This window comes from Eucalyptus grandis, chromosome 1 (genome assembly GCF_016545825.1).
Source record: "Eucalyptus grandis isolate ANBG69807.140 chromosome 1, ASM1654582v1, whole genome shotgun sequence".
Taxonomy (NCBI): domain Eukaryota; kingdom Viridiplantae; phylum Streptophyta; class Magnoliopsida; order Myrtales; family Myrtaceae; genus Eucalyptus; species Eucalyptus grandis.
In genome coordinates this window covers 27926849-27989048 of record NC_052612.1, presented here as the reverse complement: position 1 = coordinate 27989048, position 62200 = coordinate 27926849, and the positions used below count along the sequence as shown (strand labels likewise).

Sequence of the window (62200 nt, the reverse complement as noted above, 5' to 3'; positions counted from 1 at the left end):
GAAGAAAGAAGTTTCGGTTTTGCTTTGGAGAGAGAGAGAGAGAGAGAGAGAGAGAGATGACAAGAGTTATGAGGGGAAATAGAGCTAATAGAGCTAGTCCCTAAGATAGGTTAATCATTAGATTTGCTAATGATGATGTCTTCCTTGGTTGTTTCGGTTTTAGGAGAAAAAAAACCGTGGGAGAAGAGAGAGAAAAGGGAGAAGAGAAGGGAGGATCATGGCTTCCATGCACGACTTCCTTTCAACACCTGTTGATTGATATCAATAAATCTCTAATCCGTACCGTTAGTCAATTCATTAGTTTCTAATGTTTTTCACTTAATTCTATTTCGAATCCACTAAATTTTGATTCTCTTATAATTATACAAATTTATGAAATCATAAGACATATTAGCAATTTAGTGTTAATCTATGAAGAATTTATCACAAGAAATGTTAAAGTTAGAAATCAACATTAGCATTACAATTGCTAATTAAATCATCATAATTATAATCTATAAACTAAATTGGAAATAAAATTACTCGGGCCTAAATACCTGTCTCTGGCTCAACAGGCTTATTCTATGACAATCATGGTTCACTAAACTTAATTCACCATTCTAACAGATCCAAGTCTTGGCTTGCTCTAAGCCAAGTCCAAGTCCAAATCTTCCATTTGGCTAAACAAGTACAATTCGTGTGGCCCGCCAACTTCTCAAGCCCACACGTTCCTCACGGTCCATTGGGTTTGCTTTCTGGCCTGATTTAAAATAATCCAAGCTCTTAACAATCTGATTACACTAATAAGGTTGGTGAAATTCGGGTTGTCACATTGTCACCCTATTGGAGCCGTTAGACACCGTGGTGCCCTGCCCGGATGAGATGGCAGGGGCTTAGACATCTTATTTTCGAATGATAACCTCCTCTCCCTCTGCTCTTCACCAAAGGCATCCGTAGTGGATAAGAGGCCTACTATGGTGCCAGATCCTCCTCCTTCAACTATGCAAGACGAGCTACTTGCTCTTGCTCCAGATCCTCCTCCTTCGATGACCCGGACAGCTTTGCCTTCTACTCAGCGAAGCTCCTCTAAAAAAAGGTAATGCTCCTTCCTTTTCCTTTTGTATATTTATGTACATAGATTGTTGGAACATAAGGAGGCTTGTTGCCCCTCTTAAACAAGTGGAAGTTAGGAATTTTGCCTTAAAGAATAGGTTGTCTTTGATCAGGGTAGTAGAGACTAAAGTTCTCCATAATCTCTTTAATGTCATTTCTAGAAATTTGATATCGAATTGGTGCTGGAGGGCTAATTCTAAGTACTCCAATCGGGGTAGGATTTGGGTTGGTTGGGATCCTACTACAATTTCTTTTGAATTTTTATCGGTCTCGGACCAAGTGATTCATGGGAAGCTTCGCTGGTTGGAGATCAGAGTGGCCTGCTGTGTCTCTTTCATTTATGTCAAACATTCCTTCTCTATGCGTCGACCTCTCTGGGAGAATCTGGTGTCTAGAAGTTCTTCTTTGCAGAACATGCATTGGCTTGTTTTAGGAGACTTTAACGCTATAAGGGATCCCTTGGACAGACTGGGTGGTTCAAACTTTTGGTTGCTGTGCTTCGACGAATTTGGACAGTATCTGGATCAGGCGAAGCTGGAGGACCTTCGTTATGTGGGGTTTCGATATACTTGGTCAACTTCTTCAAGTCCCTCTCGAAAGATGAGAAAAATTGATAAAATCCTGGTAAACCCTTGTTGGAGCCAAGTTTTTTCCTTCTCGGAGGTGTCTTTCCTTACGCTTGGGATTTCTAACCACTCACCTATGGTGATTAAGGTGGGCAACCCGATCCTTCAGAAAAGGCCGTTTAAGTTCTTCGACTTTTGGATGCAGCACTCGGACTTCGACTCAATTGTGAAACAAGTTTGAGAGAATCCGGGTTCAGGGGTGCCTATGTTTAGGCTGGTATGTAAACTAAAGGCCTTGAAAGGTCGGCTCAAGCAGTTGAATAGAGATTCATTCACCAACATTTCCGCAAGGAATTCTGAAGCGAGGGAAGGTTTAAAGCAAACTCAAGTTGGCCTCTTTAAAAATCCCACCAGCATGGTCCTTGCAGACCTGGAGAGGGTTCAGCGGTGTGTCTTAGTGGAGCTCCAATCTCAAGAGGAGTCATTCTTTAGGCAAAAAGCTAAAATAAGATGGCTCAAGGAAGGTGATCACAACACAGAGTTCTTTCACCATTACGTCAGCAAAAGACAAATGAGAAACATAATTCTCTCTGTGGTGGATTCCTCAAGCAACCAAATCACTGAGCCTCAACTGGTCCAGCAGCATTTTGTGGAGCATTTTCATGATCTCCTTTTACCATAGATGGAGCTGGATACCCCTTAGGTATCGAAGATTCGGGAGGTTATCCGCTCTCAGCTGAACGATGACTAGATCACATTTCTTACTCACCCCGTGACTAATATTGAGATTCGAGATACTCTTTTTTCTCTTACTACGGGAAAGGCACCAGGGCTGAATGGTTTCACAGTTGAATTCTTTAAGAAGAATTGGGATACGATGGGTCAGCTGGTCACGAAAACAATGAATGATTTTTTCACCTTGGGGAGGCTCATCAAGGAAATTAATAACACCATTTTGGTCATGGTTCTGAAGGTTCTCAATGCAACTACTGTTGACAATTACATGCCTATTGCTTGTTGTAACACAGTGTACAAGATTATTATCAAAATGTTGTCGAATAGGATTGTCGTCATGCTAAAAGACCTTGTGAGTCCATCTCATAATGCCTTTGTCAAGGGACGACGAATCAAAATAATATTCTCTTGGCGCATGAACTTTTCTCTGCATTTCATGTCGAACCCTACTCTCCCAAGTGTGCTATGAAAGTCGACTTCAGAAAGGCGTATGACACCATGAATTGGCGGTTTCTTGAAAGTGTTCTACTTGCCTTTCGATTTCTTGTTCGGCTGGTTCACCTCATCATGACCTGTGTGAGGACTCCTCGGTTTTTCATTGCATTGAATGGGGAGCTACATGGTTTCTTCCCTGGTGGGCGTGGCTTGCGACAGGGAGCTCTCATTTCTCCCTACTTATTCATGTTGGTTATGGAGGTGCTCTTTAGGATTCTTGGGAGGTGCTTGCTACAATTGGATTTCAAATTCTACTAGAGATGCAAGTCTACTTGCCTCTTGCACATGTTCTTTGTAGATGATGTTTTCCTATTTTGCAAAGGTTACCTGCCATCTGTGAAACTTCTCAAGGAAGGTCTTCATATGTTTTCTTCTTAAAGTGGACTTCTTCTAAACCCAAGAAAAAGCAAAGTATTTACTCTCAGGAGGCTCACCGGCCTTAAGGAATCAAATCCTCCTAGAGCTTGGTTTTGTTGAAGGCAACCTTTCAGTCTGTTATCCCGGGGTTCCAATCATCATGTCAAGGCTTTGGAAAGTGGATTGTATTGATCTTGTGAGGTGCATCACCTCCAGGGTGCAGTCATAGACTCATTGCTTTCTTTCTAATGCTGGCTGCCTTCAGCTAATCAAGTCAGTCTTCCATGCCAGTCAAGCCTACTAGGCAAGTGTCTTTATCGTTCCTGTAACTGTGCTGGACCAGATATAGTGTATTCTTAGACAATTCCTTTGGAAGGGACCTGAGTTGGGCAAATGGAGTGCCAAAGTCTCTTGGGAAGATATTTGTCTTCCTAAAGTGGAGGGAGGTTTAGGTATCCGAAGATTACGTAAGTGCAATAAGGTGGCTATGCTTAGACATATCTAGAATTTATTTTCAAATAGGGAGTCGTTATAGTGCAAGTGGGTCCGCTCAACATTCTTAAAAACCAGGAACTTTTGGGTTGTAAAAAAGTTGATTTGTTGCTCTTTGGCTTGGAAAAAAATTCTACAACTCAAGACAAAAGTCTGGCTTCACTTCCACTGGAGGATAGGCAATGGCTTATCAGCGTCGCTCTGGTTTGATAATTGACATTCCAGGGGTCCTTTAAATTTATTTTTCATAGATTCCCTCATTTATAGCTCTGGTTCTCTAGGCAGGCTTTGATTGCTTATCTCTTCTTTGAGGATGGATGGGCTATTAGATCAGAGATTGAGTCGTGGGGTTCACCTCTTCCCTCCTTGTCTGGAATCCAAGATTAGTTCTGTTGGAGGGAGGACTTGACGGGCTTGTTCTCGGTGGCCTCGGCTTTGGGAATCCATAAGGCGGAAGAAGGCTAGAGTCAATTGGCATTGTTTCATTTAGGGTAATGTCATCCTGCCTTGATACCAACTGAACATGTGGCTCATCACAAAGTGTAGGTTGCCTACACAGTCTCTTCTTATGTCTTATGATAGGATTGATGATGCTTCTTACCCTTTTTGCAACGAGGTGCCTGATTCTATCGATCATTTTTTTTTTTTTTGGATGCCGCATTACTTTGAGTATTGCCTTCTTTTGGGCTACTAGATGCAATCTTTCCTAGACCAACAGGACCTGGGAGGAGACTCTTAGTTGGGCCATTACCTTCCTCTTTGGCAATGAATTTTACAAATGTGTTGCTTGTTTCTCCTTTGGGGCGCTTTGTCACATCATCTGGAAGAACATGAACAATATTCTTTTCAGGGGAGAGTTGCTGTCTATTTCGGCCATGAAGAAGCATCTCCTCAAGGTCATCAAAGATAAGGCTCTTACCTTCAAGAATGTTGAGTACTCTGCCAGGAACAGGAGGATGAAACGCTCTTGGGATATGGACCCCATTATCTTCTCTTCCACTGATTGTAGTCCGACTGGGTAGACATCTTGTTGGTTGCTAGGTTGCTTTTGACAGGTATTGTTTGTCGTTGACCTTTTGTTGGTCGTTTTGTTGTTGTTGCTTGGCTTTTTCCACGGCTTCCTTTCACTCATAATGAACATGTTCATCTTGAGTGCAAGTTTTTGGAGCCGTGTTGCTTGTACAGTTTGACTTTCCCACTATATTGCTTACTTTTACCCTTTTAAAAAATTATAATTTTTTAAAATTTTATCTTAAAGTGTACTAAACATTTGATAAGATTATATATGTCTATTTTTTTGTCCAAAACATGTGGTGTCCCAATCTACCCCATCCTATCCCAAATTTTATTCCAACAATCAAGCGTGTACTAAGAGAATTATAGAAGCCTCATTATTACCGATGTCGTCGAGTTGCTTATATGGCAGCTCTAAAAAGGAGATTTCTCTTTCCTTATTCTTCAGAGCGCCTAAGGAAACATCTATTAGATGGAAAATAATCCATCTCCAAATCTTACCTCCAACCATTGAGTTGCTTGTTGTGGAAAGTTGGATTGAACAAAGGGAAATAGAGGAAAAGGGGTAACAAATAGCTTTCCAATAATGTGCTTGCACTCTTTTTGTTCTATCCATTTCATTTGATTCTATGCTAAAATTAGATGGTCATGTTACCAAAGACTATTATGGATTTGATTTTGTCATTTATAAGGGCATAAAAAAAAAGGAAACTGATGTTTCAGTCTTATCTTTATCATGATAGTTTGTTGTTCCATTTTTTAGGAGAGATAAAGACTTTTATGCTTGAGTACCAACCCTAAAATTTATCGAGAGAAAATTTCTCTCTTACTTCCATCACACCGTGCTATTTTGAATTTACCCATTCAGCTATTAATTCAACTTCAAACTTTGTCGAGCTAGATGCCTCACTATTAGGGTTTTTGATACTTTAAAATTCTTCCGATTCAGCTTCAGCTTAGGAAACATAAGCATCCACGTTGAGTCGCCTACCTAGCAGAACACTTGATCGAGTTGAGGCTTGGCAAATGCCTAGTTTCCTTACCTAGCTCTCTTTGTGATGAGCCACCATCGAGCCTCTTCTATTGCTTCTACCCGCATTGAATGGTTTTTTTCAACTCTTTATATAATCCGATAATATATCGCTTCAAATTGTTGAACATAATAATAGACAACCATATTAAGTGAAACTTAACCCTTTCTGACCTCGTAACTAAATCGAGAGTTCCAAACTAGTTTTATATGTTTCTATTATCCGTCTTCCTCCTGCTACATTCTATAATTGAAACCAAGGAAAATCGACCTGACGCTCCAATGGCAAGAGATGAAAAAAATAGAAAGAGTAAAAAGAAGTACGATACATACACACAGGGGAAAAGAGGGCTCGACACAACAGCAGCAGCCAGACAACCGGCCACTGCCTTACGTGGCGCCGTGGCGGCTCGACACACCGGCAAGGGCACCACACCAACGGGGGGCCCGGGTGCCTTCGCCGGTGCGGCGGCGAGAATGCATCTTTTTTTCCAAGAGACAGAAGCGCGTGAGCGCCTCGTGCTCCAAACCCCCCCTCCTCCTCTTCTTCCTCCTTTTCCCTCTCCTCTCTCATTGGTCAAAATCAAGGGGGAGAGAAACCCCAGGCCCCCTATAAATACCCCCTCGCCCTCGCCCTCTTTTTCCCATCCACCTCCCTCCTCTCCTTTCCCCTTCTCTCTCTCTCTCCACTTTCTCTCTCTTCATCGCCTCCATTGGATCTCTCTCGCCACCCCCTCGAGGTCGTCTCCCTTCCCTCCAAAGGGGGGGTTCTTACCAGGGTTTATCCGCCATTTCCCCGAAAATTCCCTCCTCCTCGAGAACTTCTGCCCCTCTCCGTTTTCCGATCCCAATCTCGCCCTAGAAATTTCCTCCCTCCGCTCCTCGTCGTGGTCGTCGTCGTCGTCTCTAGGGTTTACGAGAGCTCGGGGTGTCCTTCGGTCGCGCGGCTCCGGCCCCGGATTTTCGCCTGGTTTCCGCCGCGGCGGCGATCCGTCGGGAGTGGGGGTTCTGTGATTCCTGGGGTTCTCCGAGCTCTCGCGAGCTCTGCTCGTGTGGGGGCCGCGGGTTCTTGATCCGGCGACGCGGGCGTCTTGAATTTTTCGGCTCGGGCCGCGAGGGTCGTGTCGATTCCGGAGCGCGGTTTCCGCCGCTAGGGTTTCGCGGGAGACCGAGGTGGGATCTTGGGTTTTGGCGGATTGCGCATTTGGAGCTCGCCCATTTCCTTGTCTGCTGAGCTTGGCCCCAAGCTTTCTTGATAACTAATCGCCGGAATTCTCTGTTTGCGTTCGGAGCATTTTTGTTTTCTCCTCCATTTCGAACGCTATCCTTGCTGCTGCTGCTGCTGTGTCCAAAGGGTGGGAAGTGGAGGAGAATTGATTGCCTTGGTGGAGCAGATCTCGGGGTGGGGCGGAGCTGAGCTGAGCTGAGCTGAGCTGAGAGGCTCGTGGGTTGAATGACGGAAATTTTGTTGTCCAGTCATTTTCAATTGATATGAGTCATCGAATATGAACAATGGAGGTGTAAATACAACAACTGGTAACGAACCGACGGCTGATGCTCCGAGTGGAAGGGCTAAAGCTGACGACTTTGCCCGTGCAGTATCAAGGGTTGCGGTGGCGCAGATTTGTGAGGGTGTCGGGTTCGAGAGTGTCAGGGACTCTGCTTTGGACTCTCTTTCAGATATAGCAATTCGTTATCTGCACGATATCGGCAAAGCTGCGAGCTTTTATGCTAATATCTCTGGTAGGACTCACTGTAATGTTTTTGACATTATTAGAGCTCTAGAAGATTTAGGGAATTTTCAAGGTTTTCTGGGGGCTTCGGGAGTTGGTCACTGCCTTGCCAGTTCTGGAACAGTAATGGAAATTCTGGATTATGCGCAATCGGCTGAGGAGGTTCCCTTCAATCAGTCAATACCTCAATTTCCAGTAGCCAGGGATAGGCGGCTGATCCCAAGTTTCACGCAAATGGGCGAGACTCCACCTGGGAAGCATGTCCCTGCTTGGTTGCCGGCTTTGCCAGATCCTCACACTTATAAGCAGACACCCGTGTGGAATGAGCGGAAGTCGGATCTGCGTGCTGATAAGATTGAGCAAGCGAGGCAAAGGAGAAATGCGGAGAGGTCTTTGTTGAATTTGCAGCAAAGGCTAGCCCAGTTTGGTTCTGCGGGAGCTTCAACCTCGAATATCGCGCAAGTTCACCAGCCAAAAGAATTGAAGGCTGACGAAGGCAATCCATATCTCACCACACCTTTGCCACCTGGTGAGAAGGAAGTCTCCTCTGTTAATTTGCCTGTTATGCTTTCTAATGGACCTATGAAGGAGAATAGTTTATCGGTCCTGGAGACATTTGCCCCTGCAATTGAAGCTATGAAAGATCGGTTTTGTGAAGTTGGTGATGGTGATAATAAGGTCCTTCCTGAAAAGAGACCTGCTATTCATTTCAAGTTCAAGACTGGAAAAAAAGTTTTTGGTCAGTCTTCGGATATAAGCCTTCATACCAAATGTCTCAGTAGACCTGTCTCTCTGATTGGGCATGAAGAGGAAAGAGACGATAAGAAGAGAAGAGCTGGATACATCCTTAAGCACGCCATGGAAAATCCACAGGAGCTCACTCAGATGTAAATTGATAGAGAGTAGCACTTCGATTTGCGAGGTGGTTCAAATTGGTTGACCAATGAGGCCACAGTGTTGCTTCTGGTGGAAATTTTAGGGCAGTTTAGGCAGGAATTCTTGTAGTTCGGCTAACAATACTCTGAGGTATGCGAGGGTCTCTTTTCATGCTCTGACTCTACTCTGTAAACAATTCTTTGAATTACAATTTTCCTGTGTTCTTATCCAATATTTGAGCATCTCTTGTGCCTTTACTGTATGGAATGACATTATTTCTGCTCCCAAAGTACTTATTTTTGTGGATGCATATGCCTATTGGAGGCAAGAAGCAGATACATGCCCATTACTAAGCCCTGTCTCTTGAGCATCAAGGCTGGGAAGTTGTTTGTCTTGGGAATATGAATTCGATTTGGAAAGTAACCTGGAATAAATAGTTTTCGATTTAAGGCGCTATCCAAGGATATTACTTTCTTGTACTCTGATTTAAGCACTTAATTTAGAATACTCTGTTGGCTTGGCACTTGAGCATCAAGGCCAGACAGTTACTCGTCTTGGGAATATGAATTTGATTTGGAAAGCAATTAATATCCGATTTACTTCTCTGTACAATGGTACTATTGTCTTGTATATGCTATCAATTCACTTTCTTTGTAAAGAACTTCAAGATATGGTGGTCTGACATATAGCAGGTTATTTTGACTTATGAATACGATTTGGTTGAATTTAACTCAGAACTGGATTACTGATTAGGACAGGGGATGGTCCGGCTGGGTCATTTTTAAATCTGAAATCTGGAACTGGGAGTCGACCCGGACTGTTCTAGAACTGGTTGGGAACCAAATGGGCTGATCCCTAGTCGGTTTGTGAGTAGGACTATTCTAAATAAAGGGGGACTATGGAGATGGTAAGAAAAAGAGATGAAAGCATGAATTAAGGCAGACTCACAACAAGAGTGTTGTAGATTAGTGGTAGAAGTTAGGTCGAAGGATGAGAGGAAGGTGCAACATAGAGGGATGTGTGCGCTTATATGAGGGTTGGAAAAAACCTAAAATGGTCAAAGGGTTTTGATAATTTTGTGAAGTAGCGGTAGCAATAATCTCTGTGTGGACCAAAGTTTGAATCGTCGCCAGCTGCTAATATTCATAAGTTCTAATAAAGGCAAAAATTCGTTTAAAAACCCAGCTCAAACCTGAAACCAACCTGAATGGTTCAGTTCCTGATTGATTGCCAGTTCCCAAGCAATAACCATGAATCTTCCAGGTCTTGGGCGAGTTCCAGATTCTTGGAACTGCACCAACCAGACTGGTTGCTGCCAGTTCCTTTGTTGAACCAGACTGGCTGCGCATTCTTATCACGAACAATGTTACTTGTTGATTACTCACTAGTGATTTTCGACAGTAGTTCTAATTGTCATTTTTCATTTAATAAAAGTGGAGTAATTAATGGTGTTTTGGTCTAGTCCTGTTGCCTTTGTAAACTTTTCACCAGGAGGCTGCCTATCTTTGCAGTATTCCGACATTGTACTTCGTTTAATTTCGTTATGGGGTAGGTTGGAAATGTAACCCTTCAATCTCAGTGACTCTACATTAGCATTCCATAGTTCTACTCCTATCACGTTACCATTCAAATTTAAACTTGTGTATGTAGCAGAACTGTTTGAAATGAAACACATTTATATGTGACAGTGGCAGTTTTTAGGTATCTGTTCTTATAAGTGCGAAATATATGAGAAGTGTCCAAAAACAGTTGGTTGATTAAGCTTGCGAACTTTTGAGTGATACCTGTTGAGTCAAGCCATCTTCTTCGATGCTCTGCTATATCAGAGCTGTTTGATGACCCTGAATTGACTCTTAGATGGCATTGCACCTTTTCATAATTATATGGTTTGTTCACATTCTAGGAAGTGGATAACTGCATTTGTATGATCAAGGAAGGTTTTTCGAGGTAACTTTAACTGGGTTATCCTGGTCAATATGAGCTAATGTAGTCTACGGCATACTTGTTCCTCTTTAAGTCCCTTGGCTGCGCATGTTTTGTACCACACATCTTGAAACTAAAATGTTCTGGCTGCTCATATGTTGTCTTAATGGAAGGACAATTTTTACTTGTCATACTGATGGACCATTTTCTATTTCTTGGATACTTAGTGTTATATTAACACTATGCAGCATTCCTCATTCAAAATGTAGAATTTTTAGATTTACCTTGCACCGTGTTGTCTAGTATTATGCAAATACTTGATTCTGCTGATTCTTGATGAGACATCCCATCCATTCTCTGGAATTCATGAGACATCATCAACTCTCTCTTGTACGGTAGGATCCCAGGATTTGCAGTACCTCTTCTACCAGTTGGTGTTCCTGGTATTTATTACCCTTGATGTACTTGGAACTAATTTTTACTGAAAAGGAAGGGATGTATGTTAATCCTTTCTCCAAGATAATGTCCTAAAAGGGAGACTCCATAACTTTTCCCACGATACTTCAGGACTGCACAATGAGTTTGGAATTACTATGTAACTGATTGGAAACAGGGCTATGTCATGCATACTTCGCAGTTTTTTCTTTTTTGCTATTTCTTCAGAACTAGTAAGCAAGATTCTGATGTGACCTTAGGAAATCTATGTATTTTTTTCTGAAACTCTTTTATGTATGCCAATGAGACTGTTTGAATGATATTTTACTAGACATTATATATACATATATTTTCAACAAGTATGGGTAATTTCATTGGATTTGCTCTCCTGCTTGTTGGAATTTGACCTGCACTTGTCGATCCTGATCTACACCCTTCATGATAGGATTCTTTGGAGCTCACTTGGTCCGCAGGGGATTACAAGAACACCTTGATTAAATCCAAATTCCCATTCCGCTGCATCTAATAACTTGAGAAACAGAGGATGGCTGAGATATCTTAACGCAGCAAAGAGCTTCCTGGGCTCGCTACGTCCTATCGTGATGACAGAGAAGTATCTGTCTTTCATTTTGGCCATTCTATCATTTCCCTTGATGGTGTTGCAGTATCTCATGGCCATCTGCAGAGATAGAGGAAAACCTTCTGGAGTTGTTTCACTGCCTTTTCTATACTGAGAAAATAGCTATTTTTCCTCTAAAGCTTTGCTCTCATCCTTGTGATTGATGTGCATTTTTTTCCCCTTCTTTCACCAAGTATGCTAGATCTTGTATAGGTTCTTTATTTGTAACGGAAATAGCGAAAGTGGCCGATTTATATTTGAAGTTTTGGCCTTTCCTCATTGAATGAGTGCAACTGTGCATGTGATGTCCTCCTTTTGATTATTCAACTTGACAAGCCTCCCCTTGTGACATCCACTTACCCTCTTTCTGGAGAACTTTAGGGAGAGAAATGGATTTTAAAGAACGATCATGCCTTTTCCTTATATTGATGTAGGAATTTATTTGGTGCGCAGTTCCTTATCTGAGGTCCCCGTTCTTACGCGTGAAATATGATGTAGAAGAAGATAAATAAAGAACCTTAGACACTAGATTACGTGGTCTTGTGGTGTTCAACAACGTCACTCCCTTGTTGAGTGTTTCGCGGGCATGCCGGCTAAAGGGGAAGACAAGGACTGCTGGATCATATGTTAGGCCGTGGAAGAATTAGAACCTGGGGTTTGTCATATGGGAAGATACATGTCTCTACGTACGGCCCATTGTAGCGGTGCATGGATCAGGCTCGTGTACTTTTGTTTGTCGTGGTCTTAATCTTGAAAATGCTGAATTCAGAAGACAAAGTCCTAGGGTCGATTTACTTCGACAAGCAGATGATCAGACTTCAACATTATCCGCTGTCTCTCTCATGAAAACTGCCTAAAACTGCCTTGACAACTCTTGAAGCAGTCTGTACTTTGTCATCGTAAGGGACCTTTGAGCAGTTCTTTTTTTTCTTTCCAAATATCAATGTTTGTCCCCAAGGCTTGATTCTTCGCGCTAAAACTAGACGCAACTTTTCTCATCTCGGTGTCAATGACACTGTCAAACATCATGTGCCTACTTTCTTGATGAAATCTCGGCGCCAGTGATCCTAAAGTTGCCAAAGGTCATGACCCTATTTTCTTTGTTGAAGTTACAACTGTACCAGAACTTGAGGTGTAATGGTAGAGCCTTCACGTGTTGCGGTCAATCGAAGAGGAAGCCCCTTTCCCATGCCAAAATTGGAACGTGTGCTCTATTTGGCAGCATAATTTTTTTGTTGATTAGACCGAGTATAAAGCCTCGAGACATCGATAAAATAAGCTCACAAGAAGACAGAGGAGGCTTTGCATATAGAAGTCGAAACGTCAAAAGGGAAAGTCTACATGGATCTCATTTTCATCAAACTGGAGCTCAAAACGTCAAACATACACTAAACATGCTCATGATGTTGTGTGCTTCTCCATTTTGGACGGTAATCGGCCAGAGTCAAAATCAACCCTTCTGTTTGCACGCGAAAATCATAAAGTACTCCAATGAATGCAATGTCTGGTTTTTCCTACAGTTCTAGGAATTATATAGTGTGAAAGCCTTTGGACTTTTGGTGAAGCTTGGATTATAAATCTTCTACGCGTCTCAAGTTCAGAAAGGAGGGAGAGAAAGCTCATAAAGCCTTCAGGGCACTCATTCCGTCAGAAGTCTCAATGCTTCAACTTCAGATCCAGTTGAGAAGGGAACACTCTACCACGGTGGTTGAAAATCATGAAGTCCATGTTGTCTGGGAGAGAAACGATCCTGCAAAACCAATAAAATGTATGTTGCAGTGTAAATATGTAAATGTAGAATTCTTGAGTGCCGTTATGGGCCTTATTTTGACTTACATAAGGGGGGCGGGATGAAAATGCATACACCAAAGGTACAAATTATAGAACAGATCTAAACACTATCATCAACAAACCAACTCTTAAAATTATTACATTTCAACCACGTTACCTGCACACCATCTTCTAGTAATCATGTAAAACAAGGCTGAAGACTAGATAGCTTCACAAAGATTCTTGGAAATCAATGAAACATACTAAACAAGAAACTTGGGACATTGAAATCTTCAAATTGGTCACAAAATTCTTCCATTGACTAATATTTTTTACCAAAAGAATCGTGAAAAGGAGTCACTAAAAGTGGATTCCTGCCTTTTAGTTCAATTTACATTGCATTTCGATGCAGCATATAGCTCAACTGCATCAATCATAAAAATTTACACTCAATTAGACTTATTACCATGCAATACTCTGCACATGCTGATGGGCACCATGACTTGAATATGTCTATTTAACGAATTAAATGGCAGCTTCATCTTTCTTTAAACTTAGTTGAATACACAGTCAAGGCTCCGTAACCATCTGACTATCAACTTTACAAGATAATTGTTACCATTGAAAAATCTTCTAATTCTCTTCTTTTTAAGGAGTTGGATAAGTTGTAACGCAAAACATGTATGAAATCCATCTAGTAACACATACATGATATTCAATGTAAGTGCACAAGAACGCTAAAACAATCAGGCGCATGTAAACAATCTGAAGAAAAAGACAAAGCTAATTCCCCATTCCAAGAGACATGAGAGCACATAATACAATCAACTGAGAACTTTAGCATCATCATGAAGCATGAAGATGACTGTACTGAATCTCATTTTTAACCATACAAAAAAGTAAAGTTTGAATCAACATCTCATATTGTCTGTACTTAATCATCATGAACAACATAATTATAATTAGAGAGGTAGCTGGCTAAGCTACCCTAAGTTGCATGTCAGATACGTAGCACACGCATCAACACCACCTGAATATGTTAAAGGAGCAGCTTAGCTATTTCTTCATTCTAGTTAGATGTCTAGACTTTATACGGCCACTTAATCACACTTTGCATCAAACTACCAAAGGAAATCTCCAAACTCTTAAGCATCAACATCTAAACAAAATAATGCATCCTCGACAATTGATTGTTGAGATATCCCATATTACTTATGTGCTGAGTCAATTTTGGTGTTACATCATGTAGTCTCCCTCCATCTAACAATTTAAGCTTTTCTATTGGACTTTCCTGTACGGAATCAAAGCCAGTTTAAATTATTCATTCCCCATTGTTATTTCATTTCCTATACCGTTCCTGTTTGTCACAATTGCTGTTTGTCAATTCCCATGCAGTGCTTCATCCACTTTGCACGTGAAAGGGAATAAAGAAGCATTTCACATCACATGTCCATAGGGTTTATTTGTTTGTACAAAATGTAATCTCTCTTGACTTAATAAGAAGCTTTTGTGTTGGACCTTTTGACACAGATAATAAAAATTAAGTTCTTCACTAAGAGAAAATTCCCTATGATTTGTTTATACTTTTAATCTATAACATGGAAGCCTCAACCAATGTTGAACAAATAGGCAAAAAGTCTACCACAAGGTGGCAAAGTGCTGATTGGAAGAAGTTGCAAAAGTTGACGTCAGGTGTAGGAACATCCATCAAACGAGTATGCACAACCTTTATGTAGCAGTGAGGTCACTTTCAAACAAGTTGTCATTGGAGAAATTTACCACTGCTTTATAAGAGTTTCCAAGTGCTACTGAGTACTGACAGCAAGGAGTAATTCTAAGGAATTTAAAAAGACAAAATATCAGGTAGGAAGATTTATCTTTAGGTGTTGATACATTCGTCCAAACTTCCACCAATAGATTATCGGTTCATACATTGGGTTTTGTTTGGAAAGCAGGTCATTCAAACCATAATCGTTTTTCCAAGTACACATAGAATAATTCTCTTTTTTAGATTGAAGATTCACTTTGTCATCAAGATAGGAAGGAAGTCGTCTACTTGAGCTGGACCATTTTCAAAACATACTTTGTGCTTTTGTTGGATGGCTTTTTTACATGATTTTGTTATTCAGACATCAAACCCGTTTATACTATGAATGGGGTTTACGCTGGATATCACCTATTGATGGTTTGATATAACAGTCACTCACAAATCTTATCAATTTTTTTGAGGCTGCTTCTTATGTGATACCGAGATACAAACTCTTAAGATAATGTAGAGAGATATAATGCCAATGTGCATTTTCTGTTTATTCATATCAATCCATAGTAGCCAGAGTTTAATCTGGGAGATTTTAATACCAAGCATCCATTTTTTGAAATTCTTCAACTTGACATCATTGAACAGGTTCAGAAACATATACCCAAATTAAATCAAATAGTTCCCTAATCCAACCATTTCCACAAATTATAAGATTGTGTGCCTTAACACTAGACGAAATTTCACATTGACACATATCTAAAAGAAAAAGACATGATAAATTCCTCAACACGAAATAATTTCATAGAAGAGGCATAAAAATGATTCGGGCTCTCAAAATTTATTCTAAAGATGCTTTTATGATATGATGGGATTCTATGGTTGGTTTATAACAAAGTTGGGGATCCTAATTAAGACCCGGGCAGAGACTCTATGGAAAAATATATGGGGCTAAAATAGAACATGTATTAGATAGAGTGCAAGGACATAATGGGATCTACATTCCAACCCCCTCACCCAACACAAAAAAAAACGAGAGACCACTTTGTGTTCCTTGCAATTAAAGGTTGGAGAAAACTAGATACTTAAAACTTAAGAGTGAATCTAGAAAGGTTGTTGGCATTAAAAATCATATAAACCACAGGAGACCGTTTAATGTTTTGTAAATTTTTACCACATAAAAGACAGAAAATACTATGACAACACCTAATTAAGCTGGACTGCAGGAAAATCTCAAACTTCTAACCAGATACCGAAGATGCTTACAATCCAACACATTCCGCAGTTAAAGCACGAAATCATGCACAATGTTTGTGGCTTCTCAACTTCCCTGCTGCATCTCCTGTTTAACTACTCTACTTAAACATCACAAGTAACAAAGCTTGCAGCATTGCAAGCTGGAGCACAGACAAACCCAAAAGCAAATTTTTCCCCCAAATTCAAACACTAGAAGAACCCACTAAACACGAGGCAACTAATCTCACCTGTTCTCTTCGGAATCGGGATGGATCGAGAGGAACTTTCCAGGCACAGTGAGAGCAGCCCACATACAGAGAACGAGACCCACGAGCGATTCAGCAACCACCTGCAATTCCCACTCCAAATCAGACGCAGAACACCAAAAAGCAGACCGAATCCCGAACCCCGAAGCCGTAATTAGATGCTCACGTTGAGCGGAGGCCCGGAGAATTCCTCCTCCATGATCTTCAACAAGCCCTTGTCTGCAAAAACCCAGATTCAAAACGAGCTCAAAACCGAAATCTCAAGTACTACCTACACTCACGACCGCCAGTGCGTGAAAAAAGAAGAAGGAGAAATTCCACGCGAATTGAGCTCACACTGGACGGTGGAATAGGCGGCGTGGGACAGGATCAGGACCCCGAAGACGCCGATTACGAAGCCGAATTTCATCGTCGCTTTCCTCCTTCCTGCTTCCGCCAACGATTCGCCGATTGGACGCCGGCCGAGAGCTCCGATCGAGACGGAAAGATCGCTGCTTTGCTTGGAGGCTCTCTCGGACTTCTTCTGAGCTGAAGGCTGAAGGAAGACGACCACCGGCCTAACCCACAAGAACCGATCCGGGTCTGGGGATGACGAGGAGAAGGCCCAGATCCGGTTCATTGTGGGCCTTCAGGCCCAACCTTGAAAAGCCCAATGTTTTTCAAGAATCTTTAATAGGATACGTCGCCTCCTTTTTCCTTGAAAATTTACAACTTTCTTTTTTTGGTCGAAAACCTTGAAAATTTACTACAACCACCGGTATTTCAGTCACAATTTTTGGAAGCCGATACAATTTTTGGAAGCAGGAAGGACTATGTAAACCAAATAAGAAACAATCCTGCGGTGCACGCATTTTTTTTTGTTAAGTATTTAAATAAATTTTCTATTTAATTCGTTTACAAACTCATCACGTCGCGGATTGAAAATGATAACAATTTCAGGATTTAGAACAAAATTTGGAAAGTTAGAATTCATGATCAACATAAAAATGATGTTGTGGGGGACAATGGTTAATGTCTTCCCTTGTCAAGCTAACTTGTTTCAATTGCTCCACATCCGAAACCCTTCTTGCCCATTATGTGGAGCCTTGGAGGGAAAAATGGTATATTTGTTCATGACATATTCTGAGGCCCAAATTTTGTGGAGATACCTATGGGGTATTCATATTATCTTGTATGCTTAGAACTTTAGGTCTGAAAGAGATAGTGAGCCACTTTCTTGATCTAGGGAAAATAGTATATATAATGGGATTGGATTGCAAGCTCTTCATCCTTTATGGAGTAGTTCTTTGCACTAGAATGTGGTGTAATAGGAACACAAAGTTACACAATCAGATTATTCCTATTTCTCTCCGGAGGATAACAAATTTGAGTTGGGTGAGGAGCCATATTCTATTGGGGCAAGAACAAAGACTTGGATTTTCTGTCAAACAAGAGTTAAAGTTTAATGTAGATGTGGAAGGATAACAAAGGGGCCATAAGTACTATTGCATGCTAAGATAGAGGCTTAGTTGTCCACACATGGACAAGATGAGGAAGATAGAACATGTCAATGGAAGTGGAAGTTGCAACTCTTCTTTTAGCATGCATAGCTACTTAGTCTCTCGACGTTCACAAAGCGGTCTTTGAAAGTGATTGCATGGTGTTAATTGATGCTATTTAACAAAAGGGCCTTTGCCCTTAGTGGATTCATTGTTTTTGTCTTGGACTCTCTTTTCTTACTTAGAACAAACCATGATGGAGTTTGAAGTGAACCGGTAAAACTACTAATATTGTTTCTCATGAGCTTGCAAAAAGGGTTTTTCATCGTATAGAAATCGCATCCATTTATCTCTTTTTTTAATAATATCCCATCACAAGTTAATGATATAGTGTTAGTGGAGTTTTCTTTAATCCATCATCTTACCGTAAGCTTTAGTTTCTCCTTGTAATATTTGGATTGTCTCAATGAAATAGACAAGAATAAAAGAGTATTTGGATAGACATTTAAATTTTATGCAAGTAAATTTCACAGTAGATATACTCTGATTTTTCTTAACTCGAAATATCCTAAACTTCCATAAAATAAAAATATTGAAATATAAATTCATATCTAATTCTTTCTTATAGTTTTCTAAAATTTAGACGTACTTTGAACTCTGGTGAAAAACATGAGAAAAAAACATTTTACTTGTTAGTATTCAAAAAGTGCAAAGCTTATCCGAGCCATCTCCGTCCGTACTCTACCGTTCGTCTCTGTACCTTCTCCGTTCTTGTTTTTCGCCATTATCTTCCGACGAAGCTTTCGAGCTGCGCGGCAGAAGCCACGAGACCCGTTATGCCTACGCTGGTTATGGGCCATCGTCTTTGAGATGCTTTGTAAATGCTGCTGTGTTTTTTGTACTGGGTCGTCGCGGCGATCGCTCCGTGTTCGATTAAATGCCGCTTAGAGCTCATTTGAAAGGGTAGAGGGTAGCGGGAAATGATGAGCATGAGCCAACTTCTGCATCCGCTCGGGGCCACGCTCTTCTTCAGCAATGCCCGCGATCCTCGGAGCCGCATACTCAAATGGGTTCCCCCAGAATCATGGTCTTGTGTCGGCAGAGATGCTGGATTTTCCAGACTCCTCGTTGCTGCTCAATCGTCTCGGCAAGGTAAACGTTATAATATAGATTTTTTGATTGACGTGTTGGTTGCCGATATTTTTCCTCCGCTGTTCGTTGTCTGTTGAAAGTATGCTCATCTTTGGGATTGAATTTTGGGCAGGTAATTTCTCATCTGCAGGTCCAAATGAGACTTCTGCTAAACACAAGGTGCGACAGCTGAATCTGGGACTCATCTCTAGTTGTTTCTTTGAATTCTGTCTGACATTAGTTTTACAATTAAATGGTAAAATGTTAAAGTTTCATGATGTGCGTTCTAGTATGAGTTTATACGCTCATGTGCATTCTTGTGGTGATACCCTTAATTTTTTTTTTTTTTGTTTGCAAAGTGCAAGTTTTCTCTCTCTTGATGATTGCCTTTGCCTTTGCCTTTACCTGCCCTATCCATAAGTAATCATGGAAGCACACAATTGATGTTTCTACATTTTTAAATAGTATGCATTGGTCACATTGGTATTTGTTCATTTTGTGATCTGTGCAATAAAATGGAGGACCGTGAAACATCAACTAGCTCTCCTCCTTCGCCTACCCTTTTTGATAAGAGAGGTTTCTTGGTCAGAGATTTAACCGCTGGTCCCCATTGCTCGATGTGTTTTTTCTGAGGGAGAAATAGAAGAGAGAAAAAGAAAAAGGGATATCTTATCTCTTTGTCTTTTATGTAATTGGTGCTGATGCGGGCAATCACCACGTGCCAAAATTTTGGCTGTTGCATGCTGTCTGGTCCATTACTGGAATAATATTACTTGTTATTGAGCGCCTTGCAATGTGACGAATATGGGGTGCATGACAGAACTATCTTGATATTGGACATAACCAGGACTAATGCATAAGAGTGAAACAGAAATGTGAAGAATATGGACTACACAACTTGTATTGGTAGAATCTTGACAAAAGAGATTTATTTATTTTTATACATTTATCATCACTTTCGTGAATATAATTGCCCTTGTCTTAGATCACATTGGAATGCGTCCTGCCTCCACATTTGCTTATTCTGGCAGTGGAATTTATAATGTCATAGCTTGTGTTGGGGAAGCTTGTAATAATAATTGGCTTACTTATACTGAGTAAAGAAATAGTAATTTTGAGAATCATAGATAGTATTAGTGCATTTTTAACCTTCGGTTCCATGTATTAATAGGAAACATTCAAGGACAATGGTCAAGTATCTGCTTTATATTCTGAAGGTCCCACTCCCTTGGATGACAAATAGATAAAAATTCTTGAAACCCATAGATTATAGAAACTTCCATTATTGGGAAGGAAGCGTGAGGTGGATTTTGAAGGATGGAAGTGTGAGGTGGAGAAATGCTGGGTTTGCTAGTTTTTCGTTGAGTGTATCTGATGAATGGGGATTTATCCTTCCTTCTATTTATTTATGTTTATCTCTGGTTTCTCATTAATCATTCACAGTATGTCTGTTCTCTTTAGACATGGCATATGAAGGTTGTGTATCATGGGAGAGGTTAGAGAAGGGACAATTTGGCATGTTGCTAAAATACATAACCTCTTTTTATGGAAAATACCGTGGGCGAATGCCTGTAGGGCACTAGTCAAGCAATCAATAAGGAAAATTGAAAATCTGCAAGGCATGATTGTTCTTATGACATGCATATTACGTGTTTTGAAAAACCAAAATCCTCCTCATTAAGTATGTTATGTCAAAATAAAGTTGATTTTTTTAATGTCATCAGACTTCCCTTTCCTGTATGCTTATTTTTTTATTTAATGGAAAGGATAATTTCAATGCAATGCCTTCCACACACAAACTATGGGGTCTAAGAAACTTTTTGTCAGGACCAGCGATGTCTGCTTACCTCCTTATAACTTTTTAGTAGTTAATTTCTTCATGTTATACACTCTTGTCTCAATAGTTTGTGTATAGTGGTGAAATGTGATAATTTGTCAATGCTTCATTTTGTCTACTCAGGCCTTTTTTAGGGAGCGAAGAGAATCTGATGCTCTCCCTTATATACAAACACTTGGGAAGTTTCCTAAGGAAGAGCTTGAGGATAAAGTAGTCATGGTCAGATTTGATTCTGCCATATTGCTTCGAGAAGATCAGGACCATACAGTTCAGTCAAACTTATATGCACATCTAACCATTAAATATTTACTGGAAGCCAGGGCTAGGATTGTTCTCGTGAGTGATTGGAATGGTGGAATCAATTCAAAATTTCTTGATCTTCAGTCTGTTGCAGGTATAATATTGTTAATTATCATTGTTAACAATATGGGTCTAAATGAAAATCATCCTGCACTTAACTATATTTCAGTGAGAATTTAATAACTTGATGAAGTTTGGGAACTGGTATCAGTCTTATCTCTTTAAATCATTAGCTCAGATAGTCCTTATCAAATTTGATTAGGGACATGGTGTTTTTCATGCTATGGCTGATCATTTATATGGATGTATCTATATTTCAGAGCACCTCTCAGTAGTCCTTGGGGTCAATGTTGTGCCATCGCACTGCCTTTCCCATTACAGTCCACTTACAGAAGCTCTTGAGAAGATGACGGTGCTTCTTCTTGAGAATCTTTCTGAGTTTAAGGGGGAAGTTTGTAATTCATTAGAATTTGCAGAGACTCTATCATCAGGAGTAGATATCTTTGTCAATGACTCGTTTTCCCAGTCACATAAAGTTCTTGCATCTACTGTTGGCGTAACTCACTTTTGCTATTCCTCTGTTGCTGGGTTTCATTTTGAGGAGAGCCTGAGAAAACTGAAGAATGCTCTGAAAAGTGACAAAAGGCCACATATAGCAATTGTATGTTCTGCTGTTACTTGATAATGATATGGATATGCTAGTAGAATATTTTGTTGCTCCTCTCTCACAAGTAATTTAATGTCTGATGCAGATTGGAGGGACTAATCTCTCCAACAAAGCAGCTGCGTTGTGCTCCTTGGCTTCTGTTTGTGACGGGCTGGTCTTTGTGGGAATGATGTCTTTTCAGATTATGCATGCGTTGGGTCTCTTAGTTCCTTTAAACCATTTGGAATTAGGGGCTACCAAAGAAGCTTCAGAGTTAGTCCAAGTTGCACAAGATAGGAACATTCCTATTTTATATCCAAAAGATTTTTGGTGCCTGAATGAAAATGTTCCAGATCAGTTGGAACTATTTCCTGCTCATGCACTTTCAAAAGGTGAGATTTCAACCTCTTAAGTCACAGAATTTCTCAGCTTTTCATTTGTTGACTTACTGTTCTAGGAAGCTCTCTCTCTCTTTATTTGTTGACTTACTGTTCCAGGAAGCTCTCTCTCTCTTTATTTGTTGACTTACTGTTCCAGGAAGCTCTCTCTCTCTCTCTCTCTCTCTCTCTCTCTCTCTCCCCAAAGTTACCTACTACAACTTCCTTGTCCTGCTTTCATTTCGAAATTCAAGGTCTTTGGAGCCGTGTGATGCTGTTACTAGACCTATAAGGAGATAATTATCACTTCAATTACTGTCAAGCTGGAGATAGTGGCATGGCAAGGGATAAGGAGTTAGGCTCTAAGATGGAAAAGAAAATACTTTTTACTTAATCTCTTATTTGAATTTTTCTAACCATGTGTTGGCAGCCCTTGTTTGCCCTTAAATGAAAATTGCCCTTTAACCTATAAAAAACCTACCAAACAAAATCCTTTCATGTGTAAAAAGCAGGAGTATGCCTTTTTAATTAGGCTAACTGTCCCAAGCCTCTCCATAGGTCATGCATGGGAACAGCTTTATGTCATCTTGTTTCTGTTCTACTTATCGAAGAAGCTTAAAAATCTTTTATCACTTATTTAACTACTTCTTTCTATGTTGTCATATCTTCTTCAGAAGATTTTTCATGTGCCCGTGTGGGTTTGTGTTTGTCTATATATCTGTGCATGCATGTGTTTGTGTGTATTCTGTGACATCCAATAAACATAAAGTTGTCTAGCTTCCTGGATCTTGGGGGCAGTAGTTGAGCTTATAGTAACTTCTTCCCCCTGCTGGATTGTGGTGGTAAGGTTTATCATGTGTTGATATAAGACGCATATGAGCTGATACTCAATGCAATGGTCATGAGGCTGCTTACATTGACGACTGCAGCACAGGCAGCTTAAAGTTTTAATGCTTGTCAATTTTTCATATTCATTTCTGCCATCGCTTCCTTTGTTTGCAAGTATATATGTTGCTTGAATTAGTATATCGTGATCGGATTGCAATGCACAAATCATTAAAATGGTGATCACCTATGGACTCTAGTATATGGCGTTTTTGGTATAACTTATTCTTGCTAGATGAGGGCAGAAGTGTCTAGACTTATCTAGGGTATAACTGCTTTGCTTGAATTCACACCATTAATTTTGCTGAAAATTCTTCCTGTTCAGTCACATTTTTTCTATTGAATTAATGATTTTTTCATTGTTTCACAAGGAAAGTAAAATCATTTCAAGGGCATTGAGGGGACAAAATCCATGAAAAATGGGTCATTGCCTAGAAATTAGAAGGCTATCTTGAGATCCATCTTTAACCCCTGCAACAACAAGGTCTTGAAATTTTCTACTTCTTGAATCGGGCTCCCAGAGGAAGATAATTGTAGGAAACCTTCTTAGTCTTCAAACAAGAACCTGGGTGTGGGTTCACCAAGTTCACTATTTATAAGGTGAGGGACTTCTCTTTCTGAAAGTAGAACAGACATGAGCAGGAATTCCAAATCAAAAAGATGACTGTGGTATCAGTCATCTCTTTATGCTGAGCGCATTATTAGTCAAATGCCTCTATGTGGCATTTTATGACTCTTCTGGTGGAGGATCCGTGTTTTCAGTGAAGCACTAAAGATTATATGTTTCACCATGCCAAAACAGTACTCCAAATGCACTGTCAGATTCTACGGGCATTGAGAATATTGTTTTGTGTGGAGTTAGCTTTCATTCTGCACATACACAAAAAAGATTTTTGTACAAAAATCTGACTGGTGTCCATTCCTATCCTTCTTATGCTGTGATGCCATTATTTCGTTCCACTCAAACTGCTTCTGGGAAACAAACTTTATTTCATTAGTCTTCAAATCTTTGCTTCGCATGGTTTATAAACATCCCCAATTACCTTCCCTAAGTTGAATATCTGTTTATCCTCCAATTATATTTCTAAAATAGTGGATAGGCCTCTTTGGATGTTTGGAATTTCTTTCTCCTGAAGTGTTATTTTAGATCTAGTATGCTTGTATACTGCAAAAAATGGTTATCTGTGTTCATGAATGCTCTTCAAGAATGCTGGTTTTGCGTTTCTCGCTAGAAGTCGTGTCACTTCTATTGTCATTATGGTTGTCATCTCTAATCACGGTCTTTGTCTCTTCTGTTTCGCCTAACTTAGAGGAATTTATCTGATAAAAGCAAAGTGGTAAGCACCATTGGTGTGCCATTTTGGAGTTATATGAATGGAAACTTTGTTTTAATTAGCAGTGGGTTAAAGAATCTACAGTTATTTAATGCTCGGTACTTAGTCACCTGACATCATTTTACCCAATCTCAATTGGTCCTCTCGGATCACAAGTCACAATTATCTGCTGTGGGCGATAGTTGTTTTATCTTCATCATCCTCCTTCAGTGACCTAAATTGTTTTTCTGGTGCATTTTTCCCTTCTTATCTCGTTAGGATGGATGCCTGTTGATATTGGACCCAGGACACTGGATGAAATAAAGACCCTGCTTAAAAAGTCCAAGGTAAAGTTTTCACATCTTGATTTGATAATGGAAGTCTTAATTATAGATTCTTGCTTCCTTATTTGAGCACTTCTGCCTTTTCTTTTTCCTTGGCGAAAAGTTGTTTTACTACCAACAAGGAGTTGCTTTCGCTACGTGTGGAGCCTAATGATTTTATCCTTAGGAAAAATGGCAGTTCTTACTATGTCATATCCCATGCCACTTTTGGTTGAAGACTTGAAGAGAGCTCTTTTCCCCCTTACAGTCTCCTGACTTCATTCTTGGAATTCTTTACTGTTTAGATGATTTGTCACCATTACGTTTAACCCTGTTTTTTCCCTGCTATCTTGCTGCTCTTTATTGCCTCTATAAGTATCTCCATCTTTTCTCATGGGACGAGCTTTTTTTTCTTGTTTCCTCTTGATCAGCAGAAAGCCACGTGGATTGGTCCAGTGAAATTCAAGTCATGCAATTCATCTGCAATTGGAGCAAGTGAATTGGCTTGTATACTTTATGCATTAAGTCAAGATGATTGTGATGTAACTATAGTCGGTTCTGTAGCAACCAAAACAATTACAGATGAGTCAAGCTCTATACCTGCTTTCTCTGTGATTGAAAACGCTTCTGTATGGTGGGATTTCCTCAAAGGAAGAAAACTTCCTGGTGTCATGGCCTTAGATAGGGTAAGTTTCTTAACTTTTTAATTGCTTATACTTTCTTTCATGGGATCACTGAAGAGCCTTTTTAAAATACACATAGTAAATGCCAATCTTAAATCGCAAAATACTGCTCATCTCTTGTTGGATCCTTCTATTCCATGTGATGCTTGTAAACCTCTGGGTAGAAGCTAATCTTATCCTGTCAAGATCAATTATCAGGCATGAGGAGACTTTATTAACTGGTGTTTAGTACCATGCAAAACAACTGAAACACATCCTAATGATACCTTGTGGCCCAAGAACTTTGCAATTACTGTCACACTCTTTTTATTTAGAATCAATGCAATGCTTACAATAAGATGTGGGTGGCTCTTTGATTATTTCTAAGATATATCTAAATGAAGAAGGTACAAGCATGCAAACCCTTATATGTCTCGGATATATGAAGTCCTTTTAGCAATGGCCAATTTGTCAATACACCCCTATTTAGAAAAGAAAAAGGAACAAGATACATTTAACTGCCAGTATTCATCAGCTCACCCAATCAGTAACCACGATTGCTTTTAATTATTGAGGCCCTACAAAATGTCACTGGGTGCTCAAATTGTGATCATATAGCACTATACTCATTTGGAGAAATTACCTTTTCTGTGCAGGCATACCCATTTGATATTGATTGGAAGTCTGTATATAGTGAACCTGCTCAACCTTTGGTAGTTGATATTGGAAGTGGTAAACTCCTTATGCTTCTTAGTATTGGATTTACTTAATGACTTAATGAAAGCTACCCTTCTTAGTATTGGATTTACTTAATGACTAAATGAAAGCTACCCTACTTATGCTCAGCCACTTTAAATCTCATCGGTACAGAGGGAAAAGTGGACGAAAATCCTTTTAGAACTTTTCTAGATAGTCAATGCTTCATCTGTATATTCAATTAGTCTTTTCCATCCGGAAGCCAATGGGGCTTTTCCGAATTGTTCTAATTTTCCAAGCAGCTTTAAGAAACCTTGAAATCTAGGTTATTCAATTTGTATGAGGGAGTTGCAATAGCAAAAGAAAGTTCATTATATAGTGGGTGCAGGCGCTTTCTCGAGTAAATTTTTGCTGTAAGATCTGCATAGGTGGATTATCTCATTTCCATTAGAAAATGCTATCTCAATTGGCATTTTCTATTGTCAAGCACCAAATTTTAGACTCTCATTCTAGATTATTGCGATAGTGCAAGCCTAAACTTGTAATGTCTGTGCACTAGAGCCCTAAAACTAGTACTTAGTTTGCGATGATGAGAGAAAGGATTGTAGAGAAAAGCTGTGTCATGGAGATCGCATAAATGTATGTATACTATATTCAAGTGTTACAAGATAGGAAACCTAAGATTAAGGAATATTATACAATTGATATACACATCAACTATGGCGCTGTTTATGATTTCTAACACTTCTCAGCTGGAGCATATATATCATTATGGCTAGCTTATTACATATATTCTTGATCATGTACCACTAAGTGCCTTAGTGAATACATAAGCTAACTGATCAATAAGTCTAACAAATGCACTCCTAATTTCCAAGACTATAAGTTTTCCTGAACAAAGTGACAATCAATCTCTATATGTTTTGTCCTTTCATGAAAACAGGCTTCAAAACATTATGTATGGTTGCCTGATTATCACAAAATAATGTTATCGGTTGCTACTGTGCTCATTAGCTTTTGAGTTGGACCTTTTAGTATAGTATCAGAGTGAGTTATCCCTTTGTGAATGTGTGTGGTCAAAATTCTACAAGAATGTGCATAGTCAAAATTCTACATGCCGTTCATAATCTAGCTTGCACGTGAGAGGGGGTGTTAAAGTGTTGTCCCACATTGCTTGACAACGTGTCTTAAATGCTTTTTATTTCATGTGGTTTTCCTCCACCTATTGGCTTAAGCATTTGGGTTTGACTTTCTATTACTTCTTTTTGAGAAGATGCATGCCTTGAAGAAAAATGGCGTGTGAGATCTTGTTGTTCTTCCTCCTGAGAGACAATAGGTAGGATGTAAATGGGTGTTTGTAGTTAAACAAGAGATGGATGGTATTGTGGATAAATATAAAGCATGGTTGGTGGCAAAGGGATTTACTCAGCAAAAAACCTTGGCTCCTTTGTCAAGTTGAATACTGTTCAAGTGCTACTTTCGTGTGCTGTTAATCAAGGATGGGATCTTTAGTAGTTAGATGTGAAGAATGCCTTTCTTCATAGAGAGTTAGAAGAGGAGGTGTATATGGAAATTCCTCTAGGTTTTTCTTGTCACAAAACTCAAGCTAAAGTGTGTAAAGTGAAATGTGCACTTTATGGTTTTAAGCAGTCACCTAAAGCCTGCTTTGGTAGGTTCGGAAGTTATGGTCTTCATTTGGTATAAACAAAGTAATGCTAATTATATTTTGTTTGGGAGGAGATCATGTGCTAAAGTCACTATTCTCATTGTCTATGTAGACGACATTGTTGTTGTAGGGAATGATAGCAATGAGATAAGCCAGTTGAAGAAATTTCTCGGACAAGAGTTCACGATAAAGGATCTTTGAAAGCTCTGGTACTTTGTACATATTGAAGTTACCAGATCTTCAAAAGGTATCTTTCTATCCCAAATGAAGTATGTCCTTGATCTTTTGACAGAAGTTGGGTTATTGGGATGTCATCCCTCTGATATACTTATCGAGGTCAATACTCGTCTTTGAGAAAAAGGATGGTAATCTGGTGGATAAGGGTCATTATTAGCTGCTAGTGGGCAAGTCGATCTATTTGTCCCACACCTGGCCTGATATTGGTTTTGCTCAGCCTAGTGAGTCAGTTTATGCATGATCTACACTCTACTCATATGGATGCTGTTCTTCAGATCCTTTAGTATTTGAAGTCTGTTCCTGGGAAACGAATTCTTTTGTCTCCTCATGATGGCTTGAACTGAAGCCTATACAGATGCTGATTGGGTTGGATATCCCAACGAGAAGTCTATTTCTAGATATTGTACTTTCCTAAGAGGGAATCTTGTGACTTGCGCCGCCGCAAAAAGTAGAAAGGGGTTGCTTAGTCTAGTGCTAAAGTAGAGTTTCGTGTGGTGACACGGGAACTTTGCGAGCTGTTATGTCTTAAAGGATTATTTGAAGATCTTGTTATATCTGTTTCTGTTCCTATGATGCTATATTGTGATAATAAGACCGCCATTAGTATTACTCACATTCCTGTATAGCATGACTGTACAAAACACATGGAGATTGACAGGCACTTTATAAGGAAGAAATTAGACTTTGAGTTTGTTCAGTCCGGTGATCAACTTGCTGATGTGTTCACTAAGTGATTAGGGGGTAAATCATTTCATCCTGTTTTATCCATGTTAGGTATGTGTGATATCTATGCTCCAACTTGAGGAAATGTTGAGAGTATTTGGCTGATGGGGGCATATTTGCCTATTTCCTTTATTATTTCATGTGTGGTGGTAATAAGTGTTATATTGTAATTTTGTCCTTCTGGCTTTATTAGAAATAGATGATTGGGGTCATATTGACCTAATCAAGCATTTGGTTAAAAAAAATAAAATTAGAAAGTCCAATCCAAAGCTTAAGATCATAGGTAAGTAATATGGGACAATACTTCAACATTGCCTCTCATGTAAAAGCCAGATCACAAGTGGCATGTGGAATTTTGACTATGCACATCACATGGAATTTTGACCATGCATGCGAAGGGATAACACTGGCTTTGATATCATGTTGGAAAGTCCAACTCAAAAAGTTATGCTGATAGGAGGAGGGAGACCGCATGAATTAAAGAGCATTTAGGAACCTTTGTCAAGTAAGGGACAATACTTCAACAGTGTCATATTGAATTCCTTCAACAAAATTTTCAACCTAATCAAATCACAAATACTTATGGCTATTCTATTTAGCTTCTCTTCTAGAATGAGCTACAAAATTCTGTAAATTATCAAGTTTCAGTTGGTTTGGGAACTCTGAATACTTGGAAAAACAGTTCTCCATTTGCTTGCTACCAAATGCACTGGCATGAAAATCTTTTATGTAGAAGTGAATGGGGAGTTATAGAAAAGGTAATTCTGCCCTAGAGTAACACAATGAGTAACTATGACAACGGATTGACTAGGTAATAAATGACAATGTATTCTGTGGACATATAAGAAGTTACTATATGATGCAATAAGCGAGGACAATCTAATATATTTCATATGACGTGGAATGTGAGATGGATTTGTATTGGTCTCTTGTATGCATGTGGTCTGAGACTGACTCGTACATGCTTCAAGAGGTTCTCCATTAACAGTCTATCCAGTCCTTGTTTTCCATACGACTGATCAGATGAGTGCATGCCATTAAATCTTATCGACACACTTCATTCTCAATAATTACCCCAGAAAGAAGGATGAGGACTAAACTTAACAGGACATTTTGTCACCATGTACTTTCAACTGTACAGACTTTTCCTGCAGATTTCTTTCTATTTACAGGATAATGACTTAGAATGCATCCCAAAAAATTAACCTTCCGACGTGTGTTTGTTTTTGAATTGATATCAGTGAGTTCTTTCACTGTATTCCATTTCTTTGACCTATTAAATTGATCAATGCCAATGGCTTTTGCTGTAATTATCTGGAGACCAGGAAATAAATTCCGCAATAACTGCTTCATTAATTTCTTTCTCCCTTATGTGTGGAGCATCATTTTCAGGTAACGGATTATTTCTGTTGGGAATGGCTAAAAAGTGGAAGCATCTTAATTTTCTTGGTTTGGAGATCAATGAGAAGGTTGGCTACATGGATTTCAGATGCTTTGTGCTTTTGCTTCTCTCATGTAATTTGCTAAATTCTATTCTTTCAGCTTGTGCGGCGCTGCTTAATTGCTGTCCATCAATTGGACTTTAAGAATGGGTATGTGCTACTACTTTGTCGGTTTAGGCTAATTTTATTGACCCGCAACACAACACAAGAAGAAACTTGTTTGACTGTGTAAAGTTCCTCTTCTCTTAGGCAGCTACCTATATAATTCAGGTCTTACTGATCATTGTTCCTCTCTACTTCTCTGTTCTGTATTTTCATGGTGATTAGTACCTCAAAACATGCACAACTCTTTGAACTTGTGGGTGAATTTTTGCTTTCTTCCTGTGATAATATAATTAATGGATTTGGGTGGCCTATCTCAAGCTTTATGCGGCATGTCTCTTCTCTCCTGGAAGAATGCTAATAATCTCATAGCTTTTCCCTGTTCTATTTCATGTTGTTATAGTTACTAAGTCTGCTGATATAAGTGTATTGATTTCCTGGATAATATTAGTTAAAAAGATGTCAATGGTTGAATGGACAAATTGGACCTTTGATTACCTACCTTATTTGTCTTGACTTGATTGGGAAGCTTTTGCATGTCAAAATAAGGAAAAAGTCTGAGATGCCTGAATATTAAGCTTTTAAAGTGGATGTCTTTGGCTTCATCAATATCTTGTTCAGAAAAACTATAGCCTGTTGATCCACAGTATCAGCTTGCAGCTGTCAAACACACAAATTTTTATGATCAGTGGAGACACAAATCACATTGTCTACAAACTAATAGGGCAAATTAGTAATGTGGAAGTGTCATATTCATCTTTTCCAGAACTGTAGTTTGATCTTGAAAATGCTAACTGTTCTATTTGTTCATTCAAGTACACGATTGTTGCTCAAATTTTTTGGTTGTCTCAGATACTTCATTGCAACCAATGCAACATCCACATTTCGCTCGATTGTTTCCAATTACCCTGGAGAAGTAATTCTTGTCTCAATACAGGTAGTGGTTAAACCACACTTATCTAGATTTTCCCCCTAGTGTAGTATAAAAGCAACTGCAATAACGTCAATTTTTACCCATTTACTTCAATTTTTCTTGAGTTATTTTTTGTGTTTTATCTGGTATTGTTTTATCTAGTGCCCGAACCCTGACTTTAACAAGCCAGAGCATCGGTGGAGGATGCTTCAAAAATCATTAGTTGAAGCAGTTGCTGATCTCCTCATCCCTAGTGGAAAGGTAACAATTGCTGCTGAAATATTAGTTAAAAATAATAGATTTTGATGAGCTTTTAAGTGGGAACTTTGACTTTTTCTTTTTATTCCTGTTAGTACATTAAATAAAGGATGCAATGGCAGATGCATTGGTTGGCCCAAAGAAAGTGCTGTTGCATAGTATTTGGAATTCACAGAGTGTGTTTGGTAACATTTCTGTTCGGGAAACAATTTTTTTTTCAAAAACACTTTTTTCTATTTCTGTTCCCAGGAACAGTTTCTGAGTATTTGAACACGTTTGGTAACTATACAAAATTTCTGTTCCCGGAAGAGAAATGTGTTTGGTATGACCTCATATATTTTTGTGATATAGAATTTATTTTAAATTTATTAATAATTTCATTACAATTTTCTTTTTTTCTTTTTCTTCTCCTTCCTTCAGCTGGTCGCCGGCTACGACCAGCTAGACAAGGCTAGTGAGGTCACCCCAAACCTCGCCGTGACTGGGCGGAGCTTGGCCTCGCCCGGCCACCGTGAGGTCGGCGTTGTCCTCACAGTGGCCGGGTGAGGCTCGTGGTGGCCGAGTGAGACTTGCCCTCGCCAAAGCTGGGGAGGTTAAACCTCGCCCAGCCACAATGGCCAGCGAGCTCAGGGCAACCTCACTAGAGGTTGGCGAGGCTCTGGCGAGGTTGCCGGGCCTCGTCTGGCCGGTGACTGGCCAAGGCTGAGGCCAGCGATCGGCTAAGTGAAGAAGAGAGGAAGAGAAAGAAAAAAAGAAAGAAAAGGAAGAAAAGGAAAAGAAAAAAAGCTTGATTTTTGTTTTTTGATTCTTGTCTATGGAGTTGTTCTTGGGAATAAGAAGTAACTTTTTTTTGTTTCTTGTTTTGTTCCAAATCTGTTCCTAAGAACAAAAAACTTATTAAACGCGTTTTCGTTCTATTTTTGCTCCTGGGAACAAAAGAACAGAAACACTTGTTCTTGGGAGCATTGCTGAACACAGCCATAGTGTCTCCATATGAAGATTTACAATGTGCATTCCTCTAAATATAACTTTGGATATTTACATGAGATTGATATGTAGTTGCTTCCTTTGGCAACTGCAGGTTCTGCTTCGCTACTAAGCTCTTGAAGTGTACACAAATGTTGAGACAATTTTGTTTTCATTAGCAGTCAGATTATTTAGTTTTACCCTATCTTCTAGGAAACCAGCTTAAGAAATTCTTGTTTGTTCTTTTCTGTCATATTAAATGCTAAAAGAATCTCAATCTCTTCCAGCCAACATGTTTTGGACTTTTTTTTTTCATCTAACATTTTTTACTTATTTCTAGGTATTTCTACAATCTGACATTAAAGCAGTTGCTGTAAGGATGAAAGAGCAATTTCTGAGATATGGCAAGGGGAAGCTTTCAATTTTGCAGGCACAAGATACCAGTACAAATGGAGGGTGGCTTGAGGAGAACCCGTTTGGAATTAGGTCAGATTGGGAACAACACGTTCTAGATCGTGGGGCCCCTATGTATAGGCTGATGCTCTTGAAATCGAACAATGTGCAGTAAAGATGTGGGATTGACTGCTATACAGCTACTGAGTGACTTTGTCCAAGTGAAAGTGGTTTGATTTCAGATGCTGGTCTGCAAAGGCTTGAATCTGGAGCAACAAGAAGGCACTCTCCCATTACTGCATTTTTTGCATCCAACCAAGCCATGAAGCATAAAAATGTTTGTTATGGAAATGCAGTGAAAATGGCATTATGCTCAATTTCACGAGAATTATTGAGATCATTGGATTGGAGCCATTGGGAGAGTAGGGAATGAAATGCATTATCAGTGAGGATTTCTCAGAAGAAACACATGTTTTCAGCAATGGTAGGGATTGAATGCATCATCTTCTGGAAATGTAATTGAGCAGCCAAAGCATGCAAGAGAAGAGGATAGTTTCTGAATCTGGGCGAAGACATCAGGGCGACTACTAATAGTCAGCTGCAGTTAGTGGCTAATTGAAAGGGTAGAACAATAAATAAAAAAAAGAAGAAAAAAAAGAAGAAAGAAAGGGTAGAACAATGGTCAAAGGCTGTCTATCATCCTGCATTTCTTGATATTCTGTCATTGATTACCCTCTGCCATTAGTTGAGGCAGTTAATCTGTAATCTACCTTCTACTTATTGTGGATAGAACCTCTTAATGTAAGACTTTGATTGTTCGGATGATGCAACCGAGAAGTTTTCGAAATGAATGACTTCCTCTAATATACTGCAAATGAGAGTCCTAGTGATTTTGACTTTTCTTTTATCTCATAGTAATGTCATGAGAACAACTTATCCGGAATTTTTTTTTTCACGATAATCACAGTTGAGGATAGTCCGGTCAGAAATGCTTTGTAGCAGACAACGAGCACAAATAGTAGAACCCCAGCTAAATTTTGGGGATTGGAAAAGGGTGGGTGGGTGAGTGATGGAGAGCCTTCTTGTATTCCTTTTGATGTCAAAGTCAACTTGCCAAGAGAAGGTAGAGAGAGAAGCCTATAATGTGGCGCAAGTCTCTGCATAATTCAGTGTATAACAATTTGGGAGGAGGGTATTTCAAAAAGCTTTGAGAGTGACACATATTGCTTCTTTCTTTGAAAGCTAACTTTCTCCACTTGGTCCCTCATTTTCTGGGTTAAAAAACAAAAGTGCCCTTCCCGTGCAGCAACTTATATTGAAACACTTGACAAAGTCAGCTGCGAAGAAGTCCCTCAATGCCCAAGGCTTTAGGTCAATTACTTTAGAAGAGCTGGGCCATTGATTGCAGACTTGTTTTTGATTGTTTGCCCCAATGAGTGATGATGCCTTGCCTAGAAGCATGAAACCTTCTGGTGCCTTGGATCCTTCTTAACATATTCCTCACCATAACTGCTCTTAATTATTATTATTTTTGGAGCTTTTCTGGGCATAATTTTCTGCATTTCCCTTTCTGCCCCTTCTGCTATTTTGCCAACTTTATTCTCCTTTTTATTTTTCCCTTTTTTGAAAGGTTCCTTCTACGTCTAATCCAATCTGCTACGCTCTGCACCACAAAACTTGCCTTCACAATCATCAATCTAACTTCCTCTATTTTGATCCACTTTCCTACCTCAATGACTTATGTAGTAGTTTCACTTCCACATCGGGTCTCTTTGTTTGGGCACGCAGTAACGATCCATTTTTCTCTCCCAAACCCAAACTACCCTCTCATGCCCTTTGAATTTCAAAATTTGAGCAATGCTAATGTCACCCCACCTTGCAAAAGAAGAGAGTACCCACCTCCTGTGTGCCTCTCCTCCCCTCTTCCATCATCCACTCGTTTTAGACAACACAGCACTCTAACATGAAAAAGTAATAACACCCCATTACCAAACTGAGCTCCTGACACGATTAGGTCAAAACCAAATGACATCTGTTGATTTTTCCCAATGACATTTATTGAATTATTATCCAATATTCTTTTTAAAATAAAGAAAACAAAAGGCAAATTTAGGGCATTTCATGTTTGTACTTTTTGGACTTATTTTTTACCTGTGTAAGGAAGGAATACTAACCAAAAAGCCAGACCAAAGCCACCTCCCATGACTCATCATCTTCTTCATCATCATCTTCTTCAATAAACCCAGCTTTTTACCCAGAAAAAAAAAGAGAGGATTTTATTCAAACAAGGCCTCTTCTTTTTTTCCCCTGCTTTTCATTTTTTAATTTTTGGGCAAAGTGAAAAGGGGCAAAAAAAAGTGCTTTGCTTCTGCTTCCACCTTCTTCTCCACTGTAGCGTTCGCCGGAAGATTCGATCCGCTTCCCGATCGTTTTTTCTTCGCGGTTTCGGAGCTCGTTCCTGCGGTGCTGATCTCTTTCTGGGGGTCTTCGGAGCCTCTCGATCTCGCTCTCAGGTGAGGTTTTGACTTCAATTCGTCGAGTTCTTTGTACCCTTTTTGTTTGATTGAAGATTTGACTTCTCGTGCTGTTAATTCCTCGTTTCTGAGCCCTAGCTTCTGCTGGGCTGCTGCGAAACCCTAGAAAGTTTGGAAATTTGTAGATTTGTGTGAAATCGAGCGTAGCGGTTTTGTGTTGCAGTTAGATCTGCAATTGTTTCGAACCAACGACGGTATAAAGGGAGCCAGTTTTCCGCTTTGGGTTCTCCTAGAAAGTGGATCGGGATGGAGATCGGTTAATTAATTGGGGATTGGTCGGTTGCTTCTGCTCTACGATGGATTCAATCGATCTCGTGGTCAATGCAGGATTAGTTGGTTGAATTCTGGGTAATTAGGGTTTCTTTTAGCATGGGTTGAAATTGGGGCTAATGGAAGTTCCTGCGTTCCTAAGATCATTGACTTGCCGTCAAAATGACTTGAGCATTTCTTAGGTTTTTGGAGTTCACAACTATGATGGGTTTGAGGAGTGTCTGAAGAAAACTGCATCCAGGGGATACTAGGGGAAGGAGGAGAAACTTAAGTTTGATAGAGTAACTTGATGTACCGGATCTTTTGATCTCCAGAGCATTTTCTTGAAGCTATTTTAAAATATGCTTGCAAATTGAACTAATGAGTGAAGTGGAGCTAACTAGATAGATTGGTAAACTAATCTTGTCCCTTGCTGCTATGGGGAAGAAGAATATGAATAATGATGTACACTCGGCTGATGAAATTTGTGGTGTGTTAGTATTAGGGGTTTCATTCATATGTGAGGACTGCAAAAAAAGGTGAATTTATTCCTAGTTTTAATAAATTAGTCACGATCTCTTCTTTCTCTTTATTCTTGGCCTGAATCGACTTGTGAGGAGATACATCGAGGAGGTGATGGTGCTACTGAAATTTGTCCTTTTACTTGTTTGGTATGCATGACTTTAGAGTTCCTTGGAATCTTATTTTGTTGTTCTTTGTTTTGTCTCAGGGATCTCCTGTAATCTGTTAGTGCCGAGCTTCTTTTATAGCTGGCTGTATAGAGCTGCTGAGTTTGGACTCTTCACTAGTTGAAGGGCCAATAAAGCACCCTGAGAGTAGATGGAAGCTGAAGAGAATTAAGTCTACTTTTAATGACTTAATCATGCAGTCAGAGGTGCAGATTCCCTTAAACTCTGAGACTAACCCTCATCCCGAGAGTCATGTAACTCAGGATGGAGGTGCAGGTCTAACAGCTTCCACCATGGATCCTGTCCTGACACAGCAACCTGGTATGCTTGACTGTACTTCTTGTTCATTGTTGTAATTTTGAAAAAATCCTGCCTGATGGAAAGCAGGAAGTTCTCCCTTTAGTGATGGTGCCTACTGCCTCTGCAGCAAAAAGACCAACACGCCAATGGGCTGCTTGGACACGTCAAGAGGAGGAAAGTTTCTTTGCTGCATTGCGTCAAGTTGGCAAGGTATGTTGCAGACCTTTCAGAATGTGATTTTTTTTTTTAATCTTTTCCTATTTTTCTGGTTATTGCTCTCCTTGTTACATTAATATATGTCATGTGCAGAATTTTGAGAAGATCACCTGCCGCGTGCAAAGTAAAAACAAGGATCAGGTACATGCTTGTCTCATTAATTTTGACTAGGTTGGACATATGAAAAGTTGCTTCTATCTCCTGTAGTATTTAGAAAATATATCCTTTTATTTTTCTGTATGCAGGTCAGACATTATTATTATCGTCTTGTTAGGCGAATGAACAAACTACTGGGTCCAGGATTGTGTCTTGATGCCAAGAACTCCAAGGATACTAATGCTGCAATGCTTAGATGGTAAACTTAAACTGCTATTTGTTTCTCGTTTTTCAATGGAGACTTATACCATGAGTCTGTGAATAGCGATTAAATGTATATTTATGACCATTCTACGATATCTTTTTGAATGTGAATCAGTTCCTTAAAATGCTAGCTGGGAAGCAGTGCATAATTCAATTGTTTCACAAATCTTTTCCATGAAATGAACTTTTCAAGAGGGAAAGGATGGGAAGTTTCATCTCTTGCTTGGATTGTTGGTTATGATGTTCTTGGGTAACTGCAGTTCCATTAGCCATTAGTTTTCTGGGGGCCTGCATGTACATCGGAAAATCTTTTCTCGAACATATGGCTGAAGGGTACTAGTGTCTGCTTCCACTTTGTCATTTTCGTTCATGATAATTAACTTGTGTTTACTACATATGTGCTGTTATTAAAATGGTATGGCTGATGAGTTTATTCACAAAATTTACTTTGTGATTTGTTTAAATAGGTGGTCTTTGCTGGAGAAGTATAGCTGCAAAGCATCGAAGCTTCACTTGAAGCCCCGGAGGTTCAAGATATTTGTAGAAGCCTTGGTTAGTTACTTCTGGATATTCTGTGTTCATTGTGTCTGTTAAATTAAAATGAGTTTGAACGTTTCAGTTTCTTCATGTGCTTACTGGATGTATGTGATTTCTCTTGGAAGGAACATCAACTGCTGAAAGACAGGAAGAAGAATGTGAGGAAAAGATCTCAAGGAGAGAATTGTTCTTCTCCGAGCACAATTTCAAGTCATGGTCGAACATCTGGACATGACAATCGTGCGGTCAGACTGGTTCTAGTTGACAGTCAGAATATACAGAAATTAGGATCTGGAAAGCCACCATTGAAGCGCCCCGTGAATGTTGGCGTCCACCGTAGCAATGGCAAAGTAGAATCCACGACAATGAAGCCAGCAAGACAGCGACGAAAACCGGGTATGTGTCTTTGTTCTTCCACATAATTATATCTGGCTCTTATTGTTTGGCATGGAGGAGAAGCATTTATTTGCAAAATATGTTGCCTGTCATGATTTAATTGCATTCAGTTGTAAAATATGTCGACTTGTAAAATATGTCGACTCATGTTTTAATTGCATCCGTATTTTTGGGCAGAATGACCATTTAGATGACTTGCTCTTATTTACTCATTAATGTACTGGCTCTTCGATTTAGCATGGATTATAATTCTTATCCATTAAGATCAGTTCTACATGTATGATCACATATGTAGCTCCTTTAACATTTATGCTTCCTAAATTTAGTTGATTCAGGGCTAGTTGCAGTCCTATATCATGCTCTCTTTGACTCTATCCTGTCTGATGGGTGTGATTATGGTTCTATAAGCGACAGATTTATGAATTTGGAGTTTGACATCTATTTTCAAATATATATAAAATTCTTTGAGATGCCATCTTCAAGCCTTTTGCTATAAGTTGTAGTGCTATGGTTGGCGATGCTTGTTTCAAATGCCCTCAGGTGCTACCAAGTAGGCAATCCATGTTTCCAGCAACTTTATGGATGGCTCAAATGTGGCAGTTCTGACCTGTGTTTACAAAGTCAAACCTATATGAAAACCTGTCAGGCTAATTCAACCGGTTGAATAGTTGCTTCCGTTGAATTTGATATCAGTAGGTAAAACAAAATTAAATACATGACAAAGTTGGTTCCTGGACAAATTAGTACGAGCAATCACACTCAACCTGGGGGTTGTGGGGTGGGGTTTTTGAGTCAATTGTATTTTTTTTGGACAATGAAAATGTCGATGAGGGATTAGCTTGAGGCTGATTCTTCCCAAAATAATAGCGCAACATTCTTTTTTGATGAGTTTGATCAGTCCATTGACTCTTCAGTGCCTAACTGAAATTGTATACTGATTTTTGTTACTAATTTCCAGGTGGTGCTCTCTCGTCTGCTGCATATAAAAAGTGGGAAAAGGCTGCCATAGCTGGGGTTTCATTGGTTGCTGACGCTGCAGAGCATTTGGAACGAACTGCTGTTAGTAAAGAGGTTGAAAATGACCAGTGTATTCCAAGTGAGTTATTCCTGCTTAATTCACTTGACAGAATATTAATCAAAGAAGACCTAATTTTCTGACTCTGGTTCTGTGTCTTCTACTAGAGGAAAATGGTTCTGATCATACTGAAGAAGATCTTCCACCTCCTCCTTGTTTCTCGAAGAACCAATTTGTAGAGAGCAGTTTACAAGCTTCAATGAAACTAAAACTTCAATTATTTCCTATTGATGATGCAACAAGAAGAAGCTTGGAGAAGGTTTGTATCCTTAGAATCTTTGTTAACTTGTCTGCTATCGTCCTTTCTTCTGGATATTTGATAAAAATGCAATTCCATGTTCGCAGGATAATCATAATCCCTTCCTTGAGCTCACTCTCAGTAATCGTAAGAAAATATCATCAGTCATGGAGCATCTGAATCGCAAATGGGGTAGTTCAAGTGTAGCATGTGGAGAGCTAATGCTTTGTCCATATGGTGTTGAAAGGGAGAAAATGGTTGGTTGTCAGAGATGGACCCAGGACACTGCCATGAGTGCAGCAGATGTTTACACAGTTCTGGAAAATCCCCCGGTTTTCCGCTTAAGGTCCTTTCCTAAATTTGATTGCAAGATGCTAGTTCACATTAATTTTTCTACTTGTGGTTAACATATAGCACTGCTTGAAGGTATGGCTGGTTTTCCAAGGATGAGTTAACTTCAATAACAGTTCAAGAACGTCAAGCACCGTGCCTCCCCAGGGAGTCTGTTATGGCGTGTAACAGCACTGTGGATTCTGAACAAATCCCTCCATCAGCTAATCATCAGTCTGAGGAGGTTGGACATACCTATGAGGATCAACTGCTTTCAGTGAGTGCTACCAGTGGTCTTGCATGTCCCTCTATTGTGTCCGAAGAGAGAAGTGGTTATATTGCTGCGGGTTCGAAGAGCAATCTTATGAAACCATCTGCCACTGGTACTGATACAATGTGCTATCCAAATGAGACAGGTGGTGGAATTATGAGACAATTGAATGATGGGGTAATAAATTTTCCATTTTCTATTCTCTCCGTTATTTGAGATGCTTCTAGCTATTTTGAGCTTTGTATTTAGTGCCCGTGTGGTTATTGGTATTTGTCTAATATAGCTGCAACTCATAAAAATGACGGGCTGGTAAAAATGAGGCCTAGTATATTGATTTTATTATAGCAAAGTGGCCTTCTCCGAGTGCAAACATTGACATCAACCTCATTGCATTATGCACTAGGAAAGTTCTTGGGTGCTGACCTTGTACATTTGAAGCTTAAGTTTTTGCGTAACTTGGGCTGATGCACTCCTATTTGTCCTCAGGGTTTATACCAATCTTATTTCTAGTTTTTGGGGTCCCACTGGGTTGATTCTTTCCTTTCCTCTCTCATCCACATTTCACATTGTCACCAATATGTAGAGGACTGCATGCACAGATGGGATAGTGTTGGCGTATTTGGCCCTTAGTTTAAGTGCGGAGGCACTCTCTCCACCTCTGATATGAGAAAATTGTGTTGGATATTTAATGTTTGTCTTAGTAAGTTGAATGTCTTTTGATTTGTCACAGATCTGTGTACAATTCATACTGTTAGATCATTCTAACACAATCTGTTTATTCCGACCATAGTACCATGCTGTTAGATTTTGCAATTCGTTTGCATGTTTTGAGTGAACTAATCCATGTAAACTTGGCAGGATGAACTGAGATCTGGCAGCAATATATCAGTGTCAGCTTGTGAGTGGGCTGATAGCCTCACCAATATAAGCATAGGAGATTTGCTTGAAGCGTCTTATGACTTGCATGCTAACTGTGATGATGAAGGAGTAGCTGCCAAGAGTCCTCAGTGCATGCCACAGATATCATATAGCTGTGATTCATTTGATGCTGCTATAGCTGCTCATATTTCTAGATATCAAAACAAGATGGGATCTGAGTCGATCTTATCATCCCATGCGACGTCCATTTGGGATGCTGAAGAAACTTGTGATGCCTTCTCATTCCAAAGGAATGCTGCTGTTCGTAAGGAGGTCACTTCTATGTCTGCCACTCAATCTGAAGACAGTGTGCAGACAAGAGCAGGTCCTGTAGGCTTGGACGGCTCCATTGAGGTAATACTTTTGGGATCTATTAAGAGGACTTCTTTTTCCTAAAAGTGAAGATTGATGTATCTCTTTCTAATTTAAAAGAGACAAAGAAAGAAAGAAGATTGCTGTATTACTCATTGTATTTGCTTGCAGGAATTACGGCGAGCGGAAAAAGCTACTTATGATAGTGATCCTGCTGACCCTATGGATGAGTGTCAGCCACAAGATCAACATACTGTGGAGAATACAGCGAATGATGTTTTTGGGCTGACAGATATTTATTGGGTATATTCTATTCTCTCTCTCTCTCTCCCACTCTCTCTCTCTCACAGATGCATAAACCCACGCCAGCACACACAGCAAGGCTGAGGCTGCTCGACTTTACCAGCCTTTATTTTCTTTTCTTTGTTCCAAGATCGCCTTATTGGTTAGGAAAGGAAATTGTACTGATACATAATGTCATTTAGATCATGGATATGACGTTTCAGTGGCACAGAATCTTTTCTTATGGTATATAATAGCATCAAGAGGCTCTCTTTAGTAACATTAAGATTTCCTTTAATCCCATTACAGCCTGACTCGTTAGGACCTTTGGATTTGGAAGTACCATCTTCAAAGTACCATGCGGAAGATCTAATTTTAGGTGACAGTCTCAGTAGCTTGAACCGTCTGATGGCTAGCAGTTTGGATGCATTTCAAAATTGCTCTTTCTTTGGAATGGACAAGAAAGATTCTGGATCTACAGTTGAAGCTTGAGAAGGCGCCTAATCTTTGTGGTTACACACTGACATTTTACCCGGATGTCTCACGGAGTGGCACGAGGGGAATAAACTGTACCCTTATTTAGTCGTCTTTCCAGTTAACTGACTCGAGGGTACTGATGCAAGTCTTGAGAAGTTCAGCGATGTGCAGAAAGTTTCCTCACAGATGACTCGCTCAGTTGTACAAAAAAATAGACATGAGCGAATGTTCGTGACCTCTGTATCTAACTATTAATATTTTTTTGGCTACTGTCTCTGTACATTGTTAATCTCAACCAATGTGGACAATTGTTAGTTTTACTTCGTTTCGTATTCATGTAATTGGTGTAGCAAAGGAATGAGAACTGTTTCAAGCAAATTTGCAATGCCAACAGACAAGATTTTAGAGACCATGATTTGGTGGATGCTTTATTGAAGTAATGTGGTCGTCTATATTGCCATTTTGTGAAAAATATCAATGGTGGCAATGAGGAATCTGACTTTGATGGCAAGAATTATTGCTAAATCACTCTTGCTTTGCAATTGATTAAGGTAAAGAGAAATAATTGATTGTCCTTTCGTCAGCTAATGCAATACTAATTTTTATTTGATGGTCGTAATTTCATCTAATTCGAGTTTTAACTTCTTATAGGTAAATAGAAATTACATATTCCACGTTAAATATGGACACTATTGATACTCAAACGATTAAAGCTCCCGAGTAGACATCTCCCTTGATTAGACTTCACTGAGCTTATGGATTAGGTTAGAATGATGAGTTCAAGTTTGGCTGATTAGACTTCACTGAGCTTATGGATTAGGTTAGATAGAATGATGAGTTCAAGTTTGGCGGGCTAAGAATAGTATAAATATCATAATTTTCATACAACGTTCACTTAACTATCATAATTTTTTTTGATCATTTAAGTGATACATTAGTAAAAATCCATTCACTTGAGTATTTATTCTGGCGATCATAATGACTTTTAAAAAGGCTGATTTAAGTGGAAGGGGATGTAGGGAAAATCCATTCATGGAGATGGAGTGGGGACGCGTAATTTTGAGTGGGTTTGTCTTACTTTTAAAAAGGCTGATGTGGCTTTTTAGGAAAAGAATTCATGTAACCAAAAAAAAAAAAAAAAAAAAAAAACGTGGAAAATGGAACAAACTTTAAGTAGGACGCGCCACACCTCTTCTCCTTCTTCTTGTCTTCATGTTCATCTTCTTCGCTAGAGACTTGGAAAGAAAAGGGAACCAGAACACACGGCTCTCTCTCTCTCCCCCTCGATTCACTCACTGTACTTCTACTGCTTTTGCGATGGTGATGGAATTGGCTACAATGATGTCAGAGCGAGTCGAGCTTCCCAAGCTCTGCACCTCTTGCAATTAGTCCAAGGCAATCCTTGTCCTTGACTCGCTTGGCTTCGTTGTGTGCAATCCAAGACATGGGAATAACTCATTATTCGGTTTGCCTTTCACTGACAAGACGAAGCAGTAGATGAACGAGAAGTACCGAGCCATACTCCTCCATTCGACCAGGTGTCCCGGGCATGGCTACCAGGGAGTTAGGCATGCACATTCTGAGCTCGGCCTTTGTGGAGCTGGGGAGTTTGATTGTCGTCGAGCCCATGCTTGGTGGAGCCTCCGTTGGACCGCGTCTGTTAGTCTCCACCACCTACTTGATGACAATGCCCAAGCTCACGTCTCTCTCTCTCTCTCTCTCTCTGTGACTAAATTGCAACCTTTATTTGAGTCACTGCCTCGAATTGGAGGCACGGGACCTTGATGTAAACGTGACGCCTTGGACTCAGACGTGTGCGACCTCAAATTTGCATCGCATTGCCTTGGATTTGAGTTCATGCGCCCGAGAGAACTCCTCACAACTTAAGGTTCCATTGATATAGAAGATGAGTAAATTACTAAACCTAACGTAACGTCTCATTTGAAATAGAATCCTCCCGCTTAAGAGAGTTCTTGAAGCCTTATATGGTCACTCGTCTTTTTGCTAAAATAACCAATTCCTCGGCAAGCTCAGAGCTTGTGGCCACCGTGGATACTGAAAGGAATGACGGGAAAAATCAGCATCTTATTCTGGCTCCAGCCCTGCCTTGGGCACGATGGTTGCTCTAGCTGGAGCTCACTCACAGCCACCGTGGCGGCTTGAGCTTAGTTGCGGCCATGGCTGCCAATCGAGGGGCCGTGGCGCTTGTCTATGAGTGATATTTGTTGGTTGGCGGACGAGGTGTCGGGGGTGCAGCCTATCTGTGGTTGTTCGGTGCTTGGCGGCCAAATGGTGCTGTTGCTGATCGAGCCATGGCAACGATGATTGGAGGCCGATGGACATCCGAGAGAGAGAGAGAGAGAGAGAGAGAGAGGTGTGACCGGGATTAAGTTTTTCCCAAGTAAGCGGTGAACATATTTAACTGTTTTTCCCAAATAAGCGGAAGTCTCTCATTGAGTCTGGTTCAGAAGTTGAGGTTCTCAAATGAACCGAAAAAAGCTTAAGTACTTTTTTTTTTTTGTTCAGAAAAGTTTAAACTTGAGATGCATTGTTCGAGTGAAATTGTTTTTCAAGAATTAGTTTCCAGATTTTCACTTATGTGATTTGCTGAAAATGACTTGTAAATTGAAAACACTTTTCAGTTAACCAAAATATTCATGCATAGAATAGGAAAGTAAACTCATAAATCTAAAAAAAAAAAAAAAACTCATAAATCTAAAATGGTGAAAACACTTTCTGGAATTGAGTAACTATTTTTTTTTTTCAAAAACAGATATGAAAATTACAAGAATGAAACAAACATGTCTACGTCGTGCTCGTTACTGCCACCACCCGCCATGGTCACTGTTGTTCCTCTTTGCATGTTCGAATGCGACTACAAACGTCTCTCATTGTCGCTCTGAAATTCGAGCACAACCATGTTGCGGAGGTCATGGAGTCAATGAGCAACACCATCGCGGCCATGGAGGTCGCTGGGCTCGCGCTATTCGGATCTGTGGTCGTGCGAGGCTGGCAACCTCCATTGAAGCAAATAAATGGAGGTTGCGACCTCTGTGGCCAGGGCTTGCTAACTTTGCAGAGAGAGAGAGGGATGACTCCAGAAGATGAGAGGTTGGCGTTGAAGGTGGATGGAGGCGGGATGGCAAGGGCCAATGGCAATGATGGTCGGGCAGTGGCGGGTGAGAGGCGGGTCTATAGGGCTTGGGTTGGGTTGGGGAAGGAGAGGAAAAAGAACAAAAGCAAAAGAAGAAGAAGGAAAGGGAAAATATAGAGGACATCTCAACCATTTTGTTCAACGATTGAGATGTGTTTTCCTAAATAATTCTAAATCATTTTCTAAATGAGATCCATACATTTGAAAATATTTTCGACCACATATCATCAATCAAAGGAAAATTAATCTTTTTTTTTTTTTTTGAAAAATGATTTTCCGAAAAACATTTTCTTTTACTATAGAGTTTCCCCTAGATAAATGCACTCTTGATTGAAAAACAAGTGAAAGGAGAGGTAGTTATGGTATTATCATTCTTCTTGTTTTTTGTTATGTGTTTAGAGTTAGGGTTGGGTTACAGACATGTAACCCACTAATCTGAAGCCTACGGAAAGTTTCCTCTGATCCATATACTATGAGACCATCTCAATTGTAACAATCATCTTTCATAGATATTTGGAGAAGTTTGTCCATCAATTTCGGCCTAGTTTTATAAAAAAATCACTAACTTTAGGTTGACTCCACTTTTGCCTTGAGTTTATTAGTCTAAAAAATCTCAAAGTGTAGGTCCAGTTCCATACTCGTCTTGAACTTTTTCTTTTATCTAACAAAAACCCCAACTTTAGATCCATTCCCAAATCTACTACTAAAGTTTTTGTTCTCTAAAAAAAATCTACTGACTTTAAGTCCCAAATTTTCCCCTATTAGCCCTCCGTAAAAAAATAGTCGTTAGTTGTCACTAACTTCCATAATTGTCATATCAAAGGATGGTTTCGTTTTAGAGATAATTTTCCATGTCATCTTACTAATGTGGATTTACTATTGATTTCCACGTCAAATAATTTATGTTGATTTTTGGAAGGAGGGTTAAGAGGGATAGATTTGAGACTAAATGAAAAAGTTGGTGTTTTCTTAAACAAACAAAATTTCATAATTTCTATAATTTTCATATCAAAGAACAGTTTTGTTTTGGAGATATATTTTCATGTCACTTTACTGATATGAATTTATTACCAAAATGAAAATGCCATGTCAAATAATTAAAGATGATTTTTGGACCAAGGGTTAGTAAGGAACATAATTTCAAATTAGATTGGAAAGTTTGTGATTCTTTTTAGTTATAAAATGTTTGAGGCAGATTTGAGATTAGCGTTAAAGTTATTGATTTTCTTTCAAGTTCAAAAAAAAAAAAAAGTTTGGAGTAGAATTTGAATTAGGCCATCAATTTCAGATAACATTAATAAGTATTATAATGAATATAGAGCTGACTACCTATCTGAGCTTATCTGAACTTCAAAGAAACAAATCTTGAGATTGACTGCTTGCTTTTACGTAACCGTGGAATACTATTTGGCTTACATGCTTGCGATGGTACATTCATGATTGAGTCCTCAAGCGGGAATTGGAGGTCGGCCCCCAAAAAGAATAAAAAGACAAAAGAAAGAGGTGCAGATGATAGGCACGCACCGAAACTCACCCATCTCAGTGAAAATCTGAACCTATAAAAAAGTAACTGTACGTCCATATCTCTTGACCCAAAAACTTAGCATCCTTTGAATAATATCACAGACAAAATCAATCATCGAAAAAAAAAATTATCTTCTAGTAGAGTCTACTTCTTGTGCATATTTTGCTTTGAAGCCAATTGAAAGGCTCAGGTAGAGCTCTACTAACATAGCAGTGTGACTTTCACCGATCCTTAACTCATTTTAGATCCAGAGAGTTACTATACTTCCCATCCGACAGTAACTAGCACCGAAGTATTGATATGAAGTTTACTTGCTTCATTGAAGGGCCCTTAAGTTCCCACCTAATTTTTCTTTTCCAATGAGTGAGAATAAGGGAGTAATATTGTGGGGTCGCTTATCTCAACTTATTTCTTCCTCGAGTTTTTTTAAGGATCTAGTCAGGTTTATACGGTTTTTTTTTTTTTTTTTTTTGGGTAGAAGGTAAGAGATATATTAACTTTAAACCAAATAGCAATACAGCTATACAGCAAAACTCAGCACCAAAAACTTGCACTTACGAAGACAAACAAATTAGAGCGAGTAGAAGGGTACCAAGAAAAAAGGGGGGGACACCACAAACTACATAGGAGCATAAACAAGCCAAACAGTGGATACAAGGAAAGGGATAACAGGGAAACCCTTACAACAAAACAAGGAACAAGGCAAGCGTGAAAAAGGACGCCGGTGAACAGGGAGAAGGGTAGAGAATCCCAACTCAAAGATTAGTAGATAGGAACGAGCCCACCGCTAAAGTAGCTTCCGAAGAAATCAGGTTTGATACATCCTTATCCCTTGACCCAGAAACATAGTATTCTATGAATAAATAATGGACAAAATCAAGCATTGAAAAAAAGAAAGTACTTTCTAGTAGTCTACTAGTACATGTCCTGCTATGAAGGGAATACACGTAGGCTTGACTTAGTAGAAACATAACGTCATTAGCTCCAGACTTCTAAGGTCACATCTTGTTCTAATCAGTGACTTCTCTACAGAGTTCTATTTTCACATATATGACCTCTCATGCTCATCCCTTACTTCTCAGCCATGTATTAACACTTCCTTCCCTCCCCCCCTCCTCTCTCTCCCTCTCTCTCTACAGAGAAGCAGAAAATGGAGAACAGTCACCAAAAGCTTCATGCCCTCATGATTGCCTACCCTCTCCAGGGCCATGTCATCCCTTCTGTTCATCTTGCCATGAAGCTTGCATCGATGGGCTTCACCATCACCTTCGTCAACACTCAAAGCATTCACCACCAACTAACCAAGTCCCACCATCACAACGACGGCCCCGGAGCAGCCGAGGACATCTTCGCGGGAGCCCGGAAATCCGGCCTCGACATACGCTACGCGACAGTCAGCGACGGCTTTCCTCTGGGGTTCGACCGGTCGCTCCACCACGACCAGTTCATGGAGGGTCTCCTACATGTGATGTCAGCTCACGTGGATGAGTTCGTCGGGAAATTGGCCGCATCGGAGCCGCCTGTGAATTGCTTGATAGTCGACACCTTCTACGTGTGGTCTTCAATGATTTGCGAGAAGTACCATCTTGTCAATATCTCCTTTTGGACCGAACCAGCTTTGGTGCTTACTGTTTATTATCACTTGGACCTTCTGCGCATTAACGGTCATTTTGGTGCTATAGGTACATACCAACTTAAGTACTACTTTACTGACCAAAAAAAAAAAAAAAAAAGTACTACTTTAGTATAAGGGTACAACGGTTAGGTGGCATTCGATCCACCAACTTGAATAATTTTACGAGTGCACTTTTCATATTGGCTCGTGCATTTAGGATTTTATTCTTAAAATGCTCTCGATAAGACTTGAATCATAAAGAGAATGTAAAACTCTCATGCAATTTAGATTAATACCTTTTTAGTGTTTATACTAATTCATCAATATGGAAAACTTCTGGACCTTTATTGACACAGACATGACCTATCATATGATTAATCATATATATTATTGATATCAATTGAATTGATGTCTACTCATGAATTTCTGGATGTAGTACTATAAGTTAATGTCTACTTATGAATTTCTGGACGTAGTACCATAAGAGTTGAGTACAAGATAATTTGCAACGAAATGAATCGAAATTCAAAGAATTCTGGGGTGAGATATAGTCATATACATACGCACGATACGTCTTTGTATGTACGTGGACTCTAATCGCTCTCTCTGATTATTCCTCCCCACCCTTTCCGACTTGCTATTCAACATAGAGAAACGAAGTGGTAGGACTCCACCTCCAGGCACTAGCATTTCTTTCTTACATGGTGAAAATAATCAGATTTTATCATCAGATAATCGGGAAGACGCCATCGATTATGTGCCGGGTGTCCGGTCGATCCAACGGAAGGACCTAGCATCGTACCTCCAGGCCGACAATACAGGGACGGTGGTCCACAGGATTATTAACGAGGCTTTCGAGAATGTGAAGAAGGCGGACGTGATCATTTGTAACACGGTCCAAGAACTGGAGCCGGATACCCTGTTGGCCTTGCAGAAGAAACAACCAGTTTACGCGATTGGCCCCGTATTCCCGATTGGGTTCGCCAAGAGCCCCGTGGCCACGAGCCTGTGGTCCGAGTCGGATTGCACTGAGTGGCTGAGCGCCAGGCCAAGTGGGTCGGTTTTGTACATCTCATTTGGAAGCTATGCTCATGCTAGTAAGCAGGACATTTGGGAGATAGCTTATGGGCTTCTGCTTAGCGAAGTGAGCTTCATTTGGGTGCTTCGTCCCGACATAGTGAGCTCGGACGAATCTGAGCCGTTGCCTCCCGGGTTCAGAGACCAGATCAAGGGCATAGGATTAATCGTACCATGGTGTTGCCAAATTGAAGTACTCTCGCACTCATCGATTGGGGGTTTCTTGACGCACTGCGGGTGGAATTCGATATTGGAGAGCATATGGTGCTGCGTTCCGATTATGTGCTTCCCCCTGTTGACCGACCAATATACGAATCGGAAATTGGTGGTCGACGACTGGGGAATTGGGATAAACCTGAGGGACGAGAAATCGGTCACAAGAGAGGAGGTCAGTCGGAAGATTAGACGGTTGATGATCGGTGGATTGGCGGATGAGCTGAGGAAGAAGGTGAGAGAGGTGAGGAAGGCTCTTGATAGTGCGTTGGGTCCCAATGGGTCGTCGGAGAAGAACTTGAATGATTTCATCGATGATGTGAAGGTTAAGATCACTTCCAACAAACAATAAATCTCAAGGGGGTGAATCTATTGAAAAGAAGCCTAATAATCTCTCATCCATCTTCTACTTAAGAATTCCTAGAAGTTACATTTCTACTTTGAAACTTGTGTGTAGATTTCAATTTGATCTTGTCACAATGAATTATCAAGTATTGTCATTATAGGTTGTTTTTTTTTTTTTTTTTTTTTTAACATAGTATGATGTCATCTTCTTGAGTTCAATATTGTGTTATCTCATTGTATAATTAAAAGCTTATATAGTCACCTAATCTATGGTGTATATTTCAATTTGATCTCGTTATGATGAATTATCAAGTATTGTCGTTATAACTTGTTTTAATGAAACATAGTATGATGTCATCTTCTTTGAGTTCGATATTGTGTTATCTCATTGTATAGTTAAAAGCTCATGTAGTCACCGAATCTCTGGTGGAGATTTCAATTTGATCTCGTCATGGCGAATTATCAAGTATTGTCATTATAGCTTGTTTTTTTGAAACATAGTGTGATGTCATCTTCTTTGAATTTGATATTGTGTTATTTCATTGTATAGTTAAAAGCTTATGTAGTCACCAAATCTATGGTATAGATTTCAATTTGATCTCGTCACAACAAATTATCAAGTATTGTGATTGTAGCTTGTTTTTCTGAAACATAGTATGGTGTCATCTTCTTCGAGTTCGATATTGTGTCATCTCATTATGTAGTTAAAAGCTTATGTAGTCACTTAATCTATTGTCCAAAAGGTATTAATTGTCCTGTCAGCTGTGGAAGTGGAAGGAAAAAAGGTTGATGACATTTTTCCATGATTCAGTCAATGAAGCCTCCGATGGTCAAGGGTGCGAGCTTTTGTTGATGCTTGAGCATGGTGAGAAGTGCTTATTTCTGTAGAAGGCAGTGCAAAAGCTTCAATGCCAAAGCAGCAAGTTATATACTTGTCATGAACGTCTAAAAAATCATACGGTAGATTCCAGCGATCTTGGGTTGTTAGAACCGGAAAAGTAGACGTAGGCCAATTGGACGAAGCTGAAACACTCTACTTTGTTTTGCGTCGTTTTTTTTTTTTTTTAATCTCTTGAACTCTTTTATATTCTGTGGATAGAAAATAGAAATCTGCACAAATATCAGACATTCTACAGCGCAAGAGCAGTTTCTACACCGTCCGACAAATAATTGCAAAGAAGAAACTTTTTATTGTTTTATAATAACCAGTTCATCTGGCTTGATATTTGTGCCTAGTCCATATCACACCTTCTCGGAATATTACTTTTGGCGACTTTCGATGTTTGTGAAACTAGACACTAAATGTCATTTTCAAAATTTGAAAAATAGAAAGTAGAGGTCGACGGATGGCGTGTTTTCAATTTTGTTCTCATTTTTTTTTAATATTGCACTTTTTTTTTTTTTATACTAAACATGGCCTGTGTATTTTTTTATTTTTATTTTATAGGGGCGCACCAACTTAGATCTCATTCGAATTTAATCTAATATAATAAAGAGGTTGCAAAAACCTTGGGCTTCATCCACATAAGCAACCGCACCACGTCGTTGCATCATGTGGCTGCTCTAATTTTGATTTGGCGTTGATCTCTCAATATCAGCGAGCTTGTATTTTGTGCTAGAATGAAAAAGATTTGGCAAACATATAAAGCAAGATATTTCAGGTTCAATGTATCAAACTTTTGGAGCCTTTCTCCTGTGTTTCATTTATTTTCTTTTTCTTTATCTAATGAACAATTTGGCGAGACATACAAGTCGTAAGACAATAACGCATCGAAGCATATATTTTCCAGTGGTCTGTGTTTTCCTCAAACCGTGATTGGAGGAATATATCTCTAACAATGTCCAGGATGGGTAGATTGCAAGCGCATTGACAATACCCACGCTTGATTTTGATTAAATTTATATGTGGTTGGTGTACATAACTTGGAATCCAAGATTTGAGGAGAATATACCATTTTCGTAAGAAGAGAAGACCAAGAGAAGACCAAGAGAAGACAAAAAGAGCTCAATCACCAACCACATCAAGCAGCTCAGAGTTGGTGGTGATTGTCGTCTATCTCTTTCTTCGAAAGCTAACTCGGACGAGAGGACAACAAGAGCTTAATCATCACCATCATCAAGTGGCTCAGTATCAAATTATCTCGAAGGAAAGTTGACTTAGGAAGAGAAACCAAGTGGAGCTCAATTACCTCCATCATCAAGCAGCTCTCTCTCTCTCTCTCACTCGTATAGAACAATCACAAGAAATCATGGCTGCCCTTCCCTCCAAGGCCGTGCGATCCCTTTTCGTCCATCTTGCCATAAAGTGATATGACTTGACATCACCAATCGAAGTACTGCATAACAGGTCTAATCAACACAATTAAAATGAAAGAAAGAATGGAAAAAAAAAAAAATCCACGATCTTGCCACGATCTGCAAAGTTCCAATTGCATCAACGACGTGAGCTCCTGTTCGACCAAATCGGTCGTGGTCGTCTTTATTTAGTCGGGCCAAGCGTGGCAATTATGTATTAAGGTTCGTCCCCTCAGGGTTGTAGTGCCGGACAAGCAGTACTACATCTATCTTAATCTTTTTTTTTTGGGTAAAGTACATCTATCTTAATCTTAGACCACGTCACCAGCATAAATCTAATTAGATTTGTCCACTCATTTCTACAAATCTTTCTAGATTGCACTAATGTTTAGTCTAGTCTCCCTGTCTATTCGCTTCTACATGACAAGACATTATTGTCTGTAGTTAAGGCAGTAGGACCAAAACATTTGCCCTGCTGGATCTTTTGAATCTCCTGTAAGATCCAAATGATCTATCAAATTATATGTATCGTCAATTTATATATCGGGTGCTACTTATTGTTTCTCACATCATAAGGCCCAGAGATATTCAATTTGGGTCTATAAACATGATCAAGAAAAAGCTTGATGAACTACCTAAAAGTATCACGTGACAATCATATTCCTCAAAGATTTCATTGTTCACTTCTATTTTATCACACTAGTTACTATATTCGAACATGATGTGGGTCATTGAACAACATAAGTTTGATGGATCTTTTGATTCCCCTTTATGGAAATTGTTTATGAGGGAATACACAAAAGCTGCATTCGACGTTTTGTTTGTCCTTTTCATAATTCGAATGTACAACCTTACAAATGTTTCATATCTCTGAATTTTCGGACAATGACTCGTTGGAAAACGGGAATGAAACTTGAACCTTTTATCAGTGAGGAACGGGCACACGAATAAATTCCCAGTAAAGTTTCGGATCCAAAATTAGTGCCGAATTTTATTAGCACCGGAGAAGTGAGTATAATCTTTAATTTTTGAACTTGAATCTCAAGTAACTCTAATTCCTTCCTTCGCAGAAACATTAATTCGAGTGCTTTCGCGGTTAATCTCGAATCAAACGATGGAAAAACTTGAATTCTCAAATTCTCTGGGACTTTGAAACTTGAACAGTAGAAATTCGATGAATCTCGAGAGAACTTTTCTTTACGTTCTTCGAATATTTTTGCTTTCTTCAATTTCTTTGAATTCTTCGAAAAATCAGGAGCCTTGATATCTGATGAGAGCTCTTCATGCTTCTTCGAATTTCTTGTGAATGTCAAAGTTCTCTTTTGAATGTGCACCCCTACTTAAGGGGTCTCGTGATGCGTGTTACGGTATGCAGATATATATAAGAAAATGACAAAATATTGACCGAACCCATATTTCTGGCATGAATTCATTGCCAATACTACAGATATATAATTCGCCCACTTTACTTCCTTATCTAAGCGTACCTTGCAAACGAGTACTATATTTTTAACATATTTAAGTGCAAAGAATGGGGGGAAGACTATTTTCTTTCACCCTTATATGATGAATATTCGCGAGGATAACATATCGAGTGAATTACTACTATATGCACATTTGGCATGACATATTATTTTATCAAGTATTTCATATTTATTAGATTAATACAGTGACTATGTAACAATTAATTTTTCTAAGTGTCTACGGTTGCCCTTAACATCAAGTCACGCGCCTTGTCCAATATACGCATATGCAAGAAGGAGCATGTCTTGAAGTCCCTTCTACGTCAAGTGTTCAACTGGTCTAGATGGTCCAAGAATTGCAACCTTATTGCAAGGTCAACAATTTAGGCAAGTTAACGCAAAATATAAAAAAACAAGATCAAATTGCACTAATTTCATGTAACCCATTCCCAAGGAGATTACATGAATTACAGATATTGCAAAAAGGTTGCTCGTTAAGGCCCTATTTGGTAATATTTTTATTTTTCTCAATTTCAGATCTTTTGTTCCTTGGAATAAAAAAAAAAAAGAAATCCATTTAATAATACCAATTAATTTTTCTATTCTCCAGAATAGAAAAGTGGCGGGAGAATAAATTTGAAATAAAAACAAGAAGTGAAAAAAAAAGTGACTTATAGTTCTTAGGAATAATTTTTAAAAATAAGTTATTTTCTTTTCTTCTTTCTTCTTATTTGTTGGCCTCCACCCTCCTCTGTCGCCTACCCTTGGCTGATTGTTGCCGTCGACGATCGATGTTACTATTAGCTGACTATTGTTGCCGACGATTGCCGTCGCCGTTGACCGTCGATTGTCGTCACCATTGCTTGCTGTTGTCGATTGCCGATGACCGTTGACATTGTAGCCCACTTGTTGGTCGCCTGTCGTTGTCGTCACTCGCTGCTGCTGCCCATTGCCACCACTTTCGCCGCCACGTCACCTTTGCTGTCGACCATCACCACCGCCACCACCGCCGCCGCCAAGCTGTCGCCAACCGCCACCGCCAATGACCATCGACAACACCAACCGCCTCGATCAATTACCGATGGATGGTGGCCAATAAGAAAAAAAATTAAAAGAAATTTTACATTACAGAAAATTTTGTAAATCGTATTAAAACATTCATTTTTTTTTTCCATTTCAAGAATATCAATTTTGTGTAGTTACCAAATACATTCTTTTATTGAGAAATTGTTCTGGAGAATAGAAATAGAAAAAGAATATTTTTGAAAGTAATTATTTTATGAAATAAAAATGTTATCAAACGGACCCTAAGCTTCTTATCTTTCTTGTTTGGAATCAACGTTGCCTTCAACTCTCTTATTTCCCGTGTTGTCTCAAACAATTGAGGAAGTAGGTAGCTGAAAGTACAGCTTGCTACAGCTTGGTAACAGCCTTTTTTTTTTTTTAGCAAAAAAAAAAAAAAGTACAGCTTGGCTGCTTCAAGAACATGTGCTCAAAGTGGGAATCATGTATCGTCTGATCAAACCCCAGAATATGGTTTTCTTTATTTAATGAGCCATACTAGGGTCTAAAAATTAACATGCAGGTCAATCCTGTAGTTATCCCAGTTTCTTTTGGCTTCTTTATCACGCAGTCCTTTTTTTTTTTTTGCCATGACTGGTCGCTTTATTTCTTTTTTGATTAGAATTACGTGCATGAATTCCCTCTGCTTTGAACTCCACTAATTTCTGGAGTTAGTGCAAGAACATGCCTTGCTCTGACGATCTCATGACAACTTATGTAACGCTAACTTTTTTTTTTGTCCTTCTCAGGTTGCCGTTTGATCATCCCTTCGCATAATAATTTTAACCATCCATTTTATAGTAACAGTTTTATGACAGCCTTGTAACGGTTTTGTATGTCTAATTTGATTTGTTTTTTCATTTATGCTCTTCTTTATTTGCTGGGTTTTACATATAATGTTGTTGTTCCTCTTCCGACTATTATAAAGTGCGGAGTAAAGAGGAAGATCTATTATATCTTGAGAGGATAGCAGATAGAGTCTGTCACACCAAGTTTCATATTCCAAGAAGTGCAATTATTCCCAAGGACAATGTTTACATATCCTAGACCTTTATTTTTATTTTTCATCTTTTCCAACATATTTCTACAACAATCTTAAGGACAAATCGGATTCCAATAATCAAGCCATTTCTATTCTAATCAAATTGTAGAATTACTTTTATGTTCAGATTTTCTTCGTTGCCTTCATTTTATATTCTACTTCTCTGTGTCTTCTCAAGCAAAGTCATGGGTGAACTTCGTTTGTGGTTTGTGCTGTAACACAAACAAGAAATAGAGAGTCGCCGACGAGAAAGTGATGGTTAGCAATTACAATGGAAGCATCAATGGCGAGGAGGTGTAGGATGATTCGTTGGATAGCGATGTTACTAATTCAAGTTAGTGAATTCTCTCCCTATGATAATTCTCAAGTCTCTGTGGCTATCGAATTTGATGGGTAATTTGGCACTCTCATCTCATTACCTTACTAAAAGTACATCCCATGCGTCTCAAACATCCCCTTGTTCTTCAACCCCGTGAGCATCCACACATGGTCCTTTTCCGATATTTGTGCTTTGTTCGTTTCTGAATTGTTGGTCATTTAAGTGAAGAGAAAGGAAATCGTGATCAGTTAATCTTGCCCATTTATAATTAATCAATAAAGTTGATGTAAATTGATTTTTCTTGTGATGTGTCCACGGTGGATGTTAAAAGAAATAACAAGAATTTCGGTCAATTTGGAACTACGTAATTCATGTTTGCCCCTAAGTTGATTTGGCATTTATGAATATTCTGAATTTTAATATTTATTGCTATGTCTCTGTGCATTAGCTTTGGTTGTTTGCTGAAAAGATCATTACCATATTCAACCACATGCGATGAAATTTGAGTTCAATTAGACCCGATCTTGTTATGAGATAATACCGGTATATTTGTGCTCGATTGAGTGACTTTACAACCTATAGCCACACTTATTGATTATGCTGAACGCAATGTTACATGTAGATTTTCTACATTAAAAGGTGTTACATATAGATTTTCTATATTGAAAAGTGATGTGTTTGATAGTAATACAATAATTGAGATAAAGAATGCAGCAAGGCGTAGGAAGAGAATAATAATAGTTTAAATAATGACTTTCCCATTACAACAAAAGGATACAATAATGCTAACTAAATCTCAAATTTAGATAAGACAAATTGACCAGTGGTTATGTGTTTACCCATGGTAGAGATGTTGTAACTTGAAAATAAGCCAAACAAAACTGTGAGAAAAATAACAGTCTTAAATCAAAAGCAAATTTGGCTGAAGCAAATGACTTTGATGACATAATTATTGTGGTCATTTTTCAAGTAAATATTATGGCCAACGAGAAAGAATGAATGGTAGCTTGGGCACTACCAAGTTATTGGGAATGAGAAAGTTCTTCTCAAACTCATATCTTGAAATGAGGCTTTGTGGTTATGAAACTACTTAACACGTATTCCTTTGGGAATGAGATCAACATCTTCTATGTTTATGCATTATGATTGCCAAGAGGAAAAAGCCATTAAAAGAAAAAGTGAAACTTTCAATGATAGAAAGAGATACATCTAGTTGAGACATGATGTGGTAAAGTAATTGCTTGAAAATGGAATTGTGTCCATTGATTATATGAAGTCAGAAGTAAGTTCAACTGATTCTCTAAGTGTAGAATGGGACTTAAGCCAGTTGAGGAAAATCACCAGTGATGGTAACCCAACCTATATTATTAGCAATCCTATTAATTAGGTTTATACGGGTAAAAACAAGTCACTTATTGATCTAGTGATGTACTAGTAAAAATTGTTATTCGTCTTAAGGTGAGAATAGTACAAGACCGCAATGAAAGATAGGTTGAGGTAATCTCAATGAATTCCATATCCATTATTAGTGGTGTATTAAAGTACACCATACGCTTGATTGAATAACCTATATAAGTGTGGAGTGGGGCCGTTCCTATAAGAATTTTAGCAAATCTCCAAAACAGTATGAATAAACTAGGAACATGCATGACATATTAGTGCAAAACCACATTGGACAACTATATTGTATGGGTGTAATGGGATTGGTGAAAATTATAGTTCACAAAAGCAATTCTTGATTCATAGAAGTTTTAATCTTCACCAAAAATTTCACGAATTATTTCTAGATCTAGTTCTTAGCTTAAAAAGGTATTAGGTCCAATGCAATACATTCAATTGAACTTAACCCAACTTTTATCTTTTACTTTCTTTTCAAAACATTTTAAAATATATGGGGGACAGTTGGATATTTCAATGGTTCTAAGTGTTTGTTTTGTAATGGCTCTAATTGAATATAGCCTTTCATGATTTTGTAACAATTTTATAATTGTCTTGTAACAACTTTGTAACCTATAATTTATTTTGTTTCTTCATCAACTCTCTACTTATTTGCCTATAAAGAGAATATTGAGATAAGGATATTACAAGTGTTATAACTTTTGTACGGCACTCACTTAAGTGCTATAACATTTTTTCCGACCACTTGAATGCCATAACTTCTAGAAAATGTACCCTCGAGTCCCATAATTTTCAATTGATCACTTAAGTGCTATTATCTTTTAAAAATATTCAGTGAAGTGCTAAAAATTTGATATGGCATAGTACTTGTGGTGATTTTTTTTTTAAAGCTATGGCACTCAAGTGATCAATTAAAAAGTTATATGACACTCAAATGATTTAAAATAAAGTTATAGCACTCAATTAAGTGTTGTACATAAATCATGACATTCAAGTGATCGGAAAAAAAGTTATAACACTTGCAGTATTTTCTTCCCAAGAATCTCCAAATTATAATAAAAAATAGAAAATAAGAAAATTCTCTTTTTTCTTTCCATTTATTTGCTAGGTTTTACATATAATGTTATTGTTCATGTTCCTCAATTATTCTATGTGGAGTAAAGAGAAAGATATGCTGTATCCTAAGAGGATAACTGCTAGAGTTTGTTGCATCAAATTTTGTACTATGAGAGGTTGAATTATTCTTAAGAATATTGCTTGCACGCCTCATACATTTATTCTTATTTTTCATCTTTTCCAATATATTTCCGCAACACCTTTTTCTCTCTTTTGCCACCATGTCTTAATCGACATTGTCTTATATGATTATTCCTTTTACCTCTATTCATTTTGATTGGTAAAGTAGTTTACATTTTGCCTGTTGTAATATAATGTGGAATCTAACTAGATCTTGTAATTAAATCGATGCGAAATCACTGGAGATATAAATGAGGAACTATAAAGAACATCAAAGATTACATGGTTCATTTCGAGTGTAGATACCTACTCTATGGGGAGAGCCAACGACAAATAATTCACTAATAATCGGAGTTAGAGTTATAATCGCTCATGTGCGCGAATGTTTTCTACACCAAAATTAAGCTAAAAAAGAACTCACAAGTATTATCTCACAATCTCTCATAGAGAAATCACTCATAAAACTCAAAGAGAGAAAATATGATATTCCTCTTATTTTTGCTTTATTGTATCTGATGTCATAGTAGAATTTATATAATATATACTTTCCTAACCAAAATAGGAAACCTTTTCTTTTGGAAGCCTACTTAAACAAGAGATATATTCTCAATAATTTTAATTCGTGACTCAAAATTTGAGCCAAGTCATAGTGTTTATTGTCCATCTCAACTCTCCCATCGCCCCTATGGATGCTTAACCATCACAAATGTTTATCAAGCCCAAGCTGAGCTTTGGCTTGTCTTGAGGAATGAGGTTAGTTCACATGTCCATAAAATTATGCACTGCAAGAAGCTTCTTCATGGTTATATCCTCTTCCAACATGCTAATTCAAATATGGTTTTTAGTTGCCAATAAACTCGATTCTCAAGTGGTATCTCTGACTTCTTCTAAACATCACATCAACCAGATGTCCCACACCAATATCACTAGTTAGGTCATTATACCACACGGCCTTTTTAACTCCTTTCTTAGTCACCATGTTTCTTAATGATGTCTTCCAAAACACAACACAAATAATAGAGGGAGCAAAGGCATAACTGCTTAGAACTTTGGCCATTTTTTAGGTTCCTTGCATGACCATGCCACTCTACCTGAACTACATCCTCCAAAACATACCACAACATCTGTTGTCCACAATAAAATTGTGAGGATCCACTTCATAGTATCACAATGTATGTGTAGATCAATTGTATATATTTTCCTAACTACATGTGATAGATTAAGCCAAGCTATTCATGGCATAACTCAAACAACCAATAGTACTAATATGTGAAGCTTGGGACAAGTGCTCCACCTCTATCCAAGTACAGAATAACTGAATAGACAATTTATAATATGTAGCAAATAGGGTATAGAATTTCTTAACTGCATGTTGAAGTGCTTTGACAATTTCCATGACATAACTATTTTAAGTCACTCGCAACATTCCGATAGTCTTCACTCCTTGCATCTGCATGCTTGAAGTTGTCCCTACTACACTCAAATTATCTACTTTAGTATTTGCATATAGCTATCGCTCTATCTCATCCTCTTCTATGATGACCTTGAAGGTTCATCATTGTGACCTCGGAATAACTTTCAACTTCTATAGAATCTAGGGACTCTGCAGACACTATCACATCAACTGTGATTTGAACATCTCTAAGCTATTCTTGAAGCTTCACCTTCTAAACATCATTCAGAGTATTTTTTTTTTTCATAATTGATCTCTCACTTCTCATTTGAAACAAAGCAAATTTGTCAAAGGTAACCTCTCAGTTGAATAGAAAATCGACCGAATCTTTCTTAGTGCACCATAATCTGTATCTATTTATCTCATGTACATAACCTAGAAATATGCACCTCCTTGCCCCCAACTCCATTGCAACATTACTCATATGAGCATAAGTAGGGCAACCAAACACTCTCAATCTAGTGTAATAAGAGGTTTACTTGGCCATGTTTCCTCAAGAATTTTTCAATTAATTGGCAGTGATGGTGATCAGTCCACTAACCAACATGCGATATTTACCAATTGAGCCCATAAAACTTCATCTAATTTGAATTGGAGTGTAAAAAGAGAGCTCTACAACATAATCTTGTTCAACTGTTCTACAACTTCATTCAATTGTGGTGCGTCAACAGCAGTGCGATGTTTTACTATGCCTTCCTTTGTGCAAAACTAGGCTAGCTCATCAAAATAGAATTCCAACCTTAATAAGTTCTCAAGCACGTAATCTTCCTTCCTATTTGCTTCTCAATCATCGCCTTCTAATACTTGAACTAACCAAGTACCTTGATCTTGTGCTTAAGAAGACAAATCAAAACTTTTCTCGAAACATCATTGGTAAAGGACAACAAAAACCTGGCACCTCCCTCGGAGGGAACTTGAGAGGGTCCCCATATGTTTGAATGTAAGCAACCAACAATCTCTGAAGTCCGGTAGATTGCCATCTTGAACTTCACTCTCTGCTGACTACCCACGTTGCATTATTCATAAAAGTTTGACTTCTCAATTTGATGACCTTCTAGTACACCCATCTAACTTGAAACAATCATCTCCCTTTCACTCATGTGTCCAAATCTCATATGCCACAACTGTGTTTTGTCTTGACATGAAGCATCGGAGAATCTAGCAGATGAGCCAATCACCATCTTTCTTGAGAGGAGATACAATCCACATTTGGTCTTCCCCCTTATCATAGTAAGCACACCTCGAGAGATCATTGAAACTCCATCTTCAAAGAAGATATGGTATACGAACCCATCAAGAGCACTTATTGAGATAAAGTTCTTTCTAAGATTTGGTATATGCCTTTCATTATTCAACATTTACCCCACTTCATTGTGTGCCTTAATTTAAAGTGTTCAGATCCCTCTTATTTCATAAATAACATCGTTTCCCATAAGTACCTTACCACCTTCTGTGCGTTGATGGGTAGTAAACCAATGTTTATGAGATATCACATGATAAAAATATCTAGAGTCAAGCACCTAATCATTACTTGATGAACTCATGTTGATTGTTGACAACATCAACATCATTATAATATTATCTGTTGTGGTAACAACACTATCGTCACCCACAAACTCCACCTTAATTCCTTGACCCTTGTACTTTGGACAATTTCTCCTATGGTGCTTCACCTTATCACAATGATAACATTGATGGTTCCATATGTTTGACCTCAATTTAGAATGACTCTTCCATTTGCTACATCCTGACTCTCTTCGCTTGTCTGTACTTCGAATAATCAAACCTTGTGTGAATTTTGTGCTAAGTTATCTTGTAACTTCTTTTACCATTGCTTAGAAAACAATGCAAACTTTACCTCCTCCAAAGTAGTCATAGTGTGCCTCTATAGCAGCAAATTAGCTAAGTGCTTAATAAAATCTGGTAATGACGCCAACGACATCATACTATGGAGAAATATCTTGAAACATTTTGATGATTCCAAAACTATCCTTAATATAATATACTATGTTAAGCATAGATGCTTGTGAAGATTCATTAAATGATAAAAATGATACTTGAGAAGAAAATAAATCA

General features: G+C 38.9%; 5 protein-coding genes across 7 annotated transcripts; 4 read left to right on the top strand and 1 right to left on the bottom strand.

Annotated features, from left to right (window-relative positions):
* Window positions 1–6433: 6433 nt before the first annotated feature.
* Window positions 6434–11694, top strand: LOC104439595 (transcription initiation factor TFIID subunit 8). The gene is made up of 2 exons (XM_010052643.3): window positions 6434–8540; window positions 11194–11694. The coding sequence occupies exon 1, from the start codon at window positions 7287–7289 to the stop codon at window positions 8403–8405; it is 1119 nt and encodes a 372-aa protein (XP_010050945.2). The 5' UTR covers window positions 6434–7286; the 3' UTR covers window positions 8406–8540; window positions 11194–11694.
* A 948-nt stretch (window positions 11695–12642) lies between these two features.
* LOC104439604 (membrane magnesium transporter) lies at window positions 12643–16949 on the bottom strand. Its single transcript, XM_010052649.3, has 4 exons — window positions 16732–16949; window positions 16562–16614; window positions 16378–16478; window positions 12643–13117 (listed from the first exon to the last, which is right to left on the bottom strand). The coding sequence occupies exons 1-4, from the start codon at window positions 16802–16804 to the stop codon at window positions 13024–13026; spliced, it is 321 nt and encodes a 106-aa protein (XP_010050951.1). The 5' UTR covers window positions 16805–16949; the 3' UTR covers window positions 12643–13023.
* Window positions 16950–18579: 1630 nt separating this feature from the next.
* On the top strand, window positions 18580–33618 carry LOC104439613 (phosphoglycerate kinase). 3 transcript variants are annotated; one of them, XM_010052665.3, is made up of 13 exons: window positions 18580–19025; window positions 19138–19184; window positions 20965–21235; window positions 21462–21802; window positions 21894–22179; window positions 24642–24709; window positions 25120–25371; window positions 26004–26079; window positions 30062–30138; window positions 30212–30261; window positions 31066–31150; window positions 31289–31387; window positions 32691–33618. In XM_010052665.3, exons 1-13 carry the CDS (start codon window positions 18854–18856, stop codon window positions 32916–32918), a joined length of 2052 nt encoding a protein of 683 aa, XP_010050967.2. In that variant the 5' UTR covers window positions 18580–18853; the 3' UTR covers window positions 32919–33618. The 3 variants fall into 3 exon arrangements, with proteins under 3 accessions (XP_010050967.2, XP_010050961.2, XP_039170413.1); XM_010052659.3 differs by having other exon boundaries at window positions 25117–25371; XM_039314479.1 differs by lacking the exons at window positions 20965–21235; window positions 21462–21802 and having other exon boundaries at window positions 25117–25371.
* A 919-nt stretch (window positions 33619–34537) lies between these two features.
* Window positions 34538–42339, top strand: LOC104439635 (TSL-kinase interacting protein 1). The gene is made up of 14 exons (XM_010052670.3): window positions 34538–35256; window positions 36257–36536; window positions 36643–36725; window positions 36825–36872; window positions 36977–37086; window positions 37559–37643; window positions 37754–38024; window positions 38983–39120; window positions 39207–39358; window positions 39445–39683; window positions 39764–40115; window positions 40797–41210; window positions 41340–41471; window positions 41760–42339. The coding sequence occupies exons 2-14, from the start codon at window positions 36410–36412 to the stop codon at window positions 41940–41942; spliced, it is 2334 nt and encodes a 777-aa protein (XP_010050972.2). The 5' UTR covers window positions 34538–35256; window positions 36257–36409; the 3' UTR covers window positions 41943–42339.
* Window positions 42340–47658: 5319 nt separating this feature from the next.
* On the top strand, window positions 47659–50014 carry LOC104439644 (UDP-glycosyltransferase 86A1). Its single transcript, XM_039309892.1, has 2 exons — window positions 47659–48288; window positions 48953–50014. Exons 1-2 carry the CDS (start codon window positions 47757–47759, stop codon window positions 49861–49863), a joined length of 1443 nt encoding a protein of 480 aa, XP_039165826.1. The 5' UTR covers window positions 47659–47756; the 3' UTR covers window positions 49864–50014.
* The last annotated feature ends 12186 nt before the right edge of the window (window positions 50015–62200 follow it).

Coding starts and splice junctions, on each gene's coding strand:
- LOC104439635 (XM_010052670.3), top strand. CDS start 36,410: ATGCAGTCAGAGGTGCAGATTCCCTTAAACTCTGAGACTAACCCTCAT. Junction 36,726..36,824: donor CATTGCGTCAAGTTGGCAAG/GTATGTTGCAGA, acceptor TGTCATGTGCAG/AATTTTGAGAAGATCACCTG. Junction 37,087..37,558: donor AATGCTGCAATGCTTAGATG/GTAAACTTAAAC, acceptor TTGTTTAAATAG/GTGGTCTTTGCTGGAGAAGT.
- LOC104439595 (XM_010052643.3), top strand. CDS start 7,287: ATGAACAATGGAGGTGTAAATACAACAACTGGTAACGAACCGACGGCT.
- LOC104439644 (XM_039309892.1), top strand. CDS start 47,757: ATGGAGAACAGTCACCAAAAGCTTCATGCCCTCATGATTGCCTACCCT. Junction 48,289..48,952: donor CGGTCATTTTGGTGCTATAG/GTACATACCAAC, acceptor TTTTATCATCAG/ATAATCGGGAAGACGCCATC.
- LOC104439604 (XM_010052649.3), bottom strand. CDS start 16,804: ATGAAATTCGGCTTCGTAATCGGCGTCTTCGGGGTCCTGATCCTGTCC. Junction 16,615..16,731: donor CGCCTATTCCACCGTCCAGT/GTGAGCTCAATT, acceptor GGGTTTTTGCAG/ACAAGGGCTTGTTGAAGATC. Junction 13,118..16,377: donor CCCGATTCCGAAGAGAACAG/GTGAGATTAGTT, acceptor TTGGTTTTGCAG/GATCGTTTCTCTCCCAGACA.
- LOC104439613 (XM_010052659.3), top strand. CDS start 18,854: ATGATGAGCATGAGCCAACTTCTGCATCCGCTCGGGGCCACGCTCTTC. Junction 21,236..21,461: donor TGATCTTCAGTCTGTTGCAG/GTATAATATTGT, acceptor TCTATATTTCAG/AGCACCTCTCAGTAGTCCTT. Junction 30,262..31,065: donor CAATTGGACTTTAAGAATGG/GTATGTGCTACT, acceptor TGGTTGTCTCAG/ATACTTCATTGCAACCAATG.